Source organism: Triticum dicoccoides, chromosome 2A (genome assembly GCF_002162155.2).
Source record: "Triticum dicoccoides isolate Atlit2015 ecotype Zavitan chromosome 2A, WEW_v2.0, whole genome shotgun sequence".
Classification (NCBI taxonomy): Eukaryota; Viridiplantae; Streptophyta; class Magnoliopsida; order Poales; family Poaceae; genus Triticum; species Triticum dicoccoides.
Genome location: NC_041382.1, coordinates 544,589,793 through 544,661,881, shown reverse-complemented (window position 1 = coordinate 544,661,881; position 72,089 = coordinate 544,589,793). Strand labels below are relative to the sequence as shown.

General features: G+C 43.7%; 5 non-coding genes across 5 annotated transcripts; all 5 read left to right on the top strand.

The window, feature by feature from the left end:
* Positions 1 to 26,285: 26,285 nt before the first annotated feature.
* Positions 26,286 to 26,432, top strand: LOC119359996. Its single transcript, XR_005172775.1, has one exon. It is a non-coding gene; the product is annotated as a small nucleolar RNA snoR2/U65 (small nucleolar RNA).
* A 27-nt stretch (positions 26,433 to 26,459) lies between these two features.
* On the top strand, positions 26,460 to 26,545 carry LOC119359895. The gene has a single exon (XR_005172727.1). It is a non-coding gene; the product is annotated as a small nucleolar RNA Z196/R39/R59 family (small nucleolar RNA).
* Positions 26,546 to 26,632: 87 nt separating this feature from the next.
* Positions 26,633 to 26,778, top strand: LOC119359972. Its single transcript, XR_005172753.1, has one exon. It is a non-coding gene; the product is annotated as a small nucleolar RNA F1/F2/snoR5a (small nucleolar RNA).
* A 30-nt stretch (positions 26,779 to 26,808) lies between these two features.
* On the top strand, positions 26,809 to 26,895 carry LOC119360012. The gene has a single exon (XR_005172788.1). It is a non-coding gene; the product is annotated as a small nucleolar RNA SNOR75 (small nucleolar RNA).
* A 71-nt stretch (positions 26,896 to 26,966) lies between these two features.
* LOC119360011 lies at positions 26,967 to 27,053 on the top strand. Its single transcript, XR_005172787.1, has one exon. It is a non-coding gene; the product is annotated as a small nucleolar RNA SNOR75 (small nucleolar RNA).
* Positions 27,054 to 72,089: the final 45,036 nt, after the last annotated feature.

The following is a 72,089-nucleotide window of genomic DNA, read 5'->3' as shown; positions in this document are numbered from 1 at the left end:
TAGTATTAGCATATCTATGTTGTAGATCAATATCTCGCGTTTAGGTCCCATGTTTTATTTTTGATATGTTCCTAGAGAAAATTAAGTTGAAAGATGTTAGTAGCAATGATGCGGATTGGATCCGTGATCTGAGGATTATCCTCATTGCTGCACAGAAGAATTATGTCCTTAATGCACCACTAGGTGACGGACCTATTGCAGGAGCAAATGCAGACGTTATGAACGTTTGGCTAGCTCAATATCATGACTACTTGATGGTTTAGTGCACCATGCTTAAACGGCTTAGAATCGAGACTTCAAAGACGTTTTTAACGTCATGGACCATATGAGATGTTCCAGGAGTTGAAGTTAATATTTCAAGCAAATACCCGAGTTGAGAGATATGAAGTCTCCAACAAGTTCTATAGCTAAAAGATGGAGGAGAATAGCTCAAGCAGTGAGCATGTGCTCAGATTGTCTTGGTACTACAATCGCTTGAATCAAGTGGGAGTTAATCTTCGAGATAAGATAGTGATAGACAGAATTCTCTAGTCACCATCACCAAGTTAGTAGAACTTCGTGATGAACTATGATATGCAAGGGATAACGGAAACGATTCCCAAGCTCTTCGTAATGCTGAAATCAACGAAGGTAGAAATCAAGAAAAATATCAAGTGTTGATGGTAGACAAGACCACTAGTTTCAAGAAAAGGGCAAAGGGAAGAAGGGGAACTTCAAGAAAAACGGCAAGCAAGTTGCTGCTCAAGTGAAGAAGCCCAAGTCTGGTCCTAAGCCTGAGACTAAGTGCTTCTACTGCAAAGGGACTGGTCACTGGAAGCGGAACTGCCCCAAGTATTTGGCGGATAAGAAGGATGGCAAAGTGAACAAAGGTATATTTGATATACAGATTATTGATGTGTATTTTACTAGTGTTCGTAACAACCCCTCGGTATTTGATACTGGTTTAGTTGCTAAGAGTAGTAACTCGAAACGGGAGTTGCAGAATGAACATAAACTAGTTAAGGGTGAAGTGACGATGTGTGTTGGAAATAGTTCCAAGATTGATATGATCATCATCACACACTCCCTATACTTTTGGGATTAGTGTTGAACCTAAATAAGTGTTATTTGGTGTTTGCGTTGAGCATGAATATGATTTGATCATGTTTATTGCAGTACGATTATTCATTTAAGTAAGAGAATAAATTGTTGTTCTGTTTACATGAATAAAACCTTATATTGTTACACACCCAATGAAAATGGTTCGTTGGATCTCGATCGTAGTGATACACATATTCATAATATTGAAACCAAAAGATGCAAAGTTAATAATGATAGTGCAACTTATTTGTGGCACTGCCATTTAGGTCATATTGGTATAAAGCACATGAAGAAACTCCATGTTGATGGACTTTTCGAATCACTTGATTATGAATCAGTTGATGCTTGCGAACCATGCCTCATGGGCAAGATGACTAAGACTCCGTTCTCCGGAACAGTGGAGCAAGCAACAGATTTGTTGGAAATCATGCATACTGATGTATGTGGTTCGATGAATATTGAAGCTCGCGGCAGGTATCATTATTTTCTGATCTTCACAGATGATTTGAGCAGATATGAGTATATCTACTTGATGAAACACAAGTCTGAAACATTTGAAAAGTTCAAAGAATTTCAGAGTGAAGTGGAGAATCATCGTAACAAAAATAAAAGTTTCTACGATATGATCGCAGAAGTAAAATATTTGAGTTACGAGTTTGGCCTTCAGTTAAAACAATGTGAAATAGTTTCACTACTCACGCCACGTGGAACACCACAGTGTAATGGTGTGTCCGAACGTCGTAACCGTGCTTTATTAGATATGGTGCGATCTATGACGTCTCTTACTGATTTACCGCTATCATTTTGGGGTTATGCATTAGAGACAACTACATTCACGTTAAATAGGGCACCATCTAAATCCGTTGAGATGACACCATATGAACTATGGTTTGGCAAGAAACCTAAGCCATCGTTTCTTAAAGTTTGAGGTTGCAATGCTTATGTGAAAAAGTTTCAACATGATAAGCTCAAACCCAAATCGGAGAAGTGTGTCTTCATAGGATACCCAAAAGAAAATGCTGGGTACACCTTCTGTCACATATCCGAAGGCAAGATATCCGTTGCTGAGAATGGATCCTTTCTAGAGAAGGAGTTCCTCTCAAAAGAAGTGAGTGGGAGGAAAGTAGAACTTGATGAGGTAACTGTACCTGCTCCCTTATTGGAAAGTAGTTCATCACAGAAATCTGTTCCTGTGACTACTACACCAATTAGTGAGGAAGCTAATGATGATGATCATGTAACTTCAGATCAAGTTACTACCGAACCTCGTAGGTAAACCAAAGTGATATCTGCACCAGAGTGGTACGGTAATCCTGTTCTAGAGGTCATGTACTGGACCATGATGAGCCTACGAACTATGAGGAAGCGATGATGAGCCCAGATTCCGCGAAATGGCTTGAGGCCATGAAATTTGATATGAGATCCATGTATGAGAATAAAGTATGGACTTTGATTGACTTGCCCATTGATCGGCGAGCCATTAATATTAAATGGATCTTCAAGATGAAGAGGGACGCTGATAGTAGTATCACTATCTACAAAGCTAGATTTGTCGAAAAAAGGTTTTCGACAAGTTCAAGGTGTTGACTACGATGAGAGTTTCTCACTCGTATCTATGCTTAAGTCTGTCCGAATCATGTTAGCAATTGCCGCATTTTATGAAATCTGGCAAGTGGATAAACAAGATTGCATTCCTTAATGGATTTATTAAAGAAGAGTTGTATATGATGCAACCAGAAGGTTTTGTCAATCCTAAAGGTACTAACAAAATATGCAAGCTCCAGCGATCCATCTATGGACTGGTGCAAGCATCTCGGAGTTGGAATATACGCTTTGATAAGTTGATCAAAGCATATAGTTTTATACAGACTTGCGGTGAAGCCTGTATTTACAAGAAAGTGAGTGGGAGCATTACAGCATTTCTGATAAGTATATGTGAATGACATATTGTTGATCGGAGATAATGTACAATTATTCTGCAAAGCATAAAGGAATCTTTGAAAGGAGTTTTTCAAAGAAAGACCTCGGTGAAGCTGCTTACATATTGAGCATCAAGATCTATAGAAATAGATCAAGACGCTTGATAAGTTTTTCAATGCGTACATACCTTGACAAGATTTTGAAGTAGTTCAAAATGGAACAGTCAAAAAGGAGTTCTTGCTTGTGTTACAAGGTGTGAAGTTGAGTAAGACTCAAAACCCAACCACGGCAGAAGATAGAGGGAGAATGAAAGTCATTCCCTATGCCTCAGCCATAGGTTCTATAAAGTATGCCATGTTGTGTACCAGACCTATTGTATACCCTGCCCTGAGTTTGGCAAGGGAGTACAATAGTGATCTAGGAGTAGATCACTGGACATTGGTCAAAATTATCCTTAGTGGAATAAGGATATGTTTCTCGATTATGGAGGTGACAAAAGGTTCGTCGTAAAGGGTTACGTCGATGCAAGTTTTGACACTGATCCAGATGACTCTAAGTCTAAATCTGGATACATATTGAAAGTGGGAGCAATTAGCTAGAGTAGCTCCGTGCAGAGTATTGTTGACATAGAAATTTGCAAAATACGTACGGATCTGAATGTGGCAGACCCATTGACTAAACTTCTCTCACAAGCAAAACATGATCACACCTTAGTACTCTTTGGGTGTTAATCACATAGCAATGTGAACTAGATTATTGACTCTAGTAAACCCTTTGGGTGTTGGTCACGTGTCGATGTGAACTATGGGTGTTAATCACATGGTGATGTGAACTATTGGTATTAAATCACATGGCGATGTGAACTAGATTATTGACTCTAGTGCAAGTGGGAGACTGAAGGAAATATGCCCTAGAGGCAATAATAAAGTTATTATTTATTTCCTTATATCATGACAAATGTTTATTATTCATGATAGAATTGTATTAACCAGAAATATAATACATGTGTGAATACATAGACAAACAAAGTGTCACTAGTATGCCTCCACTTGACTGGCTCGTTGATCAAAGATGGTTATGTTTCCTAACCATAGACATGAGTTGTCATTTGATTAACGGGATCACGTCATTAGGAGAATGATGTGATTGACTTGACCCATTCTGTTAGCTTAGCACTTGATCGTTTAGTTTGTTGCTATTGCTTTCTTCATGACTTATACATGTTCCTATGACTATGAGATTATGCAACTCCCGTTTACCGGAGGAACATTTTGTGTGCTACCAAACATCACAACGTAACTGGGTGATTATAAAGGTGCTCTACAGGTGTCTCCGAAGGTACTTGTTGGGTTGGCGTATTTCGAGATTAGGATTTGTCACTCCGATTGTCAGAGAGGTATCTCTGAGCCCTCTTGGTAATGCACATCACCTGAGCCTTGCAAGCATTGCAACTAATGAGTTAGTTGCGAGATGATGTATTACGGAACGAGTAAAGAGACTTGTCAGTAACGAGATTGAACTAGGTATTGAGATGCCGACGATCGAATCTCGGTCAAGTAACATACCGATGACAAAGGGAACAACGTATGTTGTAATGCGGTCTGACCGATAAAGATCTTCGTAGAATATGTAGGAGCCAATATGAGTATCCAGGTTCCGCTATTGGTTATTGACCGGAGACGTGTCTCGGTCATGTCTACATAGTTCTCGAACCCGTAGGGTCCATACGCTTAACGCTACGATGACAGTTATATTATGATTTTATATGTTTTGATGTACCGAAGGAGTTCGGAGTCCCGGATGAGATCGGGGACATGACGAGGAGTCTCGAAATGGTTGAGACGTAAAGATCGATATATTGGACGACTATATTCGAACTTCGGAAAGGTTCCGAGTGATTCGGGTATTTTTCGGAGTACCGGAGAGTTACGGGAATTCGCCAGGGAGTATATGGGCCTTATTGGGCCATACGGGAATAGATGAGATAGGCCAAAAGGAAGGAGGCATGCGCCCTCCCTCTGGTCCGAATTGGACAAGGGGTGCAGCCCCTTTTTCCTTCTCCCTCTCCTCCTCTTTCCTTCACTCCTACTCCAACAAGGAAAGGAGGAGTCCTACTCCTGGTGGGAGTAGGACTCCCCCCTTGGCGCGCCCTCCTCCTAGGCCGGCCGCCTCCCCCTCGCTCCTTTATATACAGGGACAGGGGGCACCTCTAGACACACAAGTTGATCAAGTTGATCGTCTCTTAGCCGTGTGCGGTGCCCCCCTCCACCATAGTCCACCTCGATAATACTGTAGCGGTGCTTAGGCGAAGCCCTGTGTTGGTAGAACATCAACATCATCACCACGCCGTCGTGCTGACGAAACTCTCCCTCAACACTCGGCTGGATCGGAGTTAGAGGGACGTCATCGAGCTGAACGTGTGCTGAACTCGGAGGTGCCGTGCGTTTGGTACTTGATCGGTCGGATTGTGAAGACATACGACTATATCAACTGCGTTGTGCTAACGGTTCCGCTTTCGGTCTACGAGGGTACGTGGACAACACTCTCCCCTCTCGTTGCTATGAATCACCATGATCTTGCGTGTGCGTAGGAATTTTTTTGAAATTACTACGTTCCCAACAACTGCTAGAATTGCTAAACCTTGTGCTAAGATAAACATAGACATGTGGTAGGCGTGCCTCTTATTTCTGTTAAAATAGGAGATCATTGTTATCATGGCTTATGTGATATGGGTGCGAGTGCTAGTGTTATACCGCATACTTTATATGAGGAAATTAAGAATGAAATTGCACCTACTGAGTTAGAAGGTATTGATGTCACAATTAAACTTGCCAATAGAGATACTATTTCATCAATTGGAATTGTTAGAGATGTGAAGTCTTGTGTGGGAAAACTAAATATCCTGCTGATTTTCTTGTTCTTACTTCTCCGCAAGATAGCTTTTGTCCCATTATATTTGGTAGACCCTTCTTGAACACTGTTAATGCTAGGATAGATTGCGAAAAGAATGTTGTTACTATTGGCTTGGATGATATGGTTCATGAGTTTAATTTCTCTAAATTTAGTAAACAACATCGTGAGGAAGAATTACCTAGTAAGGATGAAATTATTGGCCTTGCTTTTATTGGCGTACCTCCTAGTGATCCTTTAGAACACTATTTGCTAGACCATGAAAATGATATCTTCATGAATGAAAGAAGGGAAATAGATGAAGTATTCTTTAAACAGGAACCTATTCTACAACACAACTTGCCTGTTGAAATTTTAGGGGATCCTCCTCCACCCAAGGGTGATCCCGTGTTTGAGCTTAAACCTTTGCCTGATAATCTTAAATATGCTTATCTTGATGAAAAGAAGATATATCTTGTTATTATTAGTGCTAACCTTTCAGAGCATGAAGAAGAAAGATTATTGAAAATTCTGAAGAAGCATCATGCTGCTATTGCATATACTCTTGATGATCTTAAGGGCATTAGTCCCACTCTATGTTAACATAAAATAAATTTGGAAGCAGATGCCAAACCAGTTCGTGATCCTCAACGACGTCTGAATCCTAAAATGAAAGAAGTGGTAAGAAAAGAAATACTCAAGCTTCTGGAGGCAGGTATAATTTATCCCGTTATTGATAGGCAATGGGTAAGTCCTGTCCATTGTGTCCCTAAGAAGGGAGGTATTACTGTTGTTCCTAATGATAAAGATGAATTGATTCCACAAAGAATTATCATAGGTTATAGGATGGTAATTGATTTCCGCAAATTAAATAAAGCTACTAAGAAAGATCATTACCCCTTACCTTTTATTGATCAAATGCTAGAAATATTATGCAAACATACAAACTATTACTTTCTAGATGGTTATTCTGGTTTCTCTCTAATACCTGTGTCGGCTAGAGATCAATCAAAGACTACTTTTACATGCCCTTTTGGTACTTTTGCTTATAGACGTATGCCTTTTGGTTTATGTAATGCACCTGCTACCTTTTAAAGATGCATGATGGCTATATTCTCTGACTTTTGAGAAAAGATTTGTGAGGTTTTCATGGACGATTTTTCCGTCTATGGTTCCTCTTTTGATGATTGCTTGAGCAATCTTGATCAAGTTTTGCAGAGATGTGAAGAAACTAATCTTGTCTTGAATTGGGAAAAGTGCCGCTTTATGGTTAATGAAGGTATTGTCTTGGGGCATAAAGTTTCTGAAAGAGGTATTGAAGTTGATAAAGCCAAGGTCGATGCTATTGAAAAGATGCCATGTCCCAAGGACATCAAAGGTATAAGAAGTTTCCTTGGTCACGCCGGATTTTACAGGAGGTTCATTAAGGACTTCTCAAAAATTTCTCGGCCTCTCACTAATTTATTGCCAAAAAGATATACCATCTGTCTTTGATGATGATTGTGTAGAAGCATTTGAAATACTTAAGAAAGCATTAGTCTCTGCACCTGTTGTTCAGCCACCTGATTGGAATTTACCCTTTGAAATTATGTGTGATGCTAGTGATTATGTTGTAGGTGTTGTTCTAGGGCAAAGAGTTGATAAGAAATTAAATGTTATTCATTATGCTAGTAAGACTCTAGACAATGCTCAAAGAAATTATGCTACTACTGGAAAAGAGCTTTTAGCAGTTGTATTTCCTTGTGATAAGTTCAGACCTTATATTGTTGATTCTAAAGTAACTATTCACACTAATCATGCTGCTATTAAATACCTTATGGAAAGAAAGATGCTAAAACTAGTGTCGGTGTCAAAACCGGCGGATCTCGGGTAGGGGGTCCCGAACTGTGCGTCTAGGCCGGATGGTAACAGGAGGCAGGGGACACAATGTTTTACCCAGGTTTGGGCCCTCTTGATGGAGGTAAAACCCTATGTCCTGCTTGATTGATATTGATGATATGGGTAGTACAAGAGTAGATCTACCACGAGATCAAAGAGGCTAAACCCTAGAAGCTAGCCTATGGTATTATTGTTGTTCCTACGGACTAAAACCCTCCGGTTTATATAGACATCGGAGAGGGCTAGGGTTACACAGAGTCGGTTACAATGGTAGGAGATCTACATATCCGTATCGCCAAGCTTGCCTTCCACGCCAAGGAAAGTCCCTTCCGGACACGGGACGAAGTCTTCAATCTTGTATCTTCATAGTCCAGGAGTCTGGCCTAAGGTATAGTCTGGCTATCCGGACACCCCCTAATTCAGGACTCCCTCAGTAGCCCCTGAACCAGGCTTCAATGACGACGAGTTCGGCGCGCAGATTGTCTTCGGCATTGCAAGGCAGGTTCCTCCTCCAAGTACTTCATAGAAGATTTTGAACACAAAGGTAGTGTCCGGCTCTGCAAAATAAGTTTCCACATATTGCCATAGAGAGAATAATATTTACACAAATCTAATATGCTGACGTATTCCGTAGGATGACATCACACAACTGCCAAGTCTTTATTCGAATCGTTTCACTGTCCCACCTCAGCGCGTTTAGCGAGGCGGTTTCCTTGGCACGTCTTGTCAAAGCAGAGATCGTGTCCCCTTATTCCGGAATTCTCATCAATACGGGCGTGGGTAACCCAGTCGTACCCGTTGGTATGTTTTCTCGATCAAAGGCGAGTCCCAAACGGTCACGGGGAGGGCCCTTGGTATTCAACCTCTTATAAAGAGACCAAGGCCTTACTCCTTTCTTTCAATCTCAAACGAGTTCGCCCTTTGCCTCGAGTTCCAACACCCAAGGCTCCAGATTTCAGGCGCTTCGGACCTTCGACAATGTCCGGTTCCAACCTTCGAGGCCAATGGACAGAGGAGGACGTGCTGAAGTTGAGAGAGGCCAGGTTCTTGACCGGCGAAATCTGGCATAGGCTGCCTGCTCAAGGGCAGGTCATTCCCACTCCCAAGCCTGGTGAGAGTGTGGTGTTTATGTCTCACTTCCTTCGGGGGCTAGGCTTCCCGACGGATCCCTTCGTGAGGGGGCTCATGTTTTATTATGCGCTGGAATTTCACGACTTAGCCCCGGAGTCCATCCTCCATATTTCCTCATTCATCATCGTGTGTGAAGCCTTCCTCCGTATTACTCCTCACTTCGGACTATGGCTCAAGACCTTCAAAGTAGAGCCGAAGATGATCGAGGGACGGCACGCAGAGTGCAGAGGTGCTTTTATAAGCAAGAATGCTGGTGCTCCATGGCCCGAGGGCTCTTTTCAAGAGGAGTCCAGCTTATGGCAACGAGAGTGGTTTTATATCACCGCTCCCAGGAGCACCAAGTGGGTGGCGCCACCTGCCTTTCGCTCGGGTCCCCCACCACAGCTAGTGTCATGGGTCAATAAAGGATTGGACTGGGGGCCATCCAAGGACGTGCCCTTGTTGCAGGGCCACATTCGAGATCTCTTAGAAAGAGACATTAGCCTGGTTGTGGTGACGCAGGTCATGTTGATCCGCCGAGCCTTGCCCGGCAAACGTCGCCCCCTTCGCCTGTGGGAGTTCAATCCGGAGGGACCACGAGCTCTCCAGCATTTCATGGGCGCAACGCCCGTGGAAATGTACAAATTGTTCTTAGGATCACAAGCAATGTGTCCGGACTTGACCGAGGACGCAGGCCTGAGCTGCAATCGCCCGGATACTCAAGTAAGTAGCCTTGTGCCCGGACTCGCTATCCATATATTTATCATAAAATTGCCCCTAAAAGAGATGTCCTTTAAACAGGAGTGGATAGCGAAAGCAAAGCTAATCAGGTGTCCGGCCCCCCTCCCCGAGACCACGCCGGATCCCGTGCTAGTCAGGATGTTGGAGGTTGTGCCTTCAGAGGAAAGCGAGGGAGGGGACAAGGAAGCTACAGCCTTCTCGAAGAAGGTTGTATGGAAGGGAGGAATCGAAAATTCCTCTCCTCAGGGGAAGAAGAGGACCGCCTCTAACGACCCGGAGACCATGGCCTCAAAGCGGGCGAAGAAATCTTCGTCAGAGGATCCTGCGCCGGGGGATACTTCGGCTGAATTATGCCCTCAAGGGGATCAGCCCTCCACCGAGCCGTAAGTAGAGAGGAGTTTTTCTTTTCAAGAAATGAGACAAATCCTTGCGTTATATCTGAGAAGAGTAATCAAAAATTTACCTTGTATCTCGGACCTTAGCCCTTCTTAGTGGAGCTTGTCTTCGGGGGATCTTCTTCCGGAGATGATGGATAGTGGAACGCCTCCCCCTGCTGTACCGCCTTGCGAGGCGGGCGACCCTGAGGTATCATCGCGGAGGGTTTCTCCGAATCCGGCAGGGCCGGAAGGTAGTCATATAGCCCCCCAAAGCCCTCCGCATCCGGCCTTCGAAAAGGGCCATCGGACGAGTCCGGCACCATCTGGTGCGCGGTCGGAGGAGATGAAGGATCTGCTAGGGCGAGCATCTATCTCAGAGGAGCACCATGCATTGATGGGTACGGTGATTGAGAGGATTTCATCTGCGGAGAGCAGATTGCACGAGGCCGTCAGGAGTTTACTGACAGGTTTTGAGGTATGCGAAATAATGTACCCTTTTTGGACAGTTGCGCATAAATAAGATGCACCCTGTGTAGATAGTAGCCCCTGAGACTCTGTGCGTTGTCAAAAGTGACGGCGCGCAGAGGATCATAATCCCAGGTCTAATATGCCGCCTTCATACGTAGGTGGCGAAGTGTCGGGTGGCCAGCCGGACTGATGAATTTGCCGAGCTAAAGCAGCAACTTGACGTGGCAGATGCTGACATCGCGCTTGTCAATAAGCGGCTTGACGAGGCACAAGGTATGTAATTACTCCGGCGGCACCTGGTAAGAGGAGCTTTATGCCAGTATCTTACAATGTGTGTGCTTGATGCAGATGGTGCTGCTGCCATGGAGAATCTTTGGGCGGAACTTGCCCGAGCCAAGGAGCAAGCCAGGAAAAGTGATGCGGCTGCCGGAAAGGCAATTGAAGATCTGAAAGCCGAACAGGCTGCTCACTGCTGAAGCAAGAAGGAAACGGCCGAGATGGCTGTGAAGCTGAAGAGCGCTGCTGACCGTTGCAAGCTTCTTGAAAAGAAGATCAGGCGGAACAAATGGACCTGGAGAAGGCCGTTGCTGATGCCAAGGATGCTCGCTCTGCGATGAGAGCTATGAAGGAGGAGCTGCGTTAGGCCGGAGAGATCGCGGCTAGAAAGCCCTTTATGCTGCGGAGGAAGTTATGTGATCCTAAACATGCTCCATTAGACCGGATGTGGAGTACGACGGACATCTATCTGGATTTGGCAGCGAGTGACGCAGATGCGGCCGAACACTTCCGAGATCAAGAACATCGCGAAGTGGAAAAGCTCTTTTGGTCGCAGTTCCACAATCCAGAGCGTCCACTGTCATTAGCCGATCGTTTGGCCGAATGGGCCAAGCTAAATAGGTTGTCCGGACTCGCGATGAAGTATGTCATGAGTCATTTGTGGCCAGAGAGGCCAGAGCCGAAAAGTTATTTCAACTTGGTGCAGCAGTTCCTTGGTGCGGCGCCGCATATCAATGTGATGAAGAGGTCAGCGTGCATAGAGGGTGCGCGGGTGGCTCTTGCCCATGTGAAGACATACTGGGCAGAAATGGAGGCCACCGTTGTTGCATCCCCAGACTCGGATGGAAGCCGAGTACCTGCCGAGCACTATTTTCAGGAAGTTCTGCAAGGCGCTCGTTTAATAGAGACGCAGTGCTCGAAGGATACTATATTCGAATAGCATATATTATTGTAAAACAATATTTTGATAAATTGTAGAAGCTTTTTATACTTGTGCCTGCAAGTATTATAATACCTCATGTGCGGCCGTTTAACATATATGTATATATAATCTAAAAGATGGCAGTCGTCGGCTTCAGCCCCCCCCCCCACACATAATGTGGTGGTGTTCGCAGAAGGCGCATTTTCACACTTGATCCAACGTCTTGGTCCAACAAAGGAGGTGATAGCGCAGCGAACTAGGCAATCGGACTATGATGCTTTATCACTTTCACTTAGCCATAGGAGTTTGACAGTGTGGCTACTTATATAGCCCCTGGTGGCGCCTGCGCTCGCCCGAACTCGGGGCGCGTATATGCCTGGCCGGGAAGCGGCCCTTCGTTAATGCGGAGGAATTCTAAAGATTCCGGTAAGTCATCGAGTGGTTGACCAGTCTCACGCTATATCATGACAGTCAGTTTTCGGCTTTCTCTACTGAGGTGCTCGCCTGGCCGAACCGGGGCACAATTGCAGTAGTTCTCCTGGTGCCGCCTTAGCCGATAGAGCGGAACGTAAGGTAGCAAAACCAGGAGCCGAGCAAACCCAACATTTGACCAAAGACAGGATTCGGAGATGATGCATATAAGGCCAAACTCGCGACGCCGAAAACTCCCTAAGGTATTCGGTCTTTATGAGGGCGGGCGGGATAACGCCCTTAGTAATAAGCCCCTAGTGTCCAGGTACGCGCAAAACTCTGACGTGGCCACATGCCAAAACGCCAGCCTCCTCCTTGGTTATACCAAGAAACCAGGGGATGTGTATCAACAAGAGACGGTAAAAAAGGTTTACGCAGGGTCTTAATCTGAAAAGAATCCTTGGAACGGGTCCCTGCTGCACGTCTGCGCCTGTGTCTCCGTTGTGTCATATTCTGGACGGGCGTAGCACGATGTTCATCTGTAAAAGAGAGGAACTTAGTTGAAGAAAGATCGTGCCGAACATGAGTTATACTAAATAAACAAAGTATAAATCGAAATAGGTAAAATTGAGCTTTATTGTCTCTTGTTTTATATGCGCGGAGCCCCTAGTACAGGGGTATACGGCTATTAAGCCTTTATCAATTGTATGTTTATGCCGGACTCGTCTAGCCGTGTCCGTGGTCTTGACGACCTGTTTAGGTGCTTTGGCTGGTGAAGCTGCTTTATTGTGGGGCTGTCAAGGCAGCCACACTGTCTTCCGCGCGAGAGGAACACTCAATGTTTTCCCTTTAATAAGATGATGCCTCGTGGACCGGGCATCTTAAGCATAAGAGATGCATAATGCGGTATTGCGTTAAAGCGGGCGAAAGCTTCGCATCCCAGCAGTGCTTGATAGCTACTTGAGAATTGAGCGATGTGGAAAGTTAGTTGTTCGCGACGGAAGTTATCAGGGGAGCCGAACATAACTTCTAGCCGGAGAGAACCCATGCAGCGGGCATCCGGGCCTGGCGTTACCCCTTGAAAGGAGGTTTTGCTATGGCGAATTTTTGTTGGGTCTATCCCCATGTTGCGGATTGTGTCCTGGTATAACAGGTTTAGACCACTACTGCCGTCCATCGGGACATTTGTAAAGTGGAGTCCGTCGATTATTGGATCTAATACCAAGGCAGTCCAGCCTGCGTTCCGATACTTCTAGAGTAATCCTGATGGTCGAAGGTGATTGGTTTTAACAACCATTGGCGAGACTCCTTTGGGATAGGCCGTATGGCGCGTATCTCTGGTGGCGCCATTCTGTTCGTCACGCGAAGTAAGTTTATTGTTTTGACTTCTTGTGGGAAATCCTTTTGTTTCCTGGTGCTCTGCTTGTGGGGTTCGTCGTCGTCCTCACTTGGTGTGTCGAGCCCCTTGTGTTCGGCGTTGAGTTTGCCGGCTTGCTTGAAAACCCAACAATCTCTGTGGGTATGGTTCGCAGGCTTCCCGGGAGTACTGTGTATTTGACATATCTTGTCCAAGATTTTGTTTAAGTTGGATAGCCCATCCCTGTTATCCTTGAGGGGCGGCTTTCTCTGATTCTGCCGCAAGCTTTTGAATCTGGTGTTGACCGACGTGCTCTTTGGGTTGTTTCCCTTATTCCGGCGCTGGTCCTTGCTGCGTCGGGGTTTTCCGTTTCCATCCCTAACTTCGGATGTACTTGGGTTGCTGGTGCTACATCTTGCCAACCAGTTGTCCTCTCCTGCGCAAAAGCGGGTCATGAGGCTTGTTAATGCGGCCATTGTTCTTGGCTTTTCTTGGCCGAGGTGTCTGGCGAGCCATTCGTCTCGAACGTTATGCTTAAAAGCTGCTAGGGCTTCGGCGTCCGGACAGTCGACTTTCTGATTCTTTTTAGTAAGAAATATGTTCCAAAATTTCCGGGCTGACTCTCCAGGCTGTTGAGTTATGTGACTGAGATCGTCTGCATCTGGAGGGCGGACATAGGTCCCTTGAAAATTTGCCCGGAAAGCATCCTCAAGCTCTTCCCAACTTCCAATGGTGTTTTCGGGAAGGCTTTTGAGCCAATGCTGAGCTGGCCCTTTAAGCTTGAGGGGTAAGTATTTTATGGCGTGGAGGTCATCTCCTCTGGCCATGTGTATGTGGAGGATATAATCCTCGATCCACACCCCAGGGTCTGTTGTTCCGTCGTACGCCTCTATGTTTACGGGCTTGAATCCCGCTGGAAATTCATGGTCCAGCACCTCATCAGTGAAACATAGGGGGTGTGCGGCACCCCTATATTTGGGTGTGCCATGATGTTCGGATATTTGTTGTGTTGCATTGCTTACTAGAGCTTGCTTTCTTGACCCGTAGATAGATCTGGCTGGGCCGTCTTTTTGATGCGGATCCTTTGGTGGATCACGTGCCGGCTTGTGTGCAGCGCCGCTTGCCGCTCCATGCTGGCCATGCGGTCGTCTATCCGACCGGGTGCCTTTCCTATTTTTTGACTGCGGGGGCTCTAAGGCCTCCTCGTCAAATTCAGGCAGTAGCTTTCGCTTTGGATAGCTTTTTGTGCGGTGACTGCCGCCATATTTGTCTGCGGTGTTGCGTACTTTGCTCCATCTGATTCTGAGTGCATCTTCCGTAGTTTTGAGCTTCCGCTTCTGCTTTTTCAGGCTATGCGCAGTGGCGACGAGCCTTTTGTGGAGGTTCTTCTGCTCCATGAGTTTATCCGGCGTAAGGTCGTCCGGACTGTTGTTTTCGCTAGGGACGGGGTGTTCGGTTTTTTTATCCAAGTTGCTCTGTTCGAACGGTTGCTCGAAGGCATGTTCGTCGTCCACCGGCTCGTCCTGCTCTATGGTTGGGTCTGTATGGCTGCTGTCTCTGTCGAGGCGGGGCTTGGAGCGGCGCTTACGTCGCCGCTTTGATTGCTTTTCGAGTGAACGATCCCTCGTTGCATCCCTGTGTTCCTCGTCGTCGCTTCCTTTGGGTGTGTCCACCATGTATACATCATGAGATGAGGTGGCTGTCCAGTACCTTATAGGCGTTGGTTCATGTTCATCTCCTACATCGTCGTCCATACCGTCGATGTCTTCGAAGTCGAAGTCGAGCACGTCGTTTAAATTATCGTCAGTGGCTACTAAGTGGGTGGTGGGTGGGCATCGAATTTCTTTGTCGTCCACATCCCAATCCTGCCGGTCATAGTCCGGCCAGGACTCTCCTGACAAAGAGAGAGACCTGGGTGAATTCAGAATGTCGCCGAAGGGCGGGTGCTAAAAGATGTCTGCGGCGGTGAACTCCATGATCGACGCCCAATCGGATTCGATCGGTAGGGGCGTGGAGGGCTCGGAGTCCGGAGAGGAGTCCGACACCTTGGAGTCATGGGCTTCACAGAGGACAAGGCTAGTGTTCGGCTTGATCGCTATAGAGATTGCAGCCCCCGAGGCGGTGTCTAACCACCCATCCTCGATTGGTGCGATCGGCTCCGAGCTAGGGGTCGGAGCGGACACAGGTGCGGCCTCCAGGGCACTGTTCGGCGGCAGAGCTAGATCATGCCCATCGTGACAGTGCGGCGCGCTCGGCTGTGGCTCGAATCCGTCGAAGATCAAGTCTCCGCGGATGTCGGCCGTGTAGTTCAAACTTCCAAATCTGACCTGATGGCCAGGGGCGTAGCTTTCGATCTGCTCCAGATGACCAAGCGAATTGGCCCGCAGTGCAAAGCCGCCGAATACGAAGATCTGTCCGGGGAGAAAAGTCTCACCCTGGATCGCATCGCTATTGATGATGGAGAAGCCATCGGGCCTAAAAGTGACGACACAGAGGAACTCTCAATGAAAGCACCAATGTCGGTGTCAAAACCGGCGGATCTCGGGTAGGGGGTCCCGAACTGTGCGTCTAGGGCGGATGGTAATAGGAGGCAGGGGACACAATGTTTTACCCAGGTTCGGGCCCTCTTGATGGAGGTAAAACCCTACGTCCTGCTTGATTGATATTGATGATATGGGTAGTACAAGAGTAGATCTACCACGAGATCAAAGAGGCTAAACCCTAGAAGCTAGCCTATGGTATGATTGTTGTTCCTACGGATTAAAACCCTCCGGTTTATATAGACACGGGAGAGGGCTAGGGTTACACAAAGTCGGTTACAATGGTAGGAGATCTACATATCCGTATCGCCAAGCTCGCCTTCCACGCCAAGGAAAGTCCCTTCCGGACACGGGACGAAGTCTTCAATCTTGTATCTTCATAGTCCAGGAGTCCGACCGAAGGTATAGTCTGGCTATCCGGACACCCCCTAATCCAGGACTCCCTCACCTAGACTTATTAGATGGGTTCTCTTGCTACAAGAATTTGATTTGCATATTGTTGATAGAAAGGGAGCTGAGAACCCCGTTGCAGACAACTTGTCTAGTTTAGATAATGTTCTTGATGACCCACTACCTATTAATGATAGCTTTCCTGATGAACAATTAAATATTATAAGTACTTCTCGTAGTACTCCATGGTATGCTGATTATGCTAATTATATTGTTGCTGAGTTTATACCACCTAGCTTCACATAGCAGCAAAAGAAAAAGGTTTTCTATGACTTGAGACATTACTTTTGGGATGACCCACATCTTTATAAAGAAGGAGTAGATGGTGTTATTAGACGTTGTGTACCTGAGCATGAACAGGAACAGATCCTACGCAAGTGTCATTCCGAGGCTTATGGAGGACACCACGCTGGAGATAGAAGTACACATAAGGTATTGCAATCTGGTTTTTATTGGCCTACTCTCTTCAAGGATGCACGTAAGTTTGTCTTGTCTTGTGATGAATGTCCAAGAATTGGTAATATTAGTAGACGTCAAGAAATGCCTATGAATTATTCTCTTGTTATTGAACCGTTTGATGTTTGGGGCTTTGATTATATGGGACCTTTTCCTGCCTCTAATGGATACACACATATTTTAGTTGCTGTTGATTACGTTACTAAGTGGGTAGAAGCTATTCCAACTAGTAGTGCTGATCATAACACTTCTATTAAAATGCTTAAGGAAGTTATTTTTCCAAGGTTTGGAGTCCCTAGATATTTAATGACTGATGGTGGTTCACACTTTATTCATGGTGCTTTCCGTAAAATGCTTGCTAAGTATGATGTTAATCATAGAATTGCATCTCCTTATCACCCACAGTCTAGTGGTCAAGTAGAGTTGAGCAATAGAGAGCTCAAATTAATTTTGCAAAAGACTGTTAATAGGTCTAGAAAGAATTGGTCTAAAAAACTTGATGATGCATTATGGGCTTATAGAACTGCATACAAAAATCCTATGGGTATGTCTCCGTATAAAATGGTTTATGAAAAAGCATGTCACTTACCTCTCGAACTAGAACATAAGGCATATTGGGCTATTAAAGAGCTCAACTATGATTTTAAACTTGCCGGTGAGAAGATGTTATTTGATATTAGCTCACTTGATGAATGGAGAACCCAAGCTTATGAAAATGCCAAGTTGTTTAAAGAAAAAGTTAAAAGATGGCATGACAAAAGGATACAAAAGCGTGAGTTTAATGTAGGTGATTATGTATTGCTATACAACTCTCGTTTAAGATTTTTTGCAGGAAAACTTCTCTCTAAATGGGAAGGCCCCTATGTTATCGAAGAGGTCTATCGTTCCAGTGCCATAAAGATCAACAACTTCGATGGCACAAATCTGAAGGTGGTAAACGGTCAAAGAATCAAACATTATATCTTAGGTAATCTCATAAATGTTGAAACCAATATTATTGAAACCGTAACCCCGGAGGAATACATAAGGGACACTTTCCGGAACGTTTCAGACTCCGAAAAGGAATAGGTATGTGGTATGGTAAGTAAACCGACTCCAAAACAATTTTTAAGGCAACATTTCTCCGTTTTGGAATATTTAGAAAAATAGAAAAATAAGTAGCAGTCCGGGAAGGACACGAGGGCCCCACGAGGGTGGTGGGCGCGCCCTACCCCTCCGTGCGCGCCCCCCTACCTTGCACGATGCGTATTTTGGTCGGTAAAAATTCATTATATAACCTCCCGAAGGTTTTGACTCCCGTATCACGCAAATCTCCTATGTTCTTGTTTCGAGCTGTTTTCTGTCAGGGTTTTCCAGGCTAGGCATCATGTCGTCTCCCTCCTCCAACAATGGTGACAACGATGCTTGGCTAATGAAGATAGATCTAAAGAGGGAAGAGCCCACGAGGGTCAACAAGGATGAAAGGATCAAGAAGGCCACGGAGGATCAAGCTCCGGCAGCAAAAGACATCCTTCAACTTGATCATAACCTTCTTACCCCAACTGAGATCGAAGCTTTCAAGATGATTGAGTTAGCTCGTATACAAAACAAGTATCTCACACAAGAAAATATTTTGTTGAAGGAGCATATTGTCGCACTCAAGGGCATTATTCGCAAGCTGGAGGACCTCTTATGCTCGATGTGCGATTATCCGTCACCTCCACCTTCTTCACCGACAAAGGAGATATAATCACATGGGTATGGGCACTCCCCTTGGCAACTGCCAAGATTGGGGGAGGTGCCTCGGTATCGTATCACCATCACAACTCCTATTTTTATCGTTTTTCTTAGTTCGATCCTATTAGAAGTATCTTGATCTAGTAGAATAAAGTTTATGGCATGATCTAGTTTTGAGTTTTGCTTTATGATCTCTCTTTGTAATCGAGTCCGTGAGCTATATATAATAAAGATTAGTGTTGAGTCAAGGGCTTGATTATTTTGCCATGATCTTGGGTGAATAAAAGAAAGAAGAAAAGAAGAAAAAGAAACAAAAAGTTCATATTGATCTTATTGAGAGTAATGGCTTCACATAGAAAGAGTATGATGATTAAAAGTTGTTGGGAGTTGGCAGACATAGCTTTGATCATTGTTGCAATTAATAGGAAGTAATAAGGAAAGAGAGGTTTTCACATATAGACATATTATCATTGACATCTTTTATGATTGGGAGCACCCATTAAAATATGACATGCTAAAGGGTTGATGTTGGACAAGGAAGACAACGTAATGAGTTATGTCTTTCTTATATTTGAGATAAAGTATGTTGTCATGGATCCTCTAACTTGTTGAGCTTGCCTTTCCCCCTCATGCTAGCCAAATTCTCAGCACCAAGTAGAAATATTACTTGTGCTTCCAAATACCCTTAAACCAGTTTTTCCATGAGAGTCCACCATATCTACCTATGGATTGAGTAAGATCCTTCAAGTAAGTTGTCATCGGTGCAAAGCAATAAAAATTGCTCTAAATATGTATGATTGATTGGTGTGGGAGAAATAAGCTTTATATGATCTTGTGATGTGGAAGTAATAAAAGCGACGGACTGCATAATAAAGGTTCATATCACAAGGGGCAATATAAAGTGACGTTCTTTTGCATTGAGATTTTGTGCATCCAACCATAAAAGCGCATGACAACCTCTGCTTCCCTCTGCGAAGGGCCTATCTTTTATTATTATCTTCTACCTTATGCAAGAGTCACGGTGATCTTCACCTTTCCTTTTTCATTTTATCCTTTGGCAAGCTCAGCATGTTGGAAAGAACATGATATATATATATATATATATATATATATATATATATCTAATTGGATATAGGGGAGCATGAATTATTATTATTGACATTACCCTTGAGGTAAAAGGTTGTGGGGCAAAACTATAAGCCCCTATCTTTCTCTGTGTCCGATTAAAACTCCGTAACCACAAGTATTGCGTGAGTGTTAGCAATTATGAAGGACTAGATGATAGTTGAGTATGTGGACTTGCTTTTTAGCTCTGGCATAGACTCTTTCTGATGTTATGATAAATTGCAATTGCTTCAATGACTGAGATTATAGTTTGTCGGAGCCCAATAAGGTTTATGATTTATACTTTTGCATCGTGAATAGATCATCACTTGAATATAAGTAATCATATGACAAAATCTATATATGTTGCTGTTATGAGAATAATCATGATGCCTTCATGTCCGTATTTTATTTTTATCGACGCCTCTACCTCTAAACATGAGGACATATTTATTGTTATCGGCTTTTCGCTTGAGGACAAGCGAGGTCTAAGCTTGGGGGAGTTGATACGTCCATTTTGCATCATGCTTTTATATCGATATTTATTGCATTATGGACTGTTATTTCACTTTATGTCACAATACTTATGGCTATTCTATCTTATTTTACAAGGTTTACATAAGGAGGGAGAATGCCAGCAGCTGGAATTCTGGGCTGGAAAAGGAGCAAATATTAGAGACCTATTCTGCGCAACTCCAAAAGTCCTAAAACTCCACGGAACATCTTAAAATAAATAAAGAAAATTCCTCGCCAAAGATGAAGGCCAGGGGCCCACACCCTGCTCACGAGGGTGGGGGGCGCGCCTCGCTCCTAGGGCACGCCCCCTACCTCGTGGGCCCCCTGGTGGGTCTCCGACGTCCATCTTCTGCTATATGAAGTCTTTCGATGAGAAAAAAAACCAGAAGGAACTTTTCGGGACGAGACTCCGCCGCCACGAGGCGGAACCTTGGCGGAACCAATCTAGAGCTCCGGCAGAGATGTTCTACCAGGGATACTTCCCTCCAAGAGGGGGAAATCATCACCATCGTCATCACCAACGCTCCTCTCATCAGGAGAGGGCAATCTCCATCAACATCTTCACCAGCACCATCTCATCTCCAAACCCTAGTTCATCTCTTGTATCCAATTCTTGTCTCAAAGTCCGGGATTGGTGCTAGTAGGTTGCTAGTAGTGTTGATTACTCCTTGTAGTTGATGCTAGTTGGTTTATTTGGTGGAAGATCATATGTTCAGATCCTACATGCATATTATTACCCCTCTGATTATGAACATAAATATGCTTTGTGAGTAATTACGTTTGTTTCTGAGGACAAGGGAGAAGTCTTGCTATTAGTAGTCATGTAAATTTGGTATTCGTTTGATATTTTGATAAGATGTATGTTGTCTAGCCTCTAGTTGTGTTATGTGAACGTCGACTACATAACACTTCACCATCATTTGGGCCTAGAGGAAGGCATTGAGAAGTAATAAATAGATGATGTGTTGCTAGAGTGACAGAAGCTTAAACCCTAGTTTATGCGTTGCTTCGTAAGGGGCTGATTTGGATCCATATGTTTCATGTTATGGTTAGGTTTACCTTAATACTTTTGTTGTAGTTGCGGATGCTTGCAATAGAGGTTAATCATAAGTGGGATGCTTGTTCAAGTAAGAACAACACCCAAGCACCGGTCCACCCACATATCAAATTATCAAAGTATCAAACACGAATCATATGAACGTAATGAAAACTAGCTTGACGATATTCCATTGTGTCCTCGGGAGTGCTTTTCCTATTATAAGAGTTTGTTCCGGCTTGTCCTTTGCTACAAAAAGGATTGGGCCACCTTGCTGCACTTTATTTACTTTTGTTACTTGTCGCTCGTTACAATTTATCTTATCACAAACCTATCTGTTACCACTTATTTCAGTACTTGCAGAGAATACCTTGCTGAAAACCGCTTATCATTTCCTTCTGCTTCTCGTTGGCTTCGACACTCTTACTTATCGAAAGGACTACGATAGACCCCCTATACTTGTGGGTCATCAGATCTTTCCGAGGGTCTCCCTGACACCGGTTGTGATGACCGGGTGGAGGATATACCCAAACCTAAACGCAAGTGGCAACGCAATATCTACCCGACATCGGCAGTGCGTAGAAGTGCTAGGAACCGGATGACCAAAAAATTTCATGATGAGTTATGATAGGATTTTTTTGGAATAGCAGAGGTCTGAGGGACTTGGATAAAAGACGATTTCTAGCAGAGGCTTCGATCGAACAGAGGCTAGATTTTATTGCTCTTTCTGAAACAAGAAGAGGCAATTTCGCACCTCAATTCCTTAATACGTTATTGGGAGGGGCCAATTTTGATTGGCATTGTCTACCACCGAGAGGAAGATCCTGCGACATCTTACTTGGGGTTAGATGTGAGACGCTGGAAGTCCGGAGTGTGGTCATGGGATATTTTGCTGTCAAATTTCGGGTTAGGTCGAAGATCGACGGGTTTAATTGGGCCTTGGTGGGCCGGCTCAAATCCGGCTCAAAAATGGGCCGGGAATGGGTCGCCCACGAATGAAAAACAGACACGCGTCCGTTTGAGTCGACGCCTTGGGCCGCCTTTTGTGTCCGCGCTGATCTAAACAGACGGCCGCGGAAAAAATGGGTCGCCCCATTGGAGTTGCTCTTAAGACATGTGTTGCACAACCAATGCACCACTTTAACGAAGGAGGAATGAGAGTCGGAAATACATTTTGGCTCTAGGGAGCACATGCTCCTGCATGCCAAAAATGTATTTTTAAAACGTTATTTCTTTTAAAAAAAGATGTGTTCATTGCCGTACCCAAATGGTACATACATATTTGTTTTAGGGGGGAAACCTAAGCATTTTGACCTGTGCAAAAAAAACAAGTCAAACGCCAAATTTACTTCCAAATATTACACTTAATTTTTTTTCACCGACGAAGCACTGCTATCCCATATGGCATGAAAATTGTCAAGCACACTTACTACACTAATATGAACATCCACAAAAAAGTTTCAGATTTTTCAAACTTATCTATTACTCCCTTCGTCCGGAAATACTTGTCCTTAAAAATGGATAGAATGATCATGGGTGGCCCCATTTACCATCGGCTCTGGGTGAAAACCCTTGGTATGGCAGGTTCCAGACCAGGCGGTGGCAGCAATGTGTCGTCGTGTCCTTCTTGAAGGCTCCGTCAAGTGAGCAAGGTCCTCTGCTACTGGTTATCAGTGTGAGCTTTGTAGACGACGTCTTCTTTTCTGCGTGTGTCGAATCCATGCATCGACGGTGGTGCTCTCATGAGGAGTGTGGTTCGGTGAGGTGGTTGTGCTCGAAGACCTCCCTTTGTTGCTCTGGCGCCAGTCTTCGTTCGCGCTCTAGGGTGGTGAGCATTCCATCGTCCGACGGTGCGGCGCCCTTCAAGCCAGGGCGAGGAGCTGGGGGCTCCTTCTTATGATGGAACAGGATGGCACTGGCCGCCGTGCGCCCAGGCGATGGCAGTGCTATAGCCCCTCTGTCGGCTGATCTCCTTTTGAGCCAGCTCCATTCGCAGCATTGGCGCTTCGAGCATGTCTGAGGGCTCCAGTGTCTCGTTTACTTACCTATTTGAGTCGCGTTACTGCTCCTACGCATCCTTGTATCCTGTCGGAGTTTTTATTTTCGCTTCTCTTTGTAGCGTTATGTTGTATCGTTGTTTGGACTCGGTGGGGAGCAACTAGTTATCGAGCGCTCCTTCGGGAGCCTCGCAACGATCAGCGCCACTTGGCGCGCTCTCAGCCATTCGCCACGTGTCGCGTTCTGGACACTCTCTCCGAATTTTTTTTCTGCACGCGTTTTCGCCTTTTTAAAATGTTTTTTCCTGGTGTTTTTTCGACGTTTTGGTTTCCTTCCGGTCTTTCTTAACTTTTCGATCAATTTTTTTTTTTTGATTTTTTCTTTTTCACGAAAAAACGTGTTTTTTCTTTCGCGAAAGTCATGGTTTTTTTTCCGCGAGAGGCACGGTTGTGCTTTAGCGAGAGTCACGGCCGCGCCTTTCGGAAACAGGAAAATAACGCGTTTTCTGTTTTTTTTCTTTCGCGAGAGTCACGGTTTTGCTTCCGCGAGAGGCACGATTGTGCTTTCGCGAGAGTCACGGCCGTGCCTCTCGAAAAGGAAAAATAAAACACATTTTCTGTTTTTTTTCCTTCGCGAGATTCATGGTTTTGCTTCCGCGAGAGGCACGGTTGTGCTTTCGCGAGAGTCACAGCCGTGGCCCTCGGAAAGGGAAAAACAAAACGTGTTTTCTGTTTTTCTTTCTTTCGCGGGAGTCATGGTTTTGCTTCCGCGAGAGGCACGGTTGTGCTTTCGCGAGAGTCACGGCCGTGCCTCTCAGAAAAGAAAAAAAACGTGTTTTCTGTTTTTCTTTCTTTCGCGAGAGTCACAGTTTTGTTTCTGCGAGAGGCACGGTTATGCTTTCGCGAGAGTCACGGCCGTGCCTCTAGGAAACGAAAAAAAACACATTTTCTGTTTTTTTCTTCCATGAGAGTCACGGTTTTACTTTCACGAGAGGCACGGGTGTGATTTCGCGAGAGGCACGGACATGCCTCTTTCGGAAAGGGAAAAAACCACGCTCCCGTTCGGTTTTTTCGTGAAAAAAAGTCCGTCAAAACCTATCAATATGAGATCTAGTTTTGAAGATCTCAACGCAAGGAATTCAATGGCGAAACCGGTTCAAGATTTGGACGCACGGTTTAAAAGATAAAACGTTTTGAATAAACGGATCTAGAAAAAAGGAAAAACTCCCGGGTTGCAACAAGTGGCGCGTTGCATGTACGCCGCTTGTCGCGACCTGGAAAGTGGAGCGTTCTTTGCGACGAGTACTCCTTAATTAATGATTTTGGATTCGATGTCCTCGGCTAGGCGTCATTAATTTAACGCGGGGACGTAGGCCTCTTATGAAAAAAGATACGCAGGCTTCTGTGGGCCGGATCACGTAGTGTGGTTTTAGGCCCTCGTGCGAGGGTAAACTGCAGGTATTCAAGCCCAAAAGCCCGCAGCCCATAGGGCAGCGTATCGTTTTCTGCAGTGAGCGAAGCACAGGGGCAATTGAACGCAGAAAGAAAAAAGCACAGGGGCACCCTTCAAAAAAAAAGCACAGGGGCAATTATGCCAATTCAGGATGGCTAGGGCAGCCCTCCCTCGTTGCCACCCCTATATATAACAGCACCTGGCATCGTCCAAAGTCCAAACCCTCATCTATCCTCCGCCGCCAGTTGGGTTCCCCTTCCCCTTCTTTTGCCTTCCGTTTCTTCTCTTTGCCGATTAGTTGATTGCCTATTTCTTCGCGATTTCTCTTCACTACGGAGCATCTAGATCGCGGCATTAGACGATGATGATCTTTTCAACTTACCATCAAACTCTGAATCGATACTGTGTCGATTACACCCAAGTTTTCTTGAGTCTAATGCGATCTCCCTCTTCGGTTTGTTGTCTTTTTTTAGTTTTGTTTTTAGATTGAATTCGATCTGCATTCTTTGAAGGCAATAAATTAGAGTCTCTGGTGCGCTTCTTAATAGCGTAATTCAGCGTTGTACGTTGCCCAGATGAATCTTTGGGCTAAGATTCTGGCACAGACCATTATTCGAGATGGTTTGTGCATTCAACTTGTCCATACATAACTTTGATGTTGTCGATAAATGTTAATATCTTTTTTTGGTGATTTGGTCGCTCATGTGTCTTCCTGTTCTAACTTTGAGGCATCTTGTTCATTGGCTATGGATGCGTTTTATCTGTTACCTTTAGCTTTCATTACATAAATCAAAAAACATTAACAGGACAAATTACTTGCATAACAGATGCCAATTAAAATCTAATGTTAGTCAAACAATTCCAGTGCAGTGACTATTAATTACAAGGAGCGATAGCCCAAAATTTCCTTCGGTGCCAGTGTTTTCACAGTTCGACCCCATCCCTGTCGATGTACCTTATTAATGACTTCCACTTCCATATGGTGGATCCATCGCACAAAACAGGGCGGTGTGCTAGATTTCTCTTGGGCAAGGTTTCCCTATTGCAGAAAAATCTGTTGGAGCGATCTATTTGAATGTTTTGAGTGATGTTTTTTGCAAGATCAGCTTCTTGTCTGGATGTTGTTACTCACCATTCCAGCCAATGGGCAAATCATCCTGCCATCTTGCTAGATTGAAAACCCAGTCGGCTTTCAACTCACCTGGATCTGATTACTCGATGATTTTCTGGGCCCTTTCCGTCGGCATATCACGCGAAGAGATTTTTTATTCTTGTTGTGGAAGAAAAGCAAGTCACTCTGTCCCAAAGTTTTTCTATGTTTGTGAGATAGTGGATGTGATCTTGAGGAGTTTTTTTTCTCAGTGAGCGTTGATATACAGACACCCTTGGGACGATTTCAAGAATCCCATGCAGAACTACATTGAAGAGCTCGGACCAGAAAGTGCTGCATCACACTGTAAACATTAGCTTCTTCTCTACCGCTGCAAGTGTCTTTCCCTGTATCATAACCGATGTGGTTTGCTCTGGGATGAAAATGCCCATTTGCACCTGCTTGATTGGGCTGTGTGCTTTCGAATTTATTTTCTTGGGCCCGATGCCACGTCTCCTGTAGCCACAAGCCTTGACCGGAGATGCTACATTGTGCCAACAGTGAGTTTTTGGACATTTCACATTTGATAGGAACCTGTGGCTGTGATTAAGTCGGTACACAGAGCCGTTTTCTGTGATTACACTTCTTGCTACTTAATCTTGTTCGATTGGTTGCAATCGGTGATGTAATTGTTTAATTATGCTGAGTTCCTCTGTGATTATCTCAACAACAATCACCATCTTTCGACTGAGATTGCACTTTCTTCTCTGATTTAGTGTTGGAAAATCCCCATCTTTCTTTGATTTGCTTATATAGGATCTGTGATTTGATTTGTATGGTAGGACGAATGCCATGAGGTATCTGATGCTTGGTCTCTTTCAATGGCCTTGTTTCTCGTTAGATTGGCAGAGAGCGAGAAGGAAACGGGTTTTTGCGACACGGGCTGCTCCCATACCCGGAGCTTCCTGTTACTATACCCCCGTTTACATTTACTAGTTTTCTAATATTGTTTGTTGTTTGTTCTTGGTGATGATCAACACTGATTAGATGTCCGATACAATACATTCCTTAAACCATGGGGACAATACGAGGCATTTGTCTGAGAGAACACCCTTCTTTATCCCCTTTTCTGTCATGTAGCCGCTTTTTTTTATTCGCCTGTGTGCTGTTTGTCTTGGTTCTCTGTGATGATGAAAACAGATGACGAGTCTGATGTAATCCATTCTATTAAACCGTGTGGACAATTGAGGCATTTGTCTGAGGGAACATTAGCTTAGTTATATCCTTTGCTTGGGTTTCTCTTTTCAAGTTATTTTGTAGAGATTGTGTTGCTGGCATGATGAGGAATACAATTGTTGCAGCAAATCCTTCAGAATGTTCCTCTTACTTTGCTTGGGTTCCTCTTACTCATTCAGAATGAGAGTTATTTTGTAGAACCCAAGCAAAACAACTCTCATTTCTACAAATGTTGAGGCATTTGTCTGAGGGAACATTAGCTTAGTTAAATCTTTTGCTTGGGTTCCTCTTACTCATTCTGAATGTTGAGTTGCAGCAAATTTTAATTTCTGAAGAAACTCATCTTACAATGGCTCTCTCTTTGTTTCACCTTGTACAGGAGATTTCCTGCAGACAATGTTTGATGTGAGATCTGGACTAAGCAAGAGCTGATTCATGCCAAAAACATGGCATGGCCATAATTTTTGATTAATGAAGTAAAATGTGCAGTTACTGAATCCACCAGAACGTTCGGCAATGAAAGGAAAATGAAACCAAAACGCTGTCTACCTTTTGCGCAATGAATGCAACGGAAGAATAGAGAAACTATACACAGATCTAAAGTGACATCAGTAGCCAGACTGCTGTAAAAAACAACATCAGAAGCCAGACAGGCTTCTTGCATTCTGATTCCAGTTCCGCTGGGCATCTCAATTTCCCAAACAAAGGTGATTTTAGAGCATCTCCAACAAAAGGCAAAAAAAATTTGTTTGCTCCAGAAATGTTTCTGCTTTTCTGGAGGAGTTGGTACCCAAAAATTGGAAAAACAATTGAAACATGGGATGTGAAGAAAGGAAACGCATTTTTAGCCGGTGGAGGTCGTTGAGGCTGAGATGGTCGCCGGGACAGCAAGGAATGGCATTGGGATCCTCGAGGGGCTGGACGGGGGAGTCAAATACGATGGCGCCATGCCCATTGACTCGGCGGCGGTCGTGGCGGCGACTAATCGATGGCGATGGACGGTGGCGGTTTTGCAGCAAAACCGCTGCAAGGGCGGTGGCGGTGATGGATCCAAGGGAGATAGAGCAAGGAGTCTATCTCCCCTAAAGTAGGGTTTTGAGTTCCGGCGGCGCACCCGCCAAGAAGTCTATCTATCCTTGCGGCGGTACCGCCGAGAGTTATCAATCCCCTCCCAACCCATCTCCCCGCCTGGAACTTTATCAAACGGGGAGGCGAGGGGCGAGGGTCTCGTTCTCATCCGCAAGAAAAGTTAGGGTTTTGGAGTGGTTCACATGATGGGTTCTTAGGCGGAAGCAGGGGGATCGAGGCAGCGCTCTGAACCTATCGAGGATTTGCTGGGGCAGCTTGAACTCCAGGAGGATGAGGAGGATCAGTTTGTTTGGGAAGAAGAATTCCAGGAAGAACAGGTTGCAGCTAAGTGGTTGGCGATTCCTAAGGTACACATAGCGAAGGGATTTAGTCCGTCTGCCCTGTATGCTGACATGAGATCGGCATGGAACCCGACGAAAGAGCCACGGTGGCACAAGATTGAGGACAACCTGTTCACGGTCCAATTCGGGTGCTTAGGAGATTGGAACACTGCTATGAATATGGGTCCTTGGTTATTTCGAGATCAAGGCCTACTGATCGAAGAATATGATGGGTTTCAGAACCTAAGATATGTTGTTCTAAATAAGATATGTTGTTCTAAATAAGATAACAGTTTGGGCAAGAATTCTGAAACTACCAGATAACTATCTAATTCCAGCAGTCATCAAAGGGATGTGTAGGAAGATGGGCAAGGTGACTGAGATACAAACTACACTGTCGGTTGGTTTTGCAAGAGAATTTGTTAGAGTTAGAGTGGAGTTGAATGTGATGAAGAAACTGATCAGATTCGTGGGTATCACGCGGAATGAGGTCACTGATTACTATCAAGTGCAATATGAGAAACTCCCTATTGGACGACCTCTATTGGTAAATACTGAATGTTATAATTTTACTAATACGGCTATAGGAGCAGCGCATCCGAAGAGATTTGAAGCAAGGTGGTTAAGAGAGGAAAATTTTAATAATATCGTCATGGAGGCATGGAATGCAGCTGGAGTAGATGGAGGCTTGAACTCCATATCATAGAAACTAAATAAAATGCATGATACCTTCCATGACTGGGACCAAAGAGTACTGAAGAAACCTAAGAAAAGGTTGCGCAAAGCTCAAAGAGAATTAGAGAAGGTTATGGCTGGTCCGTTGAATGATGAAAGTGAAGAAAGAATAAAAGAAATTGCTGAACTAATTGAATACCTCCTCGAGCTAGAAGAAATACAAGTTATGCAACGTTCAAGGGCCACTTGGTTGACTAGTGGAGACTGGAATACAGGCTTCTTCCAAGATTTCACGTCGGCACGTAGGAAGAATAACTTTATAAAAAGGCTCAAAGATGAAGGGGGGAACTGGATGGAAGGTATTCCGGACTTGAGCTCACATATTCAGAATTATTTCTCTCACCTGTTCACTTCCGAAGTGCAGCACACAGACTCTAGCATACTTCAGAAAGTTCAGAGCAAAGTAACCTTTCCGATGAACGACTTCCTACTACGCCAGTACATGGCTGATGATGTGAGGAAGGCCGTGTTTAGCATTGGTGATCTTAAGGCCCAGGCCCCGATGGGCTTCATGCCATTTTTTTTCAAAAAATATTGGCATATTCTGGGAGATGATTACACAAGAAGTCCTGCTAGCTATTAATTCTAGGAAGATCCCACCTGAATGGAATGAGACAATGATTGTTATGATCCCGAAGATGGATACTCCAGAGCTGGTAACTCAATTTCGCCCAATTAGTCTTTGCAATGTCCTATATAAAATTGTGTCCAAAATGCTAGCTTTCCGTCTGAAAATTATTCTACCTGATATTATTTCACCAACCCAAAGTGCCTTTGTTCCTGGGAGGATGATCACTGACAATATTCTAATTGCATATGAACGTATACAAAAGATCAAGAATAAAAGAGCTGGCCGAACAGGGTTATGTGCAGTCAAGTTAGATATGCATAAAGCATATGACAGGGTGGAGTGGTCCTTTCTTCATGATATGATGTCAGCATTGGGCTTCCACGACCAATTTATTGAGATGATGATGTCATGTGTAAGCTCGGTCAGCTACAGAGTAAGATTTAATTCTCATGAAACAGGGTCTTTCACACCTACGAGAGGCATTCGTCAGGGTGACCCCCTATCCCCATATTTGTTCCTATTGTGTGCAGAAGGTCTTTCCAGTCTATTGGAGTTTGAAGAAGAAGCTAGTGGCATAGAAGGTCTATCCCCATAGTTTGAAGAAGAAGCTAATGCACCATCAGTATCACATCTTTTATTTGTTGATGATTCTCTCATTCTCATGAACACAGATGTCCTAAATGCAGCTTCCTTACAACATGTTCTGGATACCTACTGTCAGAGTTCGGGACAATTGGTGAGCCTATCAAAATCTAGTGTGTACTTCAGCCCTAACACCCCTGTGGTAACAAAAACTGAGGTTTGTCAACTACTACATATTGATACTGAAGCTTTGTCTGACAAATATCTTGGGTTGCCGGCAATGGTAGGAGCAGATAGGAGTGACTGCTTCAGATACTTCTGTGAAAGAATAAAAGAAAGATTGAAAGGATGGATGGAGAAGCAACTATCTATAGGTGGTAAGGAAATACTTATTAAATCTGTAGCTCAAGCAATCCCTGTCTTTGCCATGTTAGTATTCAGCCTACTGAAGGGGATTTGTAAGGAGATAACTGATTTGATAGCTCAATTCTGGTGGGGTGATGACGAATATCAAAGAATGCATTGGTACACTTGGTGGAAACTCTGTTATCCAAAGAATGAAGGGGGAATGGGCTTCAGGGATCTTTATTCCTTCAACTTGGCTATGCTCTCTAAGCAGTGTTGGCGTCTCATCAACAATCCGGAGTTGCTATGTGCTTGGGTTCTGAAAGCAAAGTACTACCCGAATGAAAGCTTACTCCAAGCAACTCTAAAAAATGGAGCTTCCTTCACGTGGCAGAGTATAATGAAGGGATTAGAGACTTTTAAATTGGGATATATTTGGCGAATTGGAATCGGTGAGAATGTGAAAATATGGACCGATCCCTGAGTACCATCGAGCCCTAACAGGAGGGTAATTTCGAGCAGGGGACAATCTATCCTTTCTACGGTTAGCGACCTCATTGACCCTTACACCGGTGCATGGGATGAATTGCTGATCCGCTCTATCTTCAACCCGGTGGATGTCCGAAGGATTTTGCAAATTCCTTTGAATACTGCAGCTTTTGAGGACTTCATTGCCTGGAATCCTGATCGGAGAGGGGTCTTTTCAGTCCGATCAGCTTATCACATACAATGGTGTCAGACTTACCGACAACATGCAAAAGTTTTGGCAGGTTCGTCTGGCTCAACTTCACTGGAAATCTGGAGTAGAGTTTGGAAACTGCAAGTCCCTCGTAAGGTACAGATTTTCTGTTGGCATGCTCTCCACGGAATAATCCATTTGAAAGCAATACTCACAAACAGACATGTAGGCTTGGGTCGTGCCCGATCTATCACCAGGCTGAGGAAGATGTACGCCATCTGTTCTTCGAATGCACACATGCTCATGATCTACGGCAAAAACTAGGTATTCTGGATATAATCGAAGAAGCTATAACAGTTGACCGCTCGGGATCTATCATTTTTGAACATCTACTGTTGGCGGAGGACACGACACTACCTCTTAAACCCAGTCTTGATGTGAAACAGGTGCTGGTTGTTGGAGTTTGGTATCTATGGTGGGTTAGGCGTGAGTTAACGCATGGCCATTCTCTGTCCTAGCTATAGCAAATAACTACCATCAGATAAATAGTAGGAATCGGTCTATACAGGAGCAAACATGGAGAAAACCAGAGCCGAACTTTGTGAAAGTCAATGTGGATGAGTCTTTCCATTTGGACGATGGAACTGGAGCTACGGCGGCGGTCATTAGGGATCACAAAGGAAACTTTCTGGCTGCCCAATGTCACTATATTCAGTTTGCAGCGGATGTGGTGACCACTGAAGCGTTGGCTATGCGCGATGGACTGGTATTTGCCAATACCTTGGGTTTTTCTCGAGTTGAAGCAGAGTCTGATTCCCTCATGGTGATTGATTCTTGCACTGGACAAACAAGATGGTGGGACACTGCAGCGGCAATTTTTGTGGAGTGTGTGGATGCGGCTATGTCTATTGGGAAGGTCAATTTTAATCATTGCCGTCGTTCATGTAATGATGCGACACATGTGCTAGCTAAACATAGTTTTTGTAATAAGATTTCTAGTAGCTGGACGGACGAGCCTCTCGGCTGTCTTGTCTCCAGACTTGTGGATGATGTTTTACCTCTTTAATTTGCAATAAAGCTAGCCATGATGGCCTTCCCTAAAAAAAAGCTCTCAGGTGGCAACAGGGCTAAGGGACGGCCAATGAAGTCGCGGTTGCAGCATGTGGTGACAACAATCTATTAGAATCGGCGTGGGGTTGCGACGGTCATGGGGGGAGATTTTGCGGGTGGTTGGCTTCCTGTTAAGGCGTTTTTTATACGGCGACTAATACGCGCTGGCCCAAAGTTTCGGCCGGCCGCGCCCCAGCCACCCGATTGGCCCACCCTGAGCCGTTGGATGCTCGTTCATCAAGGTCGTCTTCTTCCTTCTCATCCGTGTTCGCGTTTCAAATCTGAAGAAACATCGCAGGCCATGGCGGCCGCCTCGTCATCGCCGCGTCGCGCAACGTAGCGCCCGGTTGCCCTCCCCCGTTTGTCGCCGTCGACAGCCGCCACTGTGCTCTCTACCGCTGCTCGCCGCCGACAGACGCCCATGTTTCATTGATAAATGCAGCTCGCCTGCCGACCGGTTCTAGCGCGTGCCACCGTGGTTGCAACATCCCTGAGCCACCGCCACCGCTCCGTGTCCTCAACAAAAAAAAGCAAACACACAAAACACCATTAGTTTGTCAGTAGTAGCAAAATCACATGCTGGTTGCAGCAAAAAAATCAAATCCAACAAAACACTCAAAGTTGCACCGCCCGCTGCAAATTTCTCCTGTATCCTTCCAGCAAAAATTCTTACGTGTTCCAGCAATTTTTTTTGCCGGTTCCAGCAAAACATCTCGACACCATCCCATTGCATCACCAATCGATAGCGGATGCAACTTTTTCTCCGCCCGGTTCCAGAAATTTTTTTATGGTAGTAGCACCGTACCTCATCGTCTTTACCCCGGCAGCTGCCTGGTTGCAGCAAAAAAAGAAGATGGTTCCAGCATCTCCAGGATCTGGTTCCAGCAAAAAAACTCCCTGGTAGTAGCACCGTACCTCGTTGTCTTCACCACCGGTGGCTGCTGATTCCAGCAAAAATGGATGATGGTTCCAGCTCCAGGGAACACTGCTTCTAGCATATCGTGTGCCAGTTGCAGCTTTCCAATCAGTGGGTTCCAGCACCTCTTGTATCTTCGCCTTGCCGGTTTTCGCTCATCGCTGGAACGGTTCCAGCATCACCATCGTCACCTAGGATGCAGCTCTCACGACAGGAAAATGAAAGCCAGCCATGGCTACTAGCGCGTCCGGCTGCGACGGCCGTGGAGAAGAGCGCTCGAAGCCAGCCATGGCGTTCACTTCCCAGTTGCCGCAAGGTTGCTTGGAGCGGCCAGGGCGCGTCGACGGCGAGCTTTTTGGTGCCCCTCCTGGTCGTATTTTGCCGCAGGGAAGAAGAAAGGGGATGGGCAGTGGAGGAGATGGAAGGCAGAGAAGAAACACGACACGATGAGGGGAATGGCTGAAGGTAGGGGATGGAGTGCAAAAGGATAAGATAAGGAAGGGGCGGTTCATGCGGGTCCACCAGAATACACGCGTCTCGCGCGGGGGTGGCTTCGCATGGGCGCACGACGCCAGCGTGGCGCGCGTCCGGCGGAAGATTCATACGGTGCGCCGTTTTTAAACGTTTCCCTTTTTATACGCAGCACTTTTAGTAAAATTTTGGGCGAAATATATTTCTTTTGGGGTACCATATACAGGGCATTTGTGAACGTTTTTTTGGCCTGGAGGTTCCCAAATGATATATTTTTTGGGTACGATTACTATTTTACATTATCTTGAGATGCTTTAAGACAATTTTATTTCTAGAGAATATATCTATTATCCATATTTGATGTGTTATAAATAAAAATGATAAATGATATGATTATGAGAATATTTTGATTGATTGTGTAACATTTTAGCCTGTTCAACAAGATAAAATTTGACAACAGAGCACAACATACATGTTTTTTGGGTGAAACGCAACATAATTGACACAACGTATTAACCTAGGTTGGCGGTCCCTAGCCCGATGGGCCTAATCCTGCCTATGCTCCCATGCCCGCTATCGGCCCTAATGAAAGTGCATCTTTAGTCCCTAAGGATAATTTGTGCCAATATATCTCGAAGTACTAATTGTACTTCAAGTACATTACAGGAGAAGTTCTTTCTATGAATAACATAGGAGTGAAAATAATTCTTCATTTTATTTTAGTGCAAGATCACATTGAGTCCATAGGCATGTCGATACTATCAAAAGGGAATGAGGATATGACAATAAGCTCTTTGGTCCATGTGCATAAAGATCAACTCCAAAACTCCTTGAAGAATTTCTACTATACCAACTTAATCAACTTCATTCGGTGCCATCGAACCATTTTCACTCGGAGCCACTGATATAACCAAATATAGCTGTTGTTTCAAACCCTAGTTTAATCAAAGCCTCCAACATTCCATTCAGAGCCACCGAAGCAACATAGCAAACCTTCTATCATCATGTAGAAAATTGAAAGTACAACTATCCCTGGGTGGTTTTGGTAATTCCTAACAACATGTAGCTCATTGAGCTAACATTATTCCAAGATTAATATTTCAGGAAAAGCTCAATGAATGACATGGCATGGATGAGGAAAGTGGATCCCTTAAAATTCTAAGGACAAAAAGTTTGGCTCAAGCTTGAAGCTCAAGACTCTACATTTTATATTTTAGTGATCCAAGATCACATTGAGTCTATAGAAAAAGCCAATACTATCAAGGAGGGATGAGGTGTTGCTTAATGGCTTGCTTGCTCAAAATGCTTAGTGATATGCTCCAAAATCCTCAACTACCTTCCCACATCCACATATGACCTCAACCAAAAGTCAAACTCGGCCCCATCGTTTCTTTCTATCCGGCACCACCGAGTTTCAAATGTCATAGCCACTGCCACAAACCCTAAGCAAATCGGTCTCATCGAGATGGGATTGTAATCTCTCTGCTTCCCTTCGTAATGTTTCGGTCTTACCGAGATGAGCAATCGGTCCCACCGAGATTGCAATGTAAACTCTTTGTTTCCCTTTTGTAACATTTCGGTCTCACCGAGATGAGCGAATCGGTCCCACCGAGTTTACCTGACCAACTCTCTGGTTAGCTTATTACCAAAATCGGTCCCACCAAGTTTGTGTAATCGGCCACACCGAGATTACGTTATGCCCTAACCCTAACCATATCGGTCCTACCGAGTTGCATCTCAGTCCCACCGAAAATCCTAACGGTCACTAGGTTTGCTGAATCGGTCCGACCGAGTTTAACCATTCGTTCCCACCGAGTTTGGCAAATTGTGTGTAACGGTTAGATTTTGTGTGGAGGCTATATATATACCCCTCCACCCACTCTTCATTCGTGGACAGAGCCATCAGAACATACCTACACTTCCAATACACATTTTCTGAGAGAGAACCACCTACACTTGTGTTGAGGTCAAGATATTCCATTCCAACCATATGAATCTTGATCTCTAGCCTTCCCCAAATTGCTTTCCACTCAAATCTTCTTTCCACCAAATCCAAATCCTGTGAGAGAGAGTTGAGTGTTGGGGAGACTATCATTTGAAGCACAAGAGCAAGGAGTTCATCATCAACACACCATTTGTTACTTCTTGGAGAGTGGTGTCTCCTAGATTGGCTAGGTGTCACGTGGGAGCCTCCGACAAGATTGTGGAGTTGAACCAAGGAGTTTGTAAGGGCAAGGAGATCGCCTACTTCGTGAAGATCTACCGCTAGTGAGGCAAGTCCTTCGTGGGCGACGACCGTGATGGAATAGACAAGGTTGCTTCTTCGTGGACCCTTCGTGGGTGGAGCCCTCCGTGGACTCGCGCAACCGTTACCCTCCGTGGGTTGAAGTCTCCATCAACGTGGATGTACGATAGCACCACCTATCGGAACCACGACAAAAACATCCGTGTCTCCAATTGCGTTTGAATCCTCCAAACCCTTCCCTTTACATTCTTGCAAGTTGCATGCTTTACTTTCCGCTGCTCATATACTCTTTTGCATGCTTGCTTGAATTGTGTGGAGATTGCTTGCTAAGATAGCTAAAATCTGCCAAGAACTAAAATTGGGAAAAGGCTAGATTTTTATTTGGTCAAGTAGTCTAATCACCCCCCCTCTAGACATACTTTCGATCCTACAAGTGGTATCAGAGCTTTGGTCTCCATTTTCTTTGATTTCCATAGCTTTTGGTGGTCATAGCCTTAGTCTCACAACCTAGGAGAGTATGACGTCTAGCGAGGGAAATTATCACCGTAGAGGTCCTTACTTTGATGGCACTAATTTTGCTAGTTGCAAGCATAAGATGAAAATGCATATTCTTGGACATAACCCCGCCGTTTGGACTATTGTGTGTATTGGCTTGCAAGGTGAATTCTTTGATGGGAAAGAACCGAATCGTGAAGCTACCGCGGAAGAGTTGAAGATGCTGCAATACAACGCTCAAGCTTGTGATATCCTCTTCAACGGATTGTGCCCCGAAGAATTTAACAAAATCAGCCGTCTTGAGAATGCAAAGGAAATTTGGGATACTTTGATTGATATGCACAAAGGTACCGACTCCGTCAAGGAATCCAAATTGGATGTGCTTCAAAGTCAACTTGACAAGTTCAAAATGAAGGGTGGTGAAGGTGTCGCTGAAATATACTCCAGGCTTGCTCTTATCACAAATGAGATTGCCGGCTTAGGGAGTGAAGAGATGACCGATAGATTCATCATCAAGAAGATCCTAAGAGCCTTGGATGGAAAATATGATACCATGTGCACATTGATCCAAATGATGCCCAATTACAAAGATCTCAAGCCAACGGAAGTCATCGGAAGAATTGTTGCTCATGAGATGTCACTCAAGGATAAAGAGGAACTTCACAACAAATCAAGTGGTGCTTACAAAGCCTCATGTGAAGCCCCCACATCATCGAGTGAGAAAGAAACCTTCAATGAAGAATTGAGCTTAATGGTGAAGAACTTCAACAAGTTCTACATGAGTAGAAGCAAAGAGAGAAGCTCCAAGTCAAGGTCCTACAATGACAAAACATCTTCTAGTCGAGAGCGAAATTGCTACAATTGTGGAAGGCCTGGACACTATTCCAATGAGTGTACGGCCCCCTACAAGAGAAGAGAAGATTCTCCCAAGAGAAGAAGTAGAAGAGAAGAATCACCATCTAGAGAAAGGAGTAGAGATGATCGTTATGAACGAAGACCCTCACGGAGAAGCAAGGATTCGGAAAGAAAGGACAAGTCATCAAGGAGCTACACAAAACAAATACATCAAGCTCATGTTGGTGAATGGGTATCCGGCTCTGACTCCGACAACCACTCCGAGAGAAGCTATCACTCCGACTCTGAATATACTCAAGATGAAGGTGTTGCCGGTCTAGCACTTGTGCCAACCAACTCCTACGACATATTTGACTCACCAAATGAAGGAGTTGGAACATGCTTCATGGCTAAAGGCCCAAAGGTATCACACCCCGAGTATGTTGATTTCAATAGTGATGAAGATGACTTGTTAGGTGATGATGATTTACTTGTTGACAACTCTAGTGATGAATACTATGATGAAACGTCAATTAATCATGCTAATCAAGATAAAACGAATGACAATGATAAGGAGAATATTGAGTCTCTAACTAAAGAACTAAACACTCTTAAGTTAGCTCATGAAACTATCTTAGGAGATCATCGAGAACTTTTAAGGACTCATGAGAAATTACGCTTTGAAAAGCTCAACCTTGAGCAAGAGCATGAGTTCTTAAAAGCAATCAATGATGATCTTCGCAAGAAAAGTTCTTCTTACATTGCCAAACGTTTACTCTTATCCACTTACATGCCTCAGGTCAAGTCTAGTAACAGGAACAAGAAAGATTCTTCCTCTAGTAGTAACAATAATCATGCTAAATCCAACATTGTTGCTTCTAGTAGTTCTATTGATTCCACTAATGATTCTCTTAGCCAAGTTACACTTGAGCAAGAAAATAGCTTATTGAAGGGAACTATAGAGAAAGGTGTTTACAAGAGCCTTGCCGGAAGTAAGCAATTCGAGGAAATTGTATGCAAGCAAGGAAGGCACCGGAAGAATCAAGGTGTTGGTTTTGAACGAAAGTTCTATGCCAATGGAGTCGAGTGGGAAGAAGATCAATACCCCAAGACGAAGTTTGTTCCTCAACAAGAGAAGTATGATCCTACTTCTCTCAAAGGGACACAAGCTCAAGATGATCTTCCACCACAAGACCACAAGCAAAAAGGCAAGGACAAGCTTCAAGAGGAAATTTATGCATTTGAAGAAGCTCCTAAGTCCTTGGTCAAGTGGGTTCCCAAGACTACTTCAAGTTCCACTTCATCAAGTACAACTACAACACCGAGGATTCCCATCAAGATGGTGTGGATCCCGAAGAAGAACTAGAGAGTTCTTGAGGGTGACTCCGCCAACATACTTCACTCTTATCATCTTGGCAAGAACAAGTGCAATCAACTTCCACATCTTGCACTAGTTCAAGGAGTCACAAACCCTCTTGTTGGTAAGACAAGGGACAAGGTAACCTAAAAGCTTTCATAGACATCATCTTGTGTGTGCATCACTCTATGTCCATGGATATCCTTGTTTGTTCCTTGTGGGACTAACCCGTGTAGGTATTGAAAGTGCAACTCACTCCAATGGATAGCTCCAAATGATCTACATCAACATTGAGCATCCACATCTTCAACATCTACATGAAGTCATCATCGACAAAACCCAAGGTTAGTTCATCCCTCTTAGGGGGGATCTCACATCTAGGGGGAGCTTTACTCTAAGAATTGAGCTAAAGCAACTCTAATGGTGTGAACACAACAATGCTTTATGTAAAAGTGGTAACCCCACTTGTGCTTAAACGATGAGTATGACCTATGATCAAATGTTCTCATTTGACAGCTAAGTCAATATACTCATATAGATGACCTAGTCATCGCAAATTGTTTGATAGATGCTAGAATTGGTTGTGCATGCTTTGCCACATATTTCAATTGCCATTTTATTGTGTGAGCATGTTTATTACATATTTCACTCATTCGAGGACATCCACTTGTTGTTTTGATTGATTGTTTTTCTTTTCTTGTGCCAAGTGGATGGACAAGAATGCCTAAGAACCCTCTCTAGCTATCTATGCTTTTCTCGTCTCAAACTCTATTCATGCTACATCACAAAATTTGATCAAGTCATATTCGAACCACTCTGTGTGAGGAGCACTCGGAGTCCCCGATTCGTCATAGACTTAAACTTCCAAAACTTCTTTGTGCTTTTCGGTCTGACCAATTCCTCCATTTCGGTCATACCGAGATCACTAAGTCGATCCAGGTTTTCAATCTCGGTGCAACCGATTTGAACATTTCGGTCACACCGAGTTTCAGTAACTGCTTGCAGTTATGAATCTCGGTGCCACCGAGTTGCTCCACTCGGTCACACCGACAGGGTCGGGCTATATATATACTCACGGGCAAAATTTTGGAAATTTCTCCGAAACCCCTTTGCCCGCGCATAGTTCGCTCTGCCTCCTGGGTCTCCGGATCGTCTTCCTCGTCGCCAGCCACCTCCCGTCGCTGGTCTCCGCCGCCGTCAATGGAATTCTTCCCCGCCGTTGCCGTTGTAGCGAGTTCATCACCGAACTAGGGTATGGACTCGATCACAGTGCTATCCCTGTCCGATTCCTAGCACATTGTGTTTATTATGATTCTTACCACCTTCTATCCAGTCAAAACACTCCATAGATTAGAGTTGAATTGAAAATTTAGGGCTAGGTTTCCGCCGAAACCATCTCGGACCCACCGAGTTGTGGAACTCGGTACCAGCGATTCGACTCAGGCCATTGCACATGTAATTTTCGGTCTGACCGAGAATTGCAAATCGGTGTGACCGAGTTCAGGACTTTGTGAAACCCTAGCAGTCTCGGTGCCACCGAACTGTGACTCGGTCTGACCGAGTTCACTAGTTTAGGTTCCAACAGCTGCTTCGGTATCACCGAGTTTACAAATCGGTTGATCCGAAATGCTTTCTGTGGAAAACTAAAACTAAGGTTTTGACTCATTCTTTTGCAAAAACCTCTGCATTTTGTGATGCTCATCCACTCTATCTCATCTATATCTATTCACAGGGTCTGCTGTCAGTGTTTGCAATATGTTTGATCAGAGTGACAGCCAGAACAGGTCAGAGGAGCAGGTTCACCTGAGTGAGGGCACTAGTCCATCTAGCAGTTCAGATGATGGTAGCAGGAGCACTCCCAGCAACTTGCCCAAAGCTGCCACCAGAACAAGGAAGAAGAAAACTTCAGAGTCTGAGGATGAAGACTATGTGGCAGTTGAGGATGAGGCCACTTCCAAGAAGAAAGTGGTTAAGAAGGAATATAGCATTGTTGCTGCCACTAAGCCAGGCATGAAGCAAAAGGTTCCTGCAAAGAGAATTCTAATGTCTAAGGCCAGAGCCTCTACTCAAGTCCCTTTGGGATCTGAACCCAAAGAGGCTACTGCAGAAGGGAAGAAGAGGAAGGAGAGGATCAAAAAGACCACTGCTAGAGTGCTCGGGAGATCCTCAATCATGAGAGATTCTGAAGAGGAAGAGGAAGAAGAGGTTGCTGCACCAGCACCTAAGGCCCAGAAGCTTATGGGTGATGCTATCAGGACAGGGGCTGCTTCATCAAAGCCCAAAGAAGCACCCAAAGCAACCTCCAAGCCCAAGAGTGCACCTAAGAGGAATACCAGGAGTATACCAGCTGCTGAGAAGAACAAGGCCCCAGTGCCTGAAGTTGCTGCTGATGAAGATGATGAAGGACAAGTCCTGAGAAAGCTCAAACCCAAGATTCCATACCACAATGATGCTCATCCTGTGGCTGAGAACATCAAGATCAGGAGAGACTCGGGGTTGAGGCTATGGAGAGAGACAGATCCATATGCTACCAGGAGAAGGACTGTTGTTGATTACAGGTTCCACACAAAGGAACAACAGGACTTCTATGAGACAGTGTTGTTGGACAAGAAGCCTATAGTGTGTGAAATGAGGTGGGTCGACTGGAAGTATATCAAGGAAAATGAGGAACACTATCTTGGTGTGTTTGACAGCTTCAGTGCTTGTGGAGTTGCAGACTTTGTTGGGCAGAAGCTCACAAAGTGGAATGAGGAGCTCATAATGCAATTCTACTCCACAACACACTTCTATCCAGATGGCAGGATAGTATGGATGTCTGAAGGAACAAGGTACCACTCAACTATTGAGGAATGGGCAAATCTGATCAATGCTCCTAAGGAAGAAGAAGATGACTTGGATGTCTATGCCAAGAAGAAGATGGATCACAACTCTATGGCAAACATGTACAAGGAGATTCCTGAAGATGATCTTGAGACTCACCAGTTTGGGTCAGTAAAACACTTGCTATCAGGGCTGCCAACAATCAATTGGATCCTTAGGCACACTCTCTTGCCCAAGTCTGGTGATCACGGAATGATCAGAGGCCATGCAATTAACTTGCTACATATATTTGATGTGCCACAGAAGTTCAAGGTCATGAGCCTTATAGTTGAGACTATCAAGAGGACTGCAGCTGACCAGAAAAGAAGTTGTGGATATGCCCCATAGATCCAGGAGTTGATAAACTCAAAGATGGGCACAGGCACATACTTGTTGGATAAGGAACACTTGCCTATCTATCCTGACTTTGAGGATAATCAAGTTGTGATGAATGAGAATGAACCATCATTAGTACAAGCTCAAGAGAAGGAGAAAGCAAAGAAAGAGAAGGCTGCCAAGATGCCAACTCAAGAGGAGGCATCTGAGTACTTTTTAAAAAGTAAGCAGGACCAGCTTGGTTATTTGATAGCATCAACTCTGAGGATTGAGAAGGGACTGGCCACCCTGACTCAAAACCAGGAGAGCTTGGAAAGAATCGTGGAGCAAAAAATTCTATGATTTGGATGTCAAAGTAACTGAGATTCAGTCAGCTGTGGAGCAACTACAAGATGATATGCAGGAGAGGAAGGGCAGAACAACCACTGATGCATTTGCCAGAGTGCCTCGAGCTCAGAGATCAACTGCAGTGCCTGTTCCAGACACTAGAGCCACTTCATCTGCACCAGCTACAGCTTCAGTGCCACCAGCTCCAGCACCTACCCCAGCAGCTCCATCTACTTCGACTGAAGGCTTCGTTCTTGGAGTTCTCCGGACACCACCACCTGAAGACCAAGCCTGAGAGACGTTTTAGTGCTATGCATTTTCTATGAACTTTTTGGTAACTTGTTGCCAAAGGGGGAGAAAAATGTATAGATCATAGGCTTCGAGAGAGAGCGTTGCTTTTTATTCTCTCTTGCTTTGGTGGTTGAACTTTGTCTGTCTTTTGATTGCTTGAGATACTATGCTATTATCTGTGAGACATTGATGATCATGTGGTTGATCATAAGCTACACTTATGCTTGTTAGATGATATTATCTTACTTACCCTTATATGATCATTCACTTTGCTTGGTGATGAGTGCATGTATTTAATTCTTATCATTTTGAGCGCTCCACCAAGATGTATGTGACATGGAAGAGTAACCCATGATCCTAACTCATTTTGCATTTGCAGTCCAAAGCAAATCTTAAGATATGCACAAATTTAGGGGGAGCTCTTGCTTTTCACATACTTCTCAAAGCGACAATATCTTTCACTCTTATTATCATTTGTCGAAGCTTTGATCTATATGTTGTCATCAATTACCAAAAAGGGGGAGATTGAAAGTACAACTATCCCTGGGTGGTTTTGGTAATTCCTAACAACATATAGCTCATTGAGCTAACATTATTCCAAGATTGATATTTCAGGAAAAGCTCAATGAATGGCATGGCATGGATGAGGAAAGTGGATCCCTCAAAATTCTAAGGACAAAAAGTTTGGCTCAAGCTTGAAGCTAAAGACTCTACATTTTATATTTTAGTGATCCAAGATCACATTGAGTCTATAGGAAAAGCCAATACTATCAAGGAGGGATGAGGTGTTGCTTAATGGCTTGCTTGCTCAAAATGCTTAGTGATATGCTCCAAAATCCTCAACTACCTTCCCACATCCACATATGACCTAAACCAAAAGTCAAACTCGGCGCCACCGATTCTTTCTATCCGGCGCCACCGAGTTTCAAATGTCATAGCCACTGCCACAAACCCTAAGCAAATTGGTCTCATCGATAGGGATCTCGGTCTCACCGATATGGGATTGAAATATCTCTATTTCCCTTCGTAACGTTTCGGTCTTACCGAGATGAGTGATCGGTCCCATCGAGATTGCAATGTAAACTCTCTGTTTCCCTTTTGTAACATTTTGGTCTCACCGAGATGAGCGAATCGGTCCCACCGAGTTTACCTGACCAACTCTCTGGTTAGCTTATTACCAAAATCGGTCCCACCGAGTTTGTGTAATCGGCCACACTGAGATTATGTTATGCCCTAACCCTAACCATATCGGTCCTACCGAGTTGCATCTCAGTCCCACCGAAAATCCTAGCGGTCACTAGGTTTGCTGAATCGGTCCAACCGAGTTTAACCATTCGGTCCCACCGAGTTTGGCAAATTGTGTGTAACGGTTAGATTTTGTGTGGAGGCTATATATACCCCTCCACCCACTCTTCATTCGTGGACAGAGCCATCAGAACATACCTACACTTCCAATACACATTTTCTGAGAGAGAACCACCTACACTTGTGTTGAGGTCAAGATATTCCATTCCAACCATATGAATCTTGATCTCTAGCCTTCCCCAAGTTCCTTTCCACTCAAATCTTATTTCCACCAAATCCAAATCCCATGAGAGAGAGTTGAGTGTTGGGGAGACTATCATTTGAAGCACAAGAGCAAGGAGTTCATCATCAACACACCATTTGTTACTTCTTGGAGAGTGGTGTCTCCTAGATTGGCTAGGTGTCACGCGGGAGCCTCCGACAAGATTGTGGAGTTGAACCAAGGAGTTTGTAAGGGCAAGGAGATCGCCTACTTCGTGAAGATCTACCGCTAGTGAGGCAAGTCCTTCGTGGGCGACGGGAATAGACAAGGTTGCTTCTTCGTGGACCCTTCGTGGGTGGAGCCCTCTGTGGACTCGCGCAACCATTACCCTCCGTGGGTTGAAGTCTCCATCAACGTGGATGTACGATAGCACCACCTATCGGAACCACGACAAAAACATCAGTGTCTCCAATTGTATTTGAATCCTCCAAACCCTTCCCTTTACATTCTAGCAAGTTGCATGCTTTACTTTCCGCTGCTCATATACTCTTTTGCATGCTTGCTTGAATTGTGTGGAGATTGCTTGACTTGTGCTAAGATAGCTAAAATCTGCCAAGAACTAAAATTGGGAAAAGGCTAGATTTTTATTTGGTCAAGTAGTCTAATCACCCCCCCTCTAGACATACTTTCGATCCTACAAAAATCCCGAGCAAAACCATCAAATTCATTTAGACCTATCGATGCAACCTAAAGTTTACACTTTTTTTTTCAACTCGGAGCTACTGAGCAAAACTAGTCAAAGCCTTCGAGATGTGTATAAAGGCACCACCACATATCCCACTTGTTCAACTCAAAGCAAACTCCACTCCTGTCATTTGTTCTAATAGAGAACTCCACCTCATTGTGTTGACTTCAAAGGGAATCCACTCAAACGTTCTCCAAATCCATAGCCAAATCTTGAGAGTTTGAGTGTTGAGAAGATTATCTTTCCAAGCACAAGAGTAAGGGATTCATTCTCAAACAACCTCATCTTGTTACTTTCGGAGGGTGTGCGAGCAAGTCTTAAAGCTTGTGAAGAAGGTGTAACACCTTGTTTATTAGCTATAGTATTCCCCTATTAATGGTGCCATGTCATCACAGACCATTGTTTGAGATGGTTTGTGCATTCAACTTGCCCATACATATCTTTGGTGTTGTCGAGGCTGGTTTGTCTTTTTTTGGTGATTTGGTCGCTCATATCTTGGTATTAGTTTTGTTATTTGAATATAGTTATCTTTCATTGGCTTTGGATGTGTTTATCTGGTATCACTACATCTAAATCAAGAAAAAGAAACAGGGCAAGTTACTGAGGTAAGATGTGTTTATCTGGTATCACTACATACCATTGCTCGAGATGGTTTGTGCATTCAACTTGCCCATACATAACTTTGATGTTGTCGAGGCTGGTTTGTCTTTTTTTGGTGATTTGGTCGCTCATATCTTGGTATTAGTTTTGTTATTTTAATATAGTGATCTTTCATTGGCTTTGGATGTGTTTATCTGGTATCACTACATCTAAATCAAGAAAAAGAAACAGGGCAAGTTACTGAGGTAAGATGTTGACAGATGCCAAACCAAATGCAATGTAATTATACTTAGTCAAACAATTCCAATGCAATGACTTCGGATTAATTACATGGAACTACAACACGAAATTCTCTTAGGTGCCATTTTTTCACTGTTCAACCCTATCCCTGTCGATGTTATACGAACTTATTAATGAATTTCCATCACAAAACGTTTGTGCTAGATTTCTGTTGGGCAAGGCTAGCCCATGTGCAGAAAAACCTGATGCAACGACCGATTTAAATGTTTGTTCAGTGTTTCTTGCAAGATCAGCTTCTTGTCTGGATTTAGTAACTCACCATTCTAGCCAATTGGCAAATCATCTTGCCATCTTGCTAGATTGAAATCCCAGTCGGCTTTCAACTCACCCGGGTCTGATTACTCTATGATTTTTCGGGCCCTTTCCGTCGGAATATCACGCGAAGAGATTTTTTTAATGTTGGTTGTGGTCAAAAGGTTATTTTTGATGCCATGATTATCCATATAGGTTTTCGGTAGTGGTGGCTGCTATCACCGTGAGCCTTCAAACCAAAAAACTACTTCTCTTTGCAGTGAGCATTGCCTTGTTCCACCAAATTTCGTCTCCCTGGACCAGGAAGTGCCGTATTACACTGTAAACAACAACTGCTTCTCTGCTGCTGCAAGTGTCCATCCCTGTATCAATGGTACTGATACGTCCATTTTGCATCATGCTTTTATATCAATATTTATTGCATTATGGGCTGTCATTGCATATTATGTCACAATACTTATGCCTATTCTCTCTTATTTTACAAGGTTTAGATGAAGAGGGAGAATGCCGGCAGCTGGAATTCTAGGCTGGAAAAGGAGCAAATATTAGAGACCTATTCTGCACAACTCCAAAAGTCCTGAAACTTCACGGGAGCACGTTTCAGAATATATAAAAAATATTGGGCGAAAGAAGTACCAGAGGGGGGCCACCCACCGTCCATGAGGGTGTGGGCGCCCCCTGCCTCGTGGACCCTCTGGCAACCCTCTGATGCCCATCTTCTGCTATATGGAGTCTTTTGTGGAGGAAAAAAAATCATAAGCTAGCTCACGGGACGAAACTCCGCCGCCACGAGGCAGAACCTTGGCGGAACCAATCTAGGGCTCCGGCGGAGCTGTTCTACCGGGGAAACTTCCCTCTGGGAGGGGGAAATCATCACCATCGTCATCACCATCGATCCTCTCAGCGGGAGGGGGTCAATCTCCATCAACATCTTCACCAGCACCATCTCATCTCAAACCCTAGTTCATCTCTTGTATCCAATCTTTGTCCCAAAGCCTCAGATTGGTACCTGTGGGTTGCTAGTAGTGTTGATTACTCCTTGTAATTGATGCTAGTTGGTTTATTCGGTGGAAGATCATATGTTCAGATCCTTTATGCATATTAATATCCCTCTGATTATGAACATGAATATGATTTGTGAGTAGTTACGTTTGTTCTGGAGGACATGTGAGAAGTCTTGCTATAAGTAGTCATGTGAATTTGGTATTCGTTTTCAGATCCTTTATGCATATTAATACCCCTCTGATTATGAACATGAATATGATTTGTGAGTAGTTACGTTTGTTCCGGAGGACATGTGAGAAGTCTTGCTATAAGTAGTCATGTGAATTTGGTATTCGTTCGATATTTGATGAGATGTATGTTGTCTTTTCTCTAGTGGTGTCATGTGAACGTCGACTACATGACACTTCACCATTGTTTGGGCCTAGAGGAAGGCACTGGGAAGTAATAAGTAGATGATGGGTTGCTAGAGTGACAGAAGCTTAAACCCTAGTTTATGAGTTGCTTCGTAAGGGCTGATTTGGATCCATATGTTTCATGCTATGGTTAGGTTTACCTTAATACTTATTTTGTAGTTTCGGATGCTTGCAATAGGGGTTAATCATAAGTGGGATGCTTGTCCAAGGAAGGACAGTACCCAAGCACCGGTCCACCCACATATCAAATTATCAAAGTACCGAACGTGAATCATATGAACGCGATGAAAACTAGTTTGACGATAATTGCCATGTGTCCTCGGGAGCACTTTCCTTTATATAAGAGTTTGTCCAGGCTTGTCCTTTGCTACAAAAAGGATTGGGCCATCTTGCTGCACCTTATTTACTTTAATTACTTGTTACCCATTACAAATTACCTTATCACAAAACTATCTGTTACCGATAATTTCAGTGCGTGCAGAGAATACCTTGCTGAAAACTGCTTATCATTTCCTTCTGCTCCTCGTTGGGTTCGACACTCTTACTTATCTAAAGGACTACGATAGATCCCCTATACTTGTGGGTCATCAAGACTCTTTTCTGGCGCCGTTGCCGGAAAGTGAAGCGCCTTTGGTAGGTGGAATTTGGTAAGGAAAAATTTATATGGTGTGCTGAAATTTACTGTCACTTGTTACTATGGAACACAATCCTTTGAGGGGCTTGTTCGGGGTATCTTCACCCCGACCAATAGAGCAAAGAGTTGCTCCTCAACCTACTGAACCTACTGAAAATGTTTACTTTGAAATTCCTTCGGGTATGATAGAGAAACTGCTAGCTAATCCTTTCATAGGTGATGGAACATTACATCCCGATTTGCACCTAATCTATGTGGATGAAGTTTGTGGATTATTTAAGGTTGCATGTATGCCCAAGGATATTATCAAGAAGAAGGTCTTCCCTTTATCTTTGAAGGTAAAGGCATTGACATGGTTTAGGCTATGTGATGATATGGAATCATGGAACTACAACTGATTGAAATTGGAATTTCATCAGAAGTTTTATCCTATGCATCTTGTTCATCGTGATCGTAATTATATATATAATTTTTGGCCTCGCGAAGGAGAAAGTGTCGCTCAAGCTTGGGGAGGCTTAATTCAATGTTATATTCATGCCCCAATCATGAATTCTCAAAATAAATGATTATTCAAAATTTTATGCTCGGCTTTCTCTCAGTAATCCCTCCATGCTCGATACTTCTTGTACTGGATCTTTTATGATGAAGACTATTGAATTCAAATGGGATTTATTGGAAAGAATTAAACTCAACTCTGAAGATTGGGATCTCGATGAAGGTAAGGAGTCAGGTATAACACCTAAGTTTGATTGTGTTAAAAAATTTATGGATACCGATGCTTTTCGTGAATTTAGCACTAAATATGGACTTGACTCTGAGATAGTAGCTTCTTTCTGTGAATCCTTTGCTACTCATGTTGATATCCCTAAGGAGAAGTGGTTTAAATATAATCCTCCCATTGAAATAAAAGTAGTTGCACCTATTAAAGTTGAAGAAAAGACTATCACTTATAATGATTCTGTTGTTCCTACTGCTTATATCGAGAAACCACCTTTCCCGATTAGAATAAAGGATCATGCTAAAACTTCAACTGTTGTTCGTAAGAGTAATACTAGAACACCTACACCCTCTGAGCAAATTAAAGTTGAACCTAGTGTTGCTATGGTTAAAGATCTCTTGCCCGATAATATCGATGGGCATGTTATTTACTTCTGTGATGAAGCTGCTAGAATTATTGGACCTGATACTAAAAATAAACATAGACCTATTGTAGGCATGCTTGTTATTTTTGTTTAAATAGGAGATCATTGCTATCATGGCTTATGTGATATGGGTGCTAGTGCAAGTGCAATACCTCATTCCTTATATAAAGAAATTATGCATGATATTGCACCTGCTGAGATAGAGGAAATTGATGTTACAATTAAACTTGCCAATAGAGACACAATTTCACCAGTTGGGATTGTTAGAGATGTTGAAGTCTTATGTCGGAAAGTTAAATATCCTGCTGATTTTCTTGTTCTTGGTTCCCCACAAGATAAATTTTGTCCCATTATATTTGGTAGACCCTTCTTGAATACTGTTAATGCTAAGATAGACTGCAATAAGGATATTGTTTCTATTGGTTTAGGGGATATGTATCATGAATTTAACTTTGCTAAATTTTGTAGACAACCCCATGATAAAGAATTGCCTAGTAAAGATAAAATTATTGGTCTTATTTCTATTGCCGTGCCTCCTAGTTTAGAACAATATTTGCTAGACCATGAAAATGATATGTTTATGAATGAAAGAAGGGAAATAGATGAAGTATTCTTTAAACAGGGACCTATTTTGAAACACAACTTGCCCGTTGAAATTCTAGGGGATCCTCCACCCAAGGGTGCTCCCGTGTTTGAGCTTAAACCATTGCGTGATACTCTTCAATATGCTTATCTTGATGACAAAGAGATATATCATGTTATTATTAGTGCTAACCTTTTAGAGAATGAAGAAAAGAAATTACTGAAAACTCTAAAGAAGCACCGTGCTGCTATTGGATCTACTCTTGACGATCTTAAGGGCATTAGTCCCACTCCATGCCAGCACAAAAAATTGGAGAAAGACGCAAAACCGGTTGTTGATCATCAACGACGGTTATTGATACGTCTCCGTCGTATCTACTTTTCCAAACACTTTTTCCCTTGTTTTGGACTCTAACTTGCATGATTTGAATGGAACCAACCTGGACTAACGCTGTTTTTAGCAGAATTGCCATGGTGTTATTTATGTGCAGAAACAAAAGTTCTCGAAATGACCTGAAACTTCAAGGAACGTGTATTTGGAAATAATAAAAAATCCTTGCAAAAGATGAAGACCAGGGGCCCACCACCTGTCCACGAGGGTGGGGGGCGCGCCCCCTACCTCGTGGGCCCCCTGGAGCTCCTCCGACCTCAACTCCAACTCTATATATTTGGTTTTAGGGAGAGAAAAAAATAAGGGAGAAGGATTCCTTGCATTTTACAATACGAAGCCGCCGCCAAGCCCTAAAACCTCTCGGGAGGGCTGATCTGGAGTCCGTTCGGGGCTTCGGAGAGGGGAATCCGTCGCCATCGCCATAATCAACCATCCTCCATCACCAATTTCATGATGCTCACCGCCATGCGTGAGTAATTCCATCGTAGGCTTGCTGGACGGTGATGGGTTGGATGAGATTTATCATGTAATCAAGTTAGTTTTGTTAGGGTTTGATCCCTAGTATCCACTATGTTCTGAGATTGATGTTGCTATGACTTTGCTATGTTTAATGCTTGTCACTAGGGCCCGAGTGCCATGATTTCAGATCTGAACCTATTATGTTTTCATCAATATATGAGAGTTCTTGATCCTATCTTGCAAGTCTATAGTCACCTATTATGTGTTATGATCCTTTAACCCCGAAGTGACAATAATCGGGATACTTACCGGTGATGACCGTAGTTTGAGGAGTTCATGTATTCACTATGTGTTAATGCTTTGGTCCGGTACTCTATTAAAAGGAGGCCTTAATATCCCTTAGTTTCCGCTAGGACCCCGTTGCCACGGGAGGGTAGGACAAAAGATTTCATGCAAGTTCTTTTCCATAAGCACGTATGACTATATTCGAAATACATGCCTACATTACATTGATGAATTGGAGCTAGTTCTGTGTCACCCTAGGTTATGACTGTGACATGATGAACCGCATCCGGCATAATTCTCCATCACTGATCCATTGCCTACGAGCTTTCCATATATTGTTCCTCGCTTATTTACTTTTCCGTTGCTATTGTTACAATCATTACAAAATACCAAAAACATTACTTTTGCTATCATTACCTTTTACTACCGTTACCACTACTATCATATTACTTTGCTACTAAATACTTTGCTGCAGATATTACGTTTCCAGGTGTGGTTGAATTGACAACTCAGCTGCTAATACTTGAGAATATTCTTTGGCTCCCCTTGTGTCGAATCAATAAATTTGGGTTGAATACTCTACCCTCGAAAACTGTTGCTATCCCCTATACTTGTGGGTTATCAAGACTATTTTCTGGCGCCGTTTCCTGGGAGCATAGCTCTATTCTTTGAGTCACTTGGGATTTATATCTTCTTATCATTATGAAGAACTTGAGAGATCCAAAAACCAAAATTTATCCCTCAACTACGAGGGGTGGTAAGGAACAGCCATCTAGCTCTGCACTTGATTCACCTTCTGTTTTGAGTAAGCTTGCGACACCTAAACCTGCTTCTGCTATTCATTCTGATATGGCGCATGTTATTGATGATGCCCCTTCTGCTGTGCATGATACTTATGATGAAACTACTTCTACATTTGATACTATTGTGCCACTTGGTGAATTTCTTGATGAACAACTTGCTAGGGTTAGAGAGAAAGAAATTATTGAAACTGATTATATTGAAGATAGTGATGATGAAGACTCTCCCCTTAATACTTATGAATTGTCTGTTGTTCCTGAGGGTTATGTTCTGGATGAAGAATCTGCTAGAGCTATTCTTGCTTGTAATAATAGAAGTGATCTTAAGAAATTATTAGCTAAATGAAAGCAGCAATCTCTTAATGCTAGAATGAAACCTGACCCTGCTTTTGCTACTTCACCTATCTGTGTTACTGATAAGGATTATGAATTCTCTGTTGATCCTGATATAATTACTTTGGTCGAATCTGATCCTTTTCATGGCTATGAATCTGAAACTGTTGTGGCACATCTTACTAAATTAAATGATATAGCCACCCTGTTCAATAATGATGAGAGAACTCGCTACTTTTATATCCTTAAAATATTTCCTTTCTCATTAAAGGGTGATGCTAAGATATGGTTTAATTCTCTTGATCCTGGTTGTGTGCGTAGTCCCCAGGATATGATTTATTACTTCTCTGCTAAATATTTCCCTGCTCATAAGAAACAAGCTGCTTTAAGGGATATATATAATTTTGTGCAAATTGAAGAAGAGAGTCTCCCACAAGCTTGGGGGAGGCTTCTCCAATTACTTAATGCTTTGCCTGATCATCCTCTTAAGAAAAATGAAATACTTGATATCTTTTATAATGGACTAACCGATGCTTCCAGAGATTACCTGGATAGTTGTGCTGGTTCTGTTTTCAGGGAAGAACACTTGATGAAGCTGAAATTCTATTGAATAATATGTTGACAAATGAAAATAATTGGACACTTCTTGAGCCTATTCCTAAACCAACTCCGAAGAAGAGAGGTGTTCTATTTCTCAGTCCTGAAGATATGCAAGAGGCAAAGAAATCTATGAAGGAAAAAGGTATTAAAGCTGAAGTTGTTAAGAATTTACCTCCTATTGAAGAAATACACGGTCTTAATTTACCGCCTGTTGAAGAAACATATGATCTTAATCCATTACCTATTGAAGAAATTCATGGTCTTGATAACCCGACACAGGTAGTAAAGGTAAATTCTCTCTACAGATATGACAAAGCTGAAATCCCATTTACTAAGTTTGCTAGCCCATGCTTAGATGAGTTTGATAAATTTATGGTTAAGCAAGAAGACTTCAATGCTTATTTTGGTAGACAATTGAAATACAATTCAAATGTGCTTGAACACTTGGGTGATTATATGGCTAATGTCAAAGGTGAACTTAAACTTATTAGTAAACATGCTTCTATGGTTACCACTCAAGTAGAACAAGTACTTAAAGCTCAAAATGATTTGCTCAATGAATTGGATAGTAAGAATAATGATTATGCTGTTAGAGTGGCTACTAGAACTGGTAGAATGACTCAGGAACCTTTGTATCCTGAAGGCCACCCTAAGAGAATTGAGCAAGATTCTCAGAGAAATAATATAGATGGACCTAGTCCTTCTAAAAGGAAGAAAAAGAAAAATGATAGGACTTTGCATGCTTCTAGTGAACCTATTACTGAAACACCTGAGAATCCAAATGATATTTCTATTTCTGATGCTGAAACACAATCTGGCAATGAACCTGAAACTAGTGATAATGCTAATAAAAATGTTCATGATGATGCTCAACCTAGTAATGATAATGATGTAGAAATTGAACCTGCTGTTGATCTTGATAACCCACAATCAAAGAATCAACGTTATGATAAGAAAGACTTTGTTGCTAGGAAACACGAAAAGGGAATAGAACCATGGGTTCAGAAACCCATGCCTTTTCCTCCCAAACCATCCAAGAAAAAGGATGATGAGGATTTTGAGCGCTTTGCTGAAATGATTAGACCTATCTTTTTGCGCATGCGATTAACTGATATGCTCAAAATGAATCCTTATGCTAAGTACATGAAAGATATCGTTACTAATAAAAGAAAGATACCGGAAGCTGAAATTTCCACCATGCTTCCTAATTATACTTTTAAGGGTGGAATAGCAAAGAAACTTAGAGATCCAGGAGTACCCACTATACCATGCTCCATTAAAAGAAACTATGTTAAAACTGCTTTATGTGATCTTGGAGCTGGTGTTAGTGTTATACCTCTCTCTTTATATCGTAGACTTGATTTGAATAAGTTGACACCTACTGAAATATCTTTGCAAATGGCTGATAAATCAACTGTCATACCTGTCGGTATTTGTGAGGATGTGCCTGTTGTGGTTGCAAACGTTACTATTTTAACAGACTTTGTTATTCTTGATATCCCCGAGGACGATAGTATGTCTATTATTCTTGGAAGACCCTTTTTGAATACTGCAGGGGCTGTTATTGATTGCACCAAAGGCAATGCCACTTTTCATGTTAATGGTAATGAGCATACGGTACACTTTCCGAGGAAACAACCTCAAGTTCATAGTATCAACTCTATTGAAAAAATTCCATCGATTATATTTGGAGGTTTTGAATTTCCTCTTCCTACTGTCAAGAAGAAATATGATATTCTTATTATTGGGGATGTGCATATTCCCGTTGAGGTAACATAGTGTTATTCGAAATTTCTCCGGTTCCATGTTATTCGGAATGAGTTCGTTAACAAGACTTGATCAACCTTGTTAGTGGATTCCTTTTGATGAGCATGAGATGGATGAAACTAGAAGGCACAACCTTCTGTACCCTACTTTTACTTTCTGTTATTTATTTTAAATAAAATAAAAATAGTATTTTCTGTCTATCATCTGAATTATCCGTGCAAAATAAAAATACCCCAAAAATAAAAGTTCTCCAAATGCCCTGAAATTTAAATATGTTTTTTCTAGAATATTTGAGAATATTTGGCACTGAGAACACAGCATGAGGAGCTGGCACCTGGCCACGAGGGTCAGGGGCGCGCCCTACCCCCTGGGCGCGCCCCTTGCCTCGTGGGCCCACGGTGGCCCTCCTCCACTTATCCTTGCACCCACACACTCCTTCTTCCTCCCACAAACACAAATATCCAGCTCAAACCCGAGTCCAAGCTCATTTTGCTGCCATTTTCGATCTCCTTGCTCAAAACACCTCTCACAAAACTTCTTGGCGAGATTGTTCCTTGGTATGTGACTCCTCCATTGGTCCAATTAGTTTTTGTTCTAGTGCTTTATTCATTGTAAATTTTTGCTGCCTAGGTGACCATGTTCTTGAGCTTGCATGTCAAATTTATATGGTTCCAAGTAGTTTTGATGCATGATATAGGCTCTAGGCACTTGTAGGAGTAGTTGCTATCAATTTTGTTGAGTTTGGTTCACTTTTATTTTGAAGTTACTAAAAATTTTCAAAGAATAATAAAGAGATTTTTGAGGGGCTCATCGAGCCGAAGCTCGAAGGAAAAGCAAAATGAAGAAGCAATGAAGCCCAAATATAATTTGCCTCGCACCGCGGAGGTTAGGCCGTGTGAATGGCCCTCCCATGAATTCTTGAGAGCAACCAGGATTTACGAGGATTTTTATGAATTGGCTAAGAATGCAAGCCTCACCGACTTACTCCGCGACCAACGTGAATAGTATCTCTTACTCACCAATACTTTTGTGCAAAACTTCTACTATTATCCTAGGGAATCACCTCCTTCAGTAGAGTTTCATTTATATGATGTGGTTAAGAAGATGTCACTTTATGATTTTTGTCGGGTTTGTTTGATCCCTTTGAGGGCAAAATAGAGGAACCACATCATGACGATGTGGATGGGTTTATTGATACCATCACTATAGGGGCAAAGAGGAAGGTTTCCGATGCACGAATCACTAGCACACATTTTCCTATTTTACGCTACTTTGCAATATTTGCTAGTCGTTGCTTAACTGGTCGCAGAAACTATGGAAACCTTAGTGTTCCTGATATTATTATTTTGTTCCACGGTTTATTCTGTGATAACTCTGTTAGTATGGCGGTATTATTGCTAAACATTTAACTCTGAACCGTACAAAGGGCACCATCTTTGGAGGCATCTATGCTTCACGCCTAGCTACACATTTTAACATACCTATTAGGCATTATGAGAAGGAAGAAAAATTGCTGCCTCATGTTTATTTAGATTATAAGAGTATGGTAGCACATGATTTCATTACAAAGAATAGGGAAGGGGAGCTTAAATACAAATTGTTATTTGATAAACATCATCCGGAGACTATTACCTTGCCTGCTCCTTCCTTGTTTGATTTATCTGCAGGCCAGTACCTCGTCTCGCTGGAGGACATTCACGCCTATCGGAACCCTGCACCAGCCACAGAGCCAAAGTCGGAACCACAAGTTGATCCTCCACAACAGTCTAATTACCAGTGGGATCCGGAGATGATTGCCAACCAGTGGCAATCAGAGACTTCTTCTTCTTCGCAGTACGACCCCAACTATTACTAAGGATATCCGCCAGGCCAGCCGTGGCCATAGACCAACTTAGGCCAAAAGCCTAAGCTTGGGGGAGTATGTATTTCTCACCGACATTACATTCATGTTCAGACACTCATTGCTAGATGTTGCTGCTCATACTTTTTCATTGTATCATCCATGCTAGTTTATTTCCTTTTTATGCTTTCTTCTTGTGTGTTTAATAAACCTTAATAAAACCCCAAAAAATTAGTTGTAGCTTTTAGCTAGTTTTAATTTCCGTGCTTGTAGTAGTAATTAAAGATAAAACCCAAAAAGATTTCCTGTTCTTCTTTTGCTTGTTGGGAGCTTTCCCGTGTAAATAGTTTAATTTCTTTTCTTTTCTTTGGGGGGCGGTAGGAGAATACCATGATTAAATTGTTGAAGTGGCTCTTATATGCATTATTGTTGATCTGACAAAAGAGCCCATATTGCCTTGTCTTCTCCTGTTTATTGAATGCTTGCAGATTCCAGCTTAGTCCAATGCACGCGCACTATTATTATTGTTCACGTCATTCGGTCGTGCAAGTGAAAGGCAATTATGACGATATATGATGGAATGACTGAGATGAGAAAAGCTGGTATGAACTCGACCTCTTTTGTTTTTGTAAATATGATTAGTTCATCCTTCCTGATTCAGCCTATTATGAATAAACATGTTTGCAATGATAACTAGAGATCATAGTTTCTTGTGCCATGCTTGATTAGCTAGGAGCTTATACTGGTTTACCTTGCGTGCCAACATGCTATTTAAATGGTTGTGATGTGGTATGATAGGGTGGTATCCTCCTCTGAATGATTTAATTGACTTGACTTGGCACATGTTCACGCATGTAGTTGAAACAAAATCAACATAGCCTTCACGATATTTATGTTCATGGTGGATTATATCCTACTCATGCTTGCATTCGGTGTTGATTAATTTTAATGCATGTTCATGACTGTTGTCGCTCTCTAGCTGGTCGCTTCCCAGTCTTTTGCTAGCCTTCACCTGTACTAAGCGGGAATACTGCTTGTGCGTCCAACTCCATAAACCCCAAAGTTATTCCATATGAGTCCACCATACCTACCTATATACGGTATCTACCTGCCGTTCCAAGTAAATTTGTATGTGCCAAACTCTAAACCTTCAAATAAATATCATGTTTTGTATGCTCGAATAGCTCATGTATCAACTAGGGTTGTCCGTATCTTCCATGTTAGGCGGGTTATTCTCAAGAGGAGTGGACTCCGCTCCTCACTCACGAGAAAGTGGCTGGTCACCGGGATGCCCAGTCCCATGCTTTATGCAAAATAAATCAAAATAATTGCAAACAAAACTCCCCCTGGGACTCTTGTTATTTGGAGGCACTCGTTGTTTCGAGTAAGCCATGGATTGATGCTTGTTGGTGGAGGGGGAGTATAAACTTTACCATTCTATTTGGGAACCGCCTATAATGTGTGTAGCATGGAAGATATCACCATCTCTTGGTTGTTATGTTGACAATGAAAGTATACCGCTCAAAATATTATTCACCTCTTTTTCAAAACCAAGCTCTGGCACCTCTACAAATCCCTGCTTCCCTCTGCGAAGGGCCTATCTATTTACTTTCATGTTGAGTCATCATCCTCTTATTAAAAAGCACCAGTTGGAGAGCACAACTGTCATTTGCATTCATTACTGTTAGTTTATATTGAGTATGACTTGACTGGATCTCTTTTACCATGAATTACAATGTCTAGTCAGTCCTTGATCTTTAAAGGTGCTCTGCATTTATGTTTTGCAGTCTCAGAAAGGGCTAGCGAGATACCATCTTGTTATATCATATTATGATTGTTTTGAGAATGTGTTGTCATCCGAGATTTATTATTATTGCTTGCTAGTCGATTATGCCATTGATATAAGTAAACATGAGACCTATGCGTTATTGTGAATATGGTTAGTTCATAATCTTTGCTGAAAACTTGAATGCTGGCTTTACATATTTACAACAACAAGAGCAAACATAGTTTGTAAAAGTTTTTCTTTATCACTTTCAATTTGTCAACTGAATTGCTTGAGGAAAAGCAAAGGTTTAAGCTTGGGGGAGTTGATACGTATCCATCGTATCTACTTTTCCAAACACTTTTTCCCTTGTTTTGGACTCTAACTTGCATGATTTGAATGGAACTAACCCGGACTGACGCTGTTTTCAGCAGAATTGCCATGGTGTTATTTATGTGCAGAAACAAAAGTTCTCGGAATGACCAGAAACTTCACGGAATGTCTATTTGGAAATAATAAAAAATCCTTGCAAAAGATGAAGACCAGGGGGCCCACCACCTGTCCACGAGAGTGGGGGGCGCGCCCCCTACCTCGTGGGCCCCCTGGAGCTCCTCCGACCTCAACTCCAACTCTATATTTTTGGTTTCGGGGAGAAAAAAATAAGGGAGAAGGATTCATCGCGTTTTACGATACGGAGCCGCCGCCAAGCCCTAAAACCTCTCGGGGGGGTGATCTGGAGTCCGTTCGGGGCTCCGGAGAGGGGAATCCGTCGCCATCGCCATCATCAACCATCCTCCATCACCAATTTCATGATGCTCACCGTTGTGCGTGAGTAATTCCATCGTAGGCTTGCTGGACGATGATGGGTTGGAATAGGTTTATCATGTAATCAAGTTAGTTTTGTTGGGGTTTGATCCCTAGTATCCACTATGTTCTGAGATTGATGTTGCTATGACTTTGCTATGCTTAATGCTTGTCACTAGGGCCTGAGTGCCATGATTTCAGATCTGAACCTATTATGTTTTCATCAATATATGAGAGTTCTTGATCCTATCTTGCAAGTCTATAGTCACCTATTATGTGTTATGATCCGTTAACCCCGAAGTGACAACAATCGGGATACTTATCGGTGATGACCGTAGTTTGAGGAGTTCATGTATTCACTATGTGTTAATGCTTTGGTCCGGTACTCTATTAAAAGGAGGCCTTAATATCCCTTAGTTTCCTCTAGGACCCCGCTGCCATGGGAGGGTAGGACAAAAGATGTCATGCAAGTTCTTTTCCATAAGCACGTAGACTATATTCGGAATACATGCCTACATTACATTGATGAATTGGAGCTAGTTCTGTGTCACCCTAGGTTATGACTGCTACATGATGAACCGCATCCGGCATAATTCTCCATCACTGATCCATTGCCTACGAGTTTTCCATATATTGTTCTTTGCTTATTTACTTTTCCATTGCTATTGTTACAATCACTACAAAACACCAAAAACATTACTTTTGCTATCATTACCTTTTGCTACCATTACCACTACTATCATATTACTTTGCTGCTAAATACTTTGCTGCATATATTAAGTTTCCAGGTGTGGTTGAATTGACAACTCAGCTGCTAATACTTGAGAATATTCTTTGGCTCCCCTTGTGTCGAATTAATAAATTTGGGTTGAATACTCTACCCTCGAAAACTGTTGCGATCCCCTATACTTGTGGGTTATCAGTTATATCCTAAGATGAAAGAAGTGGTAAGAAAAGAAATACTAAAGCTTCTGGAGGCAGGTATAATTTATCCCGTTGCTGATAGTCAGTGGGTAAGTCATGTCCATTGTGTCCCTAAGAAGGTATGAATTACCGTTGTTCCTAATGATAAAGATGAATTGATCCCACAAAGAATTTTTACATGTTATAGAATGGTAATTGATTTCCGCAAATTAAATAAAGCTACTAAAAAGTATCATTACCCTTTACCTTTTATTGATCAAATGCTAGAAAGATTATCCAAACATACATATTTTTGCTTTCTAGATGGTTATTCTGGCTTCTCTCAAATACCTGTGTCAAAAGGGGATCAAGAAAAGACAACTTTTACTTGCCCTTTTTGTACCTTTGCTTATAGACATATGCCTTTTGGTTTATGCAATGCACATGCTACCTTTCAAAGATGTATGACTGCTATATTCTCTGACTTTTGTGAAAAGATTGTTGAGGTTTTCATGGATGATTTCTCCGTTTATGGAGCTTCTTTTGATGATTGCTTAAGCAACCTTGATCGAGTTTTGCAGAGATGTGAAGAAACTAATCTTGTCTTGAATTGGGAGAAGTGCCACTTTATGGTTAATGAAGGTATTGTCTTGGGGCATAAAATTTCTGAAAGAGGTATTGAGGTTGATAAAGCTAAGGTTGATGCTATTAAAAAGATGTCGTGTCCTAAGGACATTAAAGGTATAAGAAGTTTCCTTGGTCATGCCGGATTTTATAGGAGGTTCATTAAGGACTTCTCTAAAATTTCTAGGCCTCTGACCAATCTCTTACAAAAAGATGTTCCTTTTGTCTTTGATGATGATTGTGTAGAAGCATTTGAAATACTTAAGAAAGCTCTGATTTCTGCACCTATTGTTCAACCTCCTGATTGGAATTTACCATTTGAAATTATGTGTGATGCTAGTGATTATGCTGTAGGGGCTGTTCTAGGACAAAGGGTTGATAAGAAATTAAATGTTATTCAATATGCTAGTAAAACTCTAGACAGTGCTCAAAGAAACTATGCTACTACTAAAAAATAATTTTTAGCAGTTGTATTTGCTTGTGATAAGTTCAGACCTTATATTGTTGATTCTAAGGTAACTGTTCACGCTGATCATGCTGCTATTAAATATCTTATGGAAAAGAAAGATGCTAAACCTAGACTTATTAGATGGGTTCTCTTGCTACAAGAGTTTGATTGGCATATTATTGATAGAAAGGGAGTTGAGAACCCCGTTGCAGACAACTTGTCTAGGCTAGAGAATGTTCTTGATGACCCACTACCTATTGATGATAGCTTTCTTGATGAACAATTAGCTGTCATAAATGCTTCTCGTACTGCTCCATGGTATGCTGATTATGCTAATTATATTGTTGCTAAATTTATACCACCTAGTTTCACCTACCAGGAAAAGAAAAAGTTCTTCTATGACTTAAGACATTACTTTTGGGATGACCCGCACCTTTATAAAGGAGTTGATGGTGTTATTAGATGTTGTGTACCTGAGCATGAACAGGAACAGATCCTACGCAAGTGTCACTCTGAGGCTTATGGAGGACACCATGCTGGAGATAGTACTACACATAAGTATTGCAATCCGGTTCTTATTGGCCTACTCTCTTCAAGGATGCCCGTAAGTTTGTCATGTCTTGTGATGAATGTCAAAGAATTGGTAATATTAGTAGACGTCAAGAAATGCCTATGAGTTATTCACTTGTTATTTAATCATTTGATGTTTGGGGCTTTGATTATATGGGACCGTTTCCTTCCTCTATTGGGTATACACATATTTTAGTTGCTGTTGATTACGTTACTAAGTGGGTAGAAGCTATTCCAACTAGTAGTGCTGATCATAAAACCTCCATTAAGATGCTTAAAGAAGTTATTTTTCCAAGGTTTGGAGTCCCTAGATATTTAATGACTCATGGTGGTTCACATTTTATTCATGGTGCCTTTCGTAAAATGCTTGCTAAGTATGATGTTAATCATAGAATTGCATCTCCATATCATCCACAATCTAGTGGTCAAGTAGAGTTAAGTAATAGAGAGCTTAAATTCATTTTGCAAAAGACTGTTAATAGATCTAGAAATAATTGGTCCAAGAAACTTGATGATGCATTATGGGCTTATAGAACTGCATATAAAAATCCTATGGGTATTTCTCCGTATAAAATGGTTTATGGAAAAGCATGTCACTTACCTCTCAAACTAGAACATAAGGCATATTGGGCCATTGAAGACCTCAATTATGATTTCAAACTTGCCGGTGAGAAGAGGTTATTTGACATTAGCTCGTTTGATGAATGGAGAACCCAAGCTTATGAGAATGCCAAACTGTTTAAAGAAAAAGTTAAAAGATGGCATGACAAAAGAATACAAAAGCGAGAGTTTAATGTAGGTGATTATGTATTGTTATACAACTCTCGTTTAACATTTTTTGCAGGCAAACTCCTCTCTAAATGGGAAGGTCCTTACGTCATCGAGGAGGTCTATCGTTCCGGTGCCATAAAAATCAACAACTTCAAAGGCACAAATCCGAGGGTGGTGAACGGCCAAAGAATCAAACATTATATCTCAGGTAATCCCATTAATGTTGAAACTAATGTTATTGAAACCATAACCCCGGAGGAATACATAAGGGACACTTTCCAGGACGCTTCAGACTCCGAAAAGGAAAATGTATGTGGTACGGTAAGTAAACCGACTCCAAAACAGTTCTAATAGCAATTTTTCTCCGTTTTGGAATATTTAAAAAAAGGAAAATAAGAAGCAGTCCGGGAAGGACACGAGGCTTCCACGAGGGTGGAGGGCACACCCTACCCCATGGGCGCGCCCCCTGCCTCGTGGGCACCTCGTGTGCTCTCTGGACTCTGATTTCTTGCACGATACTTATTTTGGTCGGTAAAAATCCATTATACAATCTCCCGAAGGTTTTGACCACCGTATCACACAAATATCTCCTGCTTTTGTTTCGAGCTGTTTTCTGCCAGGGTTGTCAAGGCCAGGCATCATGTCGTCTCCCTCCTCCTCCAACAATGAGGGCAACGATGCTTGGCTAATGAAGATAGAGCTGAAGAGAGAGGAGCCCGGAGAGATCAACAAGGATGATGGGATCAAGAAGGCCATAGGGGATCAAGTTCCAACAGTAGTAGAAGAAGACATCCTTGAACCTCATCACAATCTCTTTACCCCAACGGAGATTGAAGCTTTCAAGATGATTGAGTTATCTCGCATTCAAAACAAGTATCTCACAAGTGAAAATATTTTGTTGAAGGAGCATATCATTGCACTCAAGGGCATTATCCGCAAAGATTATCCTATGCTCGATGTGCGATTATCCATCATCACCAACACCTTCTTCACCAACAAAGAAGAACCGAGTGTCGAATATGGGCACTCCTCTTGGCAACTGCCAAGCTTGGGGGAGTGCCCCGATATCGTATCACCATCACACTTTTATCTTTACCTTTTTCTTAGTTCGATCCTTTTGGTAATATCTTGATCTAGTAGAATAAAGTTTTAGTATGATCTAGTTTTGAGTTTTGCTTTATGATCCTTCTATGTAATCGAGTCTGTGAGCTATATATAAGAAAGATTAGTGTTGAGTAAAGGGCTTGATTATCTTGCTATGATCTTGAGGGAATAAAATAAAAGAGAAAGAATACAAATAAATAAAGAGATCATATGGATCTTATGGAAAGTAATGACTTCACATATAAAGAGTATGATGAATAAAAGTTGTTGAGAGTTGACAAACATAGTTTTGGTCATCGTTGCAATTAATAAGAAGTAATAAAGAAAGAGAGGTTTTCACATATAAATATACTATCTTGGACATATTTTATGATTGTGAGCACTCATTAAAATATGACATGCTAAAGAGTTGATGTTGAACAAGGAAGACAGCGTAATGGGTTATGTTTTCTTACATCTGAAATAAATTATATTGTCATGGATCATCCAACATGTTGAGCTCGCCTTTCCCTCTAATGCTAGCCTAATTCTTTGCACCAAGTAGAGATACTACTTGTGCTTCCAAATATCCTTAAACTTAGTTTTTCCATGAGAGTCCACCATATCTACCTATGGATTGAGTAAGATCCTTCGAGTAAGTTGTCATCGTTGCAAGCAATAAAAAATTGCTGTCTAAATATGTATGATTTATTAGTGTGGAGAAAATAAGCTTTATACGATCTTGTGATGTGGAAGAAATAAAAGTGACGGACTGCATAATAAAGGTCCATATCACAAGTGGCAATATAAAGTGACGTTCTTTCGCATTAAGATTTTGTGCATCCAACCATAAAAGCACATGACAACCTCTGCTTCCCTCTGCGAAGGGCCTATCTTTTATTCTTGTCTATTACTTCATATTAGAGTCATGGTGATTTTCACCTTTCCTTTTTACATTTTATCCTTTGGCAAACACAATGTGTTGGAAAGATCCAGATATATATAGCTAATTGGATGTGAGTTTTCATGAACTATTATTGTTGGCATTACCCTTGAGGTAAAAGGTTGGGAGGCAAAAACTATAAGCCCCTATCTTTCTCTGTGTCTGACTAAAACTTCATAACCATAAATATTGCGTGAGTGTTAGCAATTGTGAAAGACTAAATGATGGTTGAGTATGTGGACTTGCTGAAAAGCTCTTATTGACTCTTTTCGATGTTATGATAAATTGCAATTGCTTCAATGACTGAGATTATAGTTTGTTAGTTTTCAATGGAGTTTATGATTCATACTTGAAACTGTGAATGAATTGTTACTTTAGCATAAGAGATCAGATGACAATATATATATATATATATGTTGCTGTTATAATAATGATCATTGAGGGAGTCCTGGATTAGGGGGTATCCGGACAGACGGACTATATCCTTTGGCCAGACTGTTGGACTATGAAGATACAAGATTGAAGACTTCGTCCCGTGTCTGTATGGGACTCTCCTTGCCGTGGAAGGCAAGCTTGGCAATACAGATATGTAGATCTCCTTCCTTGTAACCGACTCTGTGTAACCCTAGCCCCCTCCGGTGTCTATATAAACCGAAGGGTTTAGTCCGTTGGACCAAGAACAACAATCATACCATAGGCTAGCTTCTAGGGTTTAGCCTCTCTGATCTCGTGGTAGATCAACTCTTGTATTACTCATATTATCAAGAACAATCAAGAAGGACGCAGGGTATTACCTCCATCAAGAGGGCCCAAACCTGGGTAAACATCGTGTCCCCTACCTCCTGTTACCATCCGCCTTAGACGCACAGTTCGGGACCCCTACCCGAGATCCGCCGGTTTTGACACCGACATTGGTGCTTTCATTGAGAGTTCCTCTGTGTCATCATCGTTAGGCTGGATGGACCCTTCAATCATCGATAGCAATGTAGTCCAGGGTAAGACTTTCCTCCCCGGACAGATCTTTGTATTCGGCGGCTCCGCACTGCGGGCCAACTCGCTTGGCCATCTAGAGCAGATCGAGAGTTACGCCCCTGGCCACCAGGTGAGGTTTGGAAGCATAAACCACACGATCGACATCCACAGTGACTTGATCTTCGGTAGATTCGAGCCCTTGCCGAGTGCGCCGCATGGTCACGATGAGCATGATTTAGCTCTACCATCGGACAGTGTTCGGGAGATCGCACCGGCGACCGTTCCGACCCTCAATTCGGAGCCCATTGCGCCATCCAAGGACGGGCGGATAGACCCCGTCACGGAGGCTGCATCTTCAGCGGCGATCGAGCCAAATACCGACCTTACCCTTCACGGGAGCCATGACGCCGAACTGCCGAACTCTTCCCCGGCCACAGACTTCGAACCTCCTGCGCCCGTGCCTATCGAATCCGACTGGGCGCCGATCATGGAGTTCACCTCCGCGGATATCTTTCAGCACTCGCCCTTCGGCAACATACTGAATTCATTAAAGTCTCTCTCCTTGTCAGGAGAGTCCTGGCCGAACTATGTCCGGTAGGATTGGGATGCGGATGACAAATAAATTCGCCGCCCACCCAGCACCCACTTAGTAGCCACTGTCGACGATTTGACCGACATGCTCGACTTCGACTCCGAAGACATCGGCGGTATGGACGACGATGCAGGAGACGAACAGGAGCCACTGCCCACAGGGCACTGGACACCCACTTCATCGTATGATGTATACATGGTGGACACACCCAAAGAAAACGACGACGAGGAACAGAAGGACGCAGCGAAGGATCGATCCCTCGAGAAGCAGTCAAAGCGGTGGCGTAAGCGCCGCTCCAAATCCTGCCTCAGCAGAAACAACGATCATATAGACCCAGCGATAGAGCAGGGTGAGCCAGCGGACGACGAACAAGGCATTGAACCACCATCCGACCACGGCAACACGGAGAATCAAACCGAACAACCCGTCTCCGGCGAAGATAGCAGTCCGGATGACATCACATCGAACAGGCACCCAGAGCAACAGAATCCCCATCAAAGGCTTGTTGCCACTGCGAGGAGTCTGAAAAAGCAGAAGCAAAGGCTCAGGGCTGCACAAGACATACTCAGAATTAGATGGAGTAAAGTACTCAACTTCGCAGCAAAGTACAACGGCAGTAGCCACACAAAGAGCTACCCAAAGCGAAAGCTGCTACCAGAATTCGATGATGTGGCCTTAGAGCCCCCGCAATCAAAAAACAAAACAACCATCCGGTCGGATAGATGACCTCGTGGCCAACATAGAGCGGCAAACGACGCCGCACACAAGCCAGTAAGCGATCCACGTGAGGACGCGCATCAAAAGGACGGTGAAACCAGATCCATCTACGAGCCAAGAAAGCGTGCTCCAGCAAGCAATGCAACACAAAAAAATCTGAACACCACGGTACACCCAAATACAGGGGTGCCGCACACCCCCTATGTTTCACCGATGAGGTTCTAGACCATGGATTTCCAGAGGGATTCAAACCCATAAACATAGAGGCGTACGACGGAATGACATGCCCTGGGGTCTGGATTGAGGACTACATCCTCCATATCCACATGGCTCGAGGAGACGATCTCCATGCCATCAAGTACTTACCCCTCAAGCTCAAAGGACCAGCTCGTCACTGGCTTAAAAGCCTCCCCGAAAACTCCATTGGAAGCTGGGAAGAGCTCGAGGACGCTTTTCGGGCAAATTTTCAAGGGACCTATGTCCAACCACCGGATGTAGACGATTTAAGTCATATAACTCAACAGCCCGGAGAGTCGGCCCGAAAGCTTTAGAACAGATTTCTCACTAAAAAGAACCAAATAGTCGACTATCCGGACGCCGAAGCCTTAGCAGCTTTCAAGCACAGCGTTCAAGACGAATGGCTTGCCAGACACCTCGGCCAAGAAAAGCCGAGAACAATGGCAGCATTAACAAGCCTCATGACCCGCTTTTGCGCGGGCGAGGACAGCTGGCTAGCCCGATGTAGCACCAGCGACCCAATTACATCTAAAGTCAGGGACGAAAACGGGAAGCCACGACGCAGCAAAAACAATCGCCGAAATAAAGATGACAGCCCGAAGAGCACGGCGGTAAACGCCGGATTCAGAAGCTCTCAGCCAGGTCAGAAAAAGCTGCCCTCCAAAGGCAACAGAGACGAATTGTCCAGCCTAAACAAGATTCTGGAGAAAATATGTCAGATCCACAGCACCCCCGATAAACCTGCAAATCATACCCATAGAGAATGTTGGGTCTTCAAGCAGTCCGGCAAGCTCAACACTGAATACAAGGGGCAGGATACACCAAGTGAAGACGAGGACGAGCCTCACAAGGAAAGAACTGGGGAACAGAAGAAATTCCCACCAGAAGTCAAAACAATAAACGTGTTGCACGTGATGAAGGGGAGAAACAAAGCGATACTCCTAGAGACACATGCCCCAGGGCCTATCACCGCGGAATTCTGCCACTGGTCGTCCCAACCGATCACCTTTGACCATCGGGATTACTCGGCAAGTATCCGGCATGCAGGATGGGCTGCCTTGGTGTTAGACCCGATAATTGACGGATACCACTTCACACGAGTCCTGATGGACGGCGGCAGTAGTTTAAACCTGATATATCAGGACACAGTCCGCAAAATGGGGATAGACCCAACAAAAATCAGCCATAGCAAAACTACCTTTAAAGGAGTAATGCCAGGCCCAAAAGCCCATTGCACGGGCTCCCTGCTACTAGAGGTTATATTTGGCTTTCCCGATAACTTCCACAGTGAAAAGTTAACCTTCCACATCGCTCCGTTCCAAAGTGGCTATCAAGCACTACTAGGACAGGAAGCTTTCGCTCGCTTTAGCGCAATACCGCATTACGCTTCCCTCATGCTTAAGATGCCCAGTCCACGTGGCATCATTACAGTAAATGGAAATATTGAGCGCTCCTTGCGCGCGGAAGACCGTACGGCCTCACCAACTAGAGCATCTGACAGGTCGTTAAGACCACAGACGCGGTTAGACGAGTCCGGTGTAGCTATATATAATTGATACAGGTTTGATGGCTATACCCCTATAACAATACAAGGGGCTCAATGCGTGTAAACAAGTGACAATTAGGCTCAACTTTACTCATCTTGAACTGTACATGGTTTATTTAGTATAACCTACCTTTTGCACGACAACTTTTCAGCTAAGTTCCTCTCTTTTACAGATGGCCATCGTGCTACACCCGTCCAGGATACGACACAATGGAGACACATGCGCAGACATGCAGCAGGGACCCATTCCAAGGATTCTTTTTAGATTAAGACCCTACGTAAACCTTTTTTACTGTCTCTTGTTGATACACCCCCCCAGATTCTCAGTACAATTGAGAAGGATGCTGACGAATTGGCATGTGGCCACGTCAGAATATTGCACATACCTGGACACCAGGGGCTTATTACAAAGGGCACTGTTTAGCCCGGTTTACATCATAAAGACCGAATACCTTAGGTAGTGTTCGGCGTCGCGAGTTTGTCCTTATATGCATCAGCTCCGAATCATGTCTTTGGTCAAATGTTGGGTTTGCCCGGCTCCTGCGTTTTTCTGCCTTACGTTCCGCTCTATCGGCTAAGGCGGCACCAGGAGAGCTACTGCGATTGTGCCCTGGTTCATCCGGATGAGCACCTCAGTAGAGAAAGCCTAAAACTGACTGTCATGATATAGTGTGAGACTAGTCAACCACTCGTTGACCTAGCAGAATCTTCGGGGTTCCTCCACCTTAACGAAGGGACGTTTCCCGGCCAGGCATGTACACGCCCCGAATTCGGATGAGCGCAGAGCCACCAGGGGCTATATAGTAGCCCCACTGTCAAACTCCTCTGGCTAAGTGAAAGTGTTAAAGCATTATAGTCCGATTGCCTAGTTCGCTGCGCTATCACCTCCTTAATGGACCAATACGTTGGATAAAGTGTGAACATGCATCTTCTGCGAGCACCCCCACATTATATGCGTGGGGGCTGAAGCCGACGACTGCCATCTTTCAGGTTATATACATATATACATAAACGGCTGCACAGGAGGTATTATAATTCTTTCAGCACAAGTATAAAATAGCCTTTACAATTCAGTAAAACATTGTTTTTCAATGGGAATACATGTCATTCGAACATAATATTCTTCGAGCACTACGCTTCTATTGAACGAGCACCCTCAAGAACTTCTCGAAAGTAGTGCTCGGCTGGTACTCGGCTCTCGTCCGAATCTTGGGCTGCAATGGCGGTGGCCTCCATCTCCGCCAAGTATGTCTTCACACGGGCAAGGGCCATCCGCGCACCCTCCATGCACGCCGACCTCTTCATCGCGTTAATGTGCGGCACTGCACCAAGGAACTGCTGCACCAAACTAAAATAACTATTCGGCTTTGGCCTTTCCGACCACAGATGATCCACAACAGACCTCATGGCGAGTCCGGACAACCTATTCAGCTCGGCCCATTCAGCCAACCGATCAGTCAATGGAAGTGGACGCTCTGGAACGTTAAATTGTGACCAGAATAGCTTTTCCACTTCGCGATCTTTCTGATCTCAGAAGTATTCGGCCGCATCGGCAGCACTCGCCGCTAAGTCTAGATATGCGTCTGCAGAACTCCACAGCCGGTCCAAAGGGGCGTACCTAGGATCTCCAAACTTCATCCGCAGCATAAAGGGCTTCCCAGCCACGATATCCCCGGCTTGACACAGCTCCTCCTTCATCGCTCTCATTGCAGAGCGGGTGTCTTTGGTCACCATCATGGCCTTCTCCAGGTCTGTCCTCTTCGCTCGATCTTCCTTTTCAAGAAGCTCGTAACGGTCAGCGGCATTCTTCAATTCCACAGCCATCCTGGCTATCTCCTCCTTGCTTTGGCCGTGAGCAGCCTGTTCGGCTTTTAGCTCCTTAACTGCCTTTAGGGCAGCCGCATCGCTTTTCCTGGCTTGTTCTTTGGCTCGGGCAAGTTCCGCCCGAAGGTTCTCCATGGCCGCAGCTCCATCTGCATTCACACACATGTTATAGATACTGGCATCATGCTCCTCTTCCATGTGTCACCGGAGGAATCACATACCCTGTGCCTCGTCAAGCCCCTTGTTGACAAGTACGATGTCGGCATCTGCCACGTCAAGCTGCCACTTTAGCTCGGCAAACTCATCAGTCCGGCTGGCCACCGGACCCTCCGCCACCTGCATATTATGGCGGCATGATTATTCCTGGGACTATGATCCTCTGTGCGCCATCGTCTTCGACAGCACCCAGAGTCTCAGGGGCTACTATCTACACAGGGCACATCTAAAAATGTGCAGTACTGTCAAAAATGTACATCATTTCATGTACCTCAAAACCCATCAGTAGACTCATAAAGGCTTCATGCAACCCGCTTTTGGCGGACGAAATCCTTTCAATCACCGTACCCATCAATGTGCGGTGCTCTTCTGAGATAGCCGCTCGCTCTAGCAGATCGCTCAGTACGTCCGACCGCACACCAGACGGTGCTGGACTCTTTCGATTGCTCTCTTCAAGAGCCGGATACTGAGGACTTCGGGTGGCCATAGGATTGCCTTTTGGCCTTGCCGGATCAGGAGAAACCCTCCGCGACGACACCTCGGGGTCGCCCGCCTCATGAGGTGGTATGGCAGGGGGAGGCATTTCGCTCTCCATCATCTCTGGAAGAAGATCCCCTAAAGACGAGCTCTGCTGAGAAGAGCTCAGATCCGAACTGCTTCGGTTATTTTCCTCAGAAGTAAAGCGAGGTATTTTCATTATTAAGTACCCTTTTACTTATAGCTCGGTGGAGGGCTGATCCCCTTGAGGGCATAGTGCGGCCGGGGTAGCCCCGGGGCAGGACCCTCCAGCGAAGATTTCTTCCCCCGTTTGGAGACCATTGTCTCCGGGTCCTCGGAGGCGGTCCTCTTCCTTCCCTGGGGAGAGGAAGTTTCCGTCCCTCCTCCCCGGCTAACCTCCTTTGCGGAGGCGCTAGCCTCCTTGTTCCCCCCTTTATCTTCTCCTAAGGGCGCTTGATAAGGCGCGATCTCCAGCATCCTGGTTAGCATGGGATTTGGTGAGGTCTCAAGGAGGGGGGCCGGACACCTGATCAACTTTGCCTTCGCTATCCAATCCTGGTCAAAGAGCGGCTTTTTTAGGGCGACGTTGCGATAAATAAACGGACAGTGTGTTCGGATGCGGGGCTACTTACTTGGATATCTGGGTGATTGCAGCTCAGACCTGCATCCTCAGTGATGTCCAGACACATTATTTGTGGTCCGAAGAACAATTTGTACATCTCCTCGGGCGTCATGCCGAGGAAGTGTTGGATAGCTCGCGGTCCCTCCGGGTTGAACTCCCACATGTGGAGGGGACGGCATTTGCAAGGCTGGACTCGACGAACTAGCATAACTTGCACTACCATAACTAGACTGAAATCTCTCTCAAAGAGATCTCGGATACGGCTTTGCAATATTGGCACATCCTTGGCTGGACCCCAGCTCAGCCCCCTGCTGATCCATGACATTAGTTGTGGTGGGGGGCCTGAGCGAAAGGTGGGGGCAACTACCCACTTGGCACTTTGGGGGGCTGTGATGTAGAACCACTCCAGCTGCCACAATCCGAACACCTCTGGGAAGCTACCCTCAGGCCATGGAGCGTCAGTGATTTTGCTTATTGAAGCGCTTCCGCACGCTGCGTGCTGCCCCTCGATCATCTTCGGCTTCACATCGAAGGTCTTGAGCCACAGGCCGAAGTGAGGGGTAATGCGGAGGAAGGCCTCACATACGACAATAAATGACGAAATGTGAAGAAGGGAATCCGGGGCCAGATCGTGAAAATCTAGACCATAATAGAACATAAGACCCCTAACAAAGGGATCCAAAGCGAGGCCTAGTCCTCGGAGGAAGTGGGAGA